The sequence below is a fragment of the Nylanderia fulva genome, unplaced genomic scaffold, assembly GCF_048542155.1.
Source record: "Nylanderia fulva isolate GAGA-0341 unplaced genomic scaffold, ASM4854215v1 Scaffold136, whole genome shotgun sequence".
Classification (NCBI taxonomy): Eukaryota; Metazoa; Arthropoda; class Insecta; order Hymenoptera; family Formicidae; genus Nylanderia; species Nylanderia fulva.
Window position 1 is genome coordinate 177,586 of NW_028189580.1, and position 68,126 is coordinate 245,711.

General features: G+C 39.7%; 5 protein-coding genes, 3 non-coding genes and 1 pseudogene across 8 annotated transcripts; 6 read left to right on the forward strand and 3 right to left on the reverse strand.

Annotated features, from left to right (window-relative positions):
* Positions 1-274: 274 nt before the first annotated feature.
* LOC146724368 (uncharacterized) lies at positions 275-5,048 on the reverse strand. Its single transcript, XM_085479981.1, has 4 exons — positions 5,004-5,048; positions 1,819-1,954; positions 1,594-1,723; positions 275-620 (listed from the first exon to the last, which is right to left on the reverse strand). Exons 1-4 carry the CDS (start codon positions 5,046-5,048, stop codon positions 275-277), a joined length of 657 nt encoding a protein of 218 aa, XP_085336107.1.
* A 132-nt stretch (positions 5,049-5,180) lies between these two features.
* On the forward strand, positions 5,181-7,958 carry LOC114936326 (uncharacterized). The gene has a single exon (XM_029309500.2). The coding sequence runs from the start codon at positions 5,181-5,183 to the stop codon at positions 7,956-7,958; it is 2,778 nt and encodes a 925-aa protein (XP_029165333.2).
* Positions 7,959-8,140: 182 nt separating this feature from the next.
* Positions 8,141-8,830, forward strand: LOC146724369 (uncharacterized). Its single transcript, XM_085479982.1, has one exon. It carries the CDS (start codon positions 8,141-8,143, stop codon positions 8,828-8,830), a length of 690 nt encoding a protein of 229 aa, XP_085336108.1.
* Positions 8,831-22,194: 13,364 nt separating this feature from the next.
* LOC146724370 (uncharacterized) lies at positions 22,195-23,448 on the forward strand (annotated as a pseudogene).
* A 20,377-nt stretch (positions 23,449-43,825) lies between these two features.
* On the forward strand, positions 43,826-44,750 carry LOC146724371 (uncharacterized). The gene is made up of 2 exons (XM_085479983.1): positions 43,826-43,989; positions 44,093-44,750. Exons 1-2 carry the CDS (start codon positions 43,826-43,828, stop codon positions 44,748-44,750), a joined length of 822 nt encoding a protein of 273 aa, XP_085336109.1.
* Positions 44,751-46,562: 1,812 nt separating this feature from the next.
* Positions 46,563-46,637, forward strand: TRNAS-GGA (transfer RNA serine (anticodon GGA)). Its single transcript has one exon. It is a non-coding gene; the product is annotated as a tRNA-Ser (tRNA).
* Positions 46,638-48,373: 1,736 nt separating this feature from the next.
* TRNAS-GGA (transfer RNA serine (anticodon GGA)) lies at positions 48,374-48,448 on the forward strand. The gene has a single exon. It is a non-coding gene; the product is annotated as a tRNA-Ser (tRNA).
* A 3,369-nt stretch (positions 48,449-51,817) lies between these two features.
* On the reverse strand, positions 51,818-51,892 carry TRNAS-GGA (transfer RNA serine (anticodon GGA)). Its single transcript has one exon. It is a non-coding gene; the product is annotated as a tRNA-Ser (tRNA).
* Positions 51,893-53,700: 1,808 nt separating this feature from the next.
* On the reverse strand, positions 53,701-54,625 carry LOC146724375 (uncharacterized). Its single transcript, XM_085479984.1, has 2 exons — positions 54,462-54,625; positions 53,701-54,358 (listed from the first exon to the last, which is right to left on the reverse strand). The coding sequence occupies exons 1-2, from the start codon at positions 54,623-54,625 to the stop codon at positions 53,701-53,703; spliced, it is 822 nt and encodes a 273-aa protein (XP_085336110.1).
* Positions 54,626-68,126: the final 13,501 nt, after the last annotated feature.

Genomic DNA, 68,126 nt, shown 5'->3' on the forward strand with positions numbered 1-68,126 from the left:
TAGTAGATTGTATAGGTTGCACATAAGCATGTTCTTCAGTAATAGGCCACAGAGAAAAGTTATGATTTGGGCCAATCAAGTGTTTTTTTAACGAATTCCAAGTTGACCATTCTCTAATGCGTCCATGTTCGCCGCATTTAAATGTAATAAATGAATGTGTATAATGTTTAACGTTAAAAGGCGTGTGTAAACTATTTACAGAATATACAGTCTCTTTGCACAAGAAGCAAATAGGCATGATGCGTGTTTCCCTTAACAGTTTAACAATAAAACTTTATAGTGATTTATATTCTTGAATTAACGCCAGAACAGAAGAAGTGAGCTGCGAATTTTTATATTTATTCCATACAGTTTCAAATATAGCTCTTTGCAAAAACATGAAAAGTTGTCCTACTTCTAAGGGATATTTTATATTCAAAGCATTACATGATTTGAAGACTAAGTCCACGGCTTTTAATGGTGTTTCCACTTCATACTTGAATGTATTGATAACAACAAAACATTGCTTAATTTCGTCCAAAGGAGGTTCTACTATCGCTGCAATAGGTTGTGAGGGTTGACCAAAAGATTGTAATTTTTCTGTTTGCTCCTGCAATCTTGCTTCAAGATGCGATGGTCTACGAAAGAAATTATTAATATTAACATTTATTTCTGTTTTAATATTGAAAATTTTAATTCCATAAATATATGTGTATGTATGTGTATATACCATATATATACACGCGCGCACGCACACACACACACACACACACACAGGGTGGACCATTTTAATTCATCTAGACGAATATCTCGAAAACCAAGCCCGGGAGAGAAAAATGTTCTAGATAAAAGTTGTATGGTTTCGAGAGGGCCATAAAATTGTACCATTGGTTTGACCTTGGATAGTCATTTGAAGGTCACGTAAAGGTCACTTCAATTTTTTTTAATGGGACATCCTATATATTTTTGCATATTCTTATAGCTTACCTCGAAAGCTTTCCAAAACACTATGGTAAAATATCTTTTTATTAAGAACTTTTTGAGTTATTAAGGTTTGAAAGTTTTAATATTTTGACATAAACTACAAAATATTTTATCAAATATTTATTTTTCAATAATTTTTTACCTAATACTTAATAATTGATTTGTCTAATTATTCTGTGCATAAAAGTATTAGGGTAAGATTATTGAAAAATGAATATTTGACAAGATATTTTGTCGTTTATGTCAAAATATTGGAACTTTCAAACCTTAATACCTCAAAAAGATCTTAATGGAAAAATACTTTACTATAGTGTTTTGGAAAGCTCTCAAGATAAGCCACAAGAATATGCAAAAATATATAGGGTGTCCCATTAAAAAAAATTGAAGTAACCTTTACGTGACCTTCAAATAAGTCTTCAAGGTCAACCAATGGTACCATCTTATGGCCCCCTCGAAATCAAACAACTTTTGTCTGAAACACTTTTTTCTCCCGGACTTGGTTTTCGAGATATTCAATTGAATGGATTAAAATGGCCCATTCTGCGTGCGTGCGTGCGTGCGTTCGTGCGTGCGTCCGTAAGTGCGTATTTTTTTTTTTTTTTTTTATTTCAATTTACTTCAATTCTCACCTTTACATGCAGAAGAAATCCTTCTTCAGATTCTTTTCTAGAGGGTCTCCAATTATGTATTTTCTTGTTTCTTATTGTATTTACAGGAAACAAATAAGGCATCAAAAGTAAAGTTGTAATTTTTACACCATCTAATAAAATATAAATATTATATAAAATATATCAGTAATAGTAATATTATACAATAGTAAAGATAATTGTAAAAGAAAAATATAAAATATCTGACCTGGTGTAAAGACATCATCAAGACGATTCTTCAGTTTAGGTGTCACCTTATTAATTACAAAGTTTGATATTTTTTGCCAAGCAATATACAATTTTAAATTACGATTTGGATGTAATGTTTTAAAATCTTTCTCCAACTATAAATTATATAAAAACAAACATTGAATATGTACACATGCACGCTTATGTAATATACATATATATATATATTTATATATTTAATTACAACATTAATTATTAATAATGAATATACATATATCCACAAATGTTCAAAATTATCAATAAAAAATATTTTAAGAAAAAAATATTTATGGAAAAAGATAAAAAAAGATAAGTTTATGTTTTCAGCAAATTTAAATTATATATACAGAATGTTCTATTTTAATCTATGCACTAAAATATCACAGAATCTATAAATTTTAGACAAAAATGTTTTAGACAAAAATATGATTTCAAGGGGGACATAAGATGGTGCTATCAGTTTGACCTTGAAGAGTAACTTGAAGGTCACTTAAAAGTTACCTCCAATTTTTTAAATAGGACACTATATATTTTTACACATTCTTGTAGCTTATCTCGAGAGCTTTCCAAAACACTATGATAAAGTAGTTTTTCATTCAGATGTAACGGATCACCCTTTCCCGACGCCACGGATCGGCTCGTCGGTGCCAGGATTCGGGAAGAGGGGAGACTCAGATTCGCAAGGACCACACGGTTGTTCTGGTAAAAAACAGAGTTTATTCGAGTCACTTTTCAGGGGTAGACTTGCTATTTAGTCCACAGGTACAGAGAATCTTAAGACGGACGAAACGCGACCAGATTATTCGGACGCGAGCACGACTTATAGCTAGAATTTACAAGGAGAGGTACGACGTACGAAATATATACAACGCGGACGCGGATACGGGCGCCCTAAAAAGGGCGAGCTCCGTAGAGCGCAGGTGATTCGCGGACAGGACCCGGTGACCGAGAACACTCGGCCTACGCTACGAGAACGCTCGTCGGCCGGGATAGTTTACGGACAGGACCCGGTGACCGAAAACACTCGGCCTACGCGACGAGAACGCTCGTCGGCCGGGACGGCTTACGGACAGGACCCGGTGACCGAGAACACTCGGCCTACACGACGAGAACGCTCGTCGGCCGGGATAGTTTGGAGTTTAGGGTTCGAGGAGTGATCTCTGAGAACGCTCGAGAGACCGAAGCAGGACTGGGTCAGAAGCCTCGGCTGAGCCGCTTTTTATTCCCGCCAGTCGACCCCCTCCAAGCTAGTCTTGGAGTGGGGTGGCTGGTCGGGTGGGGCGAAAAGGCGAGTTTCCATCGCGTTTATTATATGGTGGCCCCGAAAGGGGCCGTTTGTATGAGCGTGGTCGGCCCTGTGCATGCGCGGCGTTTAGTGACGACCAATCGAGTCATCACAAAGAACTTTTTGAGTTATTAAAATTTGAATGTTCCAATATTTTGACATAAATTACAAAATATCTTGAAAAATATTTATTTTTTGATCTTACCTTAATTCTTTTTTGCACAGAATAATAAGACAAATCAATCGATGTAAAGAAAACACAATTGTTAAAAAAAAATTTGTAATTACTTATTTTTTTTTTTATAATTGTGTTTTCTTTACACTGATTGATTTGTCTTATTATTCTGTGCAAAAAAATATTAAGATAGAATGATTAAAAAAATGAATATTTTACAAGAATTTTGTAATTTATGTCAAAATAACTAATTTATGTCAAAATAACTAAAAAATGGAACTTTCAAACTTTAATAACTCAAAGTTTTCAATCAAAAAATATTATATCTTAGTGTTTTGGAAAGCTCTTGAAGTAAGCTACAAGAATGTGTAAAAATATATTAGGGTGTGCCATTTAAAAAATTGAAGGTGACCTTTAAGTGACCTTCAAGTAACTCTTCAAGATCAAGCTGATAGCACCATCTTATGCCCCCCTTAAAACCATACAACTTTTGTCTGAAATTTTTTTCAATTGTCTTTCTCCACTTATTTCAATGTGCCAATTAAAATAAAACACTTTGTGTATATATATATGTAAAGAAAAGCGCTAAGTTATATCTTTCGCCCCAGCAAAAATAGTTTTATAATAATAAAAAATATTATCTTCTCAAAAATTATGTTTGTAGGAAAAATAATTCTTTGCAAAAACTAATCACCATCAAAAATATTTTCTCAAAAATTATATTTATAAATTATATTTTATTTTTGTTAATAATACTAGAAAAAAATTAAAATATTAGCATCAAAAAGTAGTGAAATCAAAAAATTGCGCTAAATAATTATATTAATAATACGAAAAAAAAGGTTAAAATATTAGCATCAAAAAGTAGTGAAATCAAAAAGTTGCACTAAGTAAGTGACAACTATATAATATTTAGATAAATTTCCTATAATGATACAAATGTATAATTATTGCTTTATATTAAAACGTTTATAATATATATAATAACAAAATAAATTCAGTAAAATATATATATATATATATATATCTTTAAATTTAAATAACATGAATAATTATGTAATTAATTTAAACTGAAATGTATATACATTGTAAAGTTATTATATATTTTTATAAAATATTTAGATAAATAGATATATACAAATAAAATAAATTATTTATCTATAATTGTTCGCGCACGAGCAAACCGTATCGACATGTTCGACGATTCTGTTGAAAAAAAAAAAAAAAGGTTTTGTTTTGTTTCTTCCTAATATAGGCACAAGTTAAATCTTGTATACGTACGAGCAAATAATACTAAGCACGACCCCGTCGCGATCACGGTTGACACTCGTGCGAGTCACCTGCTCCGTACTACGAACGGGCCTGATCGGAGTGTGATCGGGCCGAGCGCCACCGAGCGAATTTTCAATATTTTTCAAACAATCGGCGAAGCTCGAACAGTGAGGTCGCAGGCGAGTGCGTTCGAGCAACTCAATCCCGATTATACTCTTGATCTTGCTCCGGGTCTTCGATTATATCTGTTTATCTATTGAGTACAAAGTTTATTGTTTAAAATTAAACCGAGTGTGTTAATCAACAAAGAACTATTAACTTCATTCTCGGCCTTGCAAGCCACTGACTTTACTCCTCCTTATCGGCGCGAAAGCGTCGAGTACCAATCGACCTACGCTCTCCTTTTTCTATTCTTGGTCCTTCGAGTTATCACCGCCTTTCCCTGTCGCTGAGAAGCGATAACTCCTCCGTCGACCATCAAGGTCAACACCGATACGGTGTGTCTAAATTATCGTGTGCGACAAAGGGTGCGAACATAAAGTTTTGGTCCTTCGAGCCGGATTAAGGAGCAGAGTGTCAGTGATTGAGACTGAATTATTAAACAATCAAGATGAGCGATCCATTAATTCTACAGCAAACGCTCTTTCACACCATTTCTCGGGCATTAGAGAATTTCAAGAAGATCGGAAGAAACAATTATACGCCCGCAACGATTCGCTCTCGAATGACTTCTCTCAAGGAAACCTGGATGCAGTGCCGTCAAACTCATGCAGCGATTCTCCAAGCGTACGCTGAAGCAAAGAGGGAGAAGATGGAGTATTTTCAAGCCAACAAGATGGAGAGTCATGAGGATCTCTATCAAGCAGCGATAGACTATATGACGAACTGCCTCGAGGAATCAGAGCCGACTGTGAGTCCGAACCAATCTATCAATTATTCAACGAATCATGCGGATTCTGCGGCGCTTTCGTTACAGCATCTCCCAGCCATTCAATTACCATCCTTTAACGGGAGCTTCGACGAATGGGAGAGCTTTTGCGATCGCTTCACGGCTTTAATTATAAATAATAAGGAGCTCTCAGATTTTAGTCGGATGCACTTTCTCGTTTCAAATCTCACCGGATGTGCTCACAACGCGATAGCCAGTTTATCAGTGACCGCGGATAATTTCAACATTGCGTGGACAGCGTTAAGGGCGCGCTTCGAAAATAAGCGCCGATTAATCGAGATGCATGTAGCTACCTTGTTCTCGTTACCAACCTTGTTACGCAAATCATCGTCCGAATTGTATGCGTTGCGCAATAAAGTGGAAAAAGCTATCGCGTCGTTAAAGCGATTAAATCGATCCTCTACCGATATTCTCGATGACATCCTCGTTCACTGCATATCTCAAAGGCTTGACCAAGCCACACGACGCGCTTGGAAACTAAAGTTTAACGAAGCATCTCCTCCCGCGACGTACGACGAATTACTGACATTTTTATCATCGCGCGCGAGTGCACTTGAGGAACTCAAACCGATCAAAGGGTCAAGTTCAAGTCGCGAAAATAAAGTAGCCAGTGCTAATGCGTCGGTAGCGGCGACTCCTATGTGCGGGCTGTGTAAAAACCAGCATTTCCTAAATCATTGTCCAAAATTTCTCGACAAAAGTGTGAGTCAACGTCGAGAGTATGTAAAACAAAACAAACTTTGTTTTAATTGTCTACGCAAAAATCATTCCGTGGCAGAACGCCGCAGTAAATTCGCTTGCCGTACTTGTCAAAAGAAACATCATACAATGTTACATGTCGACTCACACTCCTCGTCGAATACGAATCAAGCGACAACTTCGAGCGAAAATTCAGTGCAGACCAGCGAAAAATCACAAGTCATTTCTCTTTCGGTGGTTTCGAGCGACGCGTCGCCATTACCTGTTCTTCTCGCGACGGCGAAAATCAAGATAAGCTCGCCGACGGGACGCACTCAAACCGTCAGAGCTCTGTTGGATCAGGGTTCGGAAGTATCTTTTATTACAGAAAGACTCGCTCAATGCCTGAGATTGCGACGCATTCGGACAATGACGTCGATCTCAGCTGTTGGGGGTGTTCACGCTGGCATGTGCCGACATGCAGCTAACATCCAACTTACATCCCGCATAAAATCGGGGCCCGTATTCAGCACTCAAGCTTTTGTTATGCGCTCTTTAACGAAATACACTCCACGACGGGCACAATTCAGTAAGTCATGGGAGCATTTACGAAATCTCAATCTTGCAGATGACAATCCAACGGGATCCGATCCTATTGAGGTACTCATAGGGGCCGATCTATATAGTAGAGTAATTCGAAACGGCGTTCGCAAAGGATCGATCGGACAGCCTATCGCGCAGAATTCTTATTTCGGCTGGGTCCTATCGGGAACTACTACTCAAAGTTCAAGATCTAGCTCAATCAAGGTAATGCATTGTTCTCTTGAACGAGATATTCAACGATTCTGGGAAGTCGAGGAACTTCCTCAGAAAATTCAGCTTTTTCCAGACGACGAGCGCTGTGAGAAACACTTTCTTGAAAATCATTCTCGCGATAAAACCGGACGATATATAGTACGGCTCCCATTCAAACAAGGTCCACCGATCAATATCGGTGATTCACATTCAATTGTATCAAGTATGCTAACCTCTTTAAATCGACGATTAGATCGAAATCTCGATTTAAAGAAGGAATACAATTCATTCCTATTAGAGTATGAAGAACTCGGACATATGGAAAAGGTTTCTGTTTCTTCGAAATCAAATTCTGTACCACAAACCGTTTATATTCCGCACCATGCGGTTGTGCGCAATTCAAGTTCCACGACACGTCTTAGAGTCGTTTTCAATGCATCAAGCTTAACGTCAAACGGAAGCTCCCTTAACACTCATCTGTTGCAAGGTCCTAAGCTTCAAACGAATATATTCGATATAATCCTTTGCTGGCGACAGTATCAATATGTCTATACGGCAGACATTGCCAAGATGTACAGACAGATCGTGGTCGATCCACGTGATCAAGATTACCAACGAATCTTATGGAACACTGAAGGCTCGAAAATACCACAAGCATTTCGATTAAAAACAGTCACTTACGGTACAGCATCAGCTCCATTTCTTGCACTTAGAGTGCTAAAACAACTTCTGCATGACGAAGGAGAATCTTTTCCATTGGCCTCTTCCATTCTAAGAGACCATATTTATGTCGACGATGTTCTTTTTGGAGCCGAAGATATTCTTTTGTTGCGTCAAACACGCGATCAAGTTTGTGCCTTGTTGCAACGCGGAGGATTTCAGCTAAGGAAATGGACGAGTAATAAGTCAGAGTTGCTTACGGACATTTCCTCCCAGAATCACGGCTCGCTTGCAATAAATTGCTGAATGCTAACGAAAATTTCAATGTGCTCGGTATCTCGTGGAACCCCGCTACCGACAATTTTCAATTTCAAGTATCTCTCTCGGCAATTCCGCCTAAAACAAAACGCACTATTTTATCTACGATTGCCAAGCTTTTTGATCCGATCGGATGGGCTACCCCAGTTACGATTACCGCGAAAATCTTTATGCAAAAGTTATGGCGTTTCAATCTCGATTGGGACACAAATATTTCAAACCAAAGCTTAAAGGAATGGGAAGAAATTTACATAACACTAGCTTCACTTGACAACGTAAAAATTGCTCGATGGATAAATCGCGGGTCAGACACAGAACAATGCGAACTTCACGGGTTTGCCGATGCTTCGTCCGTCGCATATGCCGCCGCGGTTTATATTCGAGTACGATCGATCTCGGGAAAAATCACAACTACGTTACTCGCAAGTAAAGCAAAAGTCGCTCCTATCAAGCCGATGACGATACCGAGACTTGAATTGTCAGCAGTAGTTTTACTCGCGCGACTTTTAGAATCAATTCAAGTCGCGCTGAACTTACAGCACATCGAGAGTCACTGCTGGACAGATTCAACAGTAGTATTATCTTGGTTAAACCAGCACCCTTCTAAATGGAAGACATTTGTGTCTCATCGCGTAGCGTTAGTACAAACGAAGCTACCAAATACGCAATGGCATCACGTGCCATCGGAGGAGAATCCAGCTGACTGCGCCTCGCGCGGACTCCTACAAACAGAACTCTCGTCATACACTCTTTGGTGGAGCGGTCCACAGTGGCTAAAAATGCCATCTTCAGCATGGCCAGTCTTTGATTTCTCGCTACAGGACGCGACCATAGTAGAAGCTAAATCCGTTACAGTTTAATTGACTCAAATTAACGAGTCGTGGGATTTAGCAAGCAAATATTCCAGGTGGCGAAAACTCGTTCGAGTTACGGCGTATATTTTTCGATTCCTCGACAGTTGTCGCATAAGCGCGAAACGAGAAAATAACACGCAGACAAGTCCTTTCGCCGTCTCAGCAAACGAATTCGAAAGGGCAAGTTTGTTTTGGCTAAAGACGATTCAAAAGGACATGTTTTCGAGCGATCTGAAAGCGCTTCGACAACATCAACAACTCTCTTCTCGAAGCTCGATACGATTATACGATCCGTTCATTGACGAAAAGGGATTGATCCGGGTTGGTGGACGGCTGCAGAATTCAAATCTTCCATACAAAACAAAACATCCTATCCTTCTCACATCTCATCCACTTGTCACGCTGTTGATTCGTGACGCTCATGTTCGATCTCTCCACGCAGGATATCAATTGACTCTTTCCATTCTAAAGCAAGAATACCTAATATTGCGAGCTAGAACACTAGTCAAAGCAGTCATATATCGATGCGTGACATGCGCTCGTGAACGAGCTTCACGCCCCACTCAACTCATGGGCCAACTGCCACGCGCTCGCGTGACAGTCTCATCACGAGCATTTCAGCATTGCGGAGTAGATTTTGCGGGACCCACTGACACTCGAGCTTCATCCGGTCGCGGGATCAAATCTATCAAGACATACATCGCAGTATTCATATGCTTGGCTACTCGAGCAATTCACCTTGAGTTGGTAGGAGGATATTCAACTCATGACTTCTTAAATGCTTACACGAGGTTTTGTGCCTGTCGAGGATTGCTGTCTGACATGTATTCAGACAATGGAACGAACTTTATCGGGGCAGACCAAGAATTAGCAAGGGCTTACAATGACGCATTGAGAGATCCAGATTTTTTCAATCAAACAGCATCAGACAAAGTTTCCTGGCATTTTATGCCCCCACATGCTCCTCACTTCGGAGGGCTTTGGGAGGAAGGAGTACGCAGCGTAAAATATCACTTAAGGCGACTCCTCGGTGCGCATAAATTAACTTTCGAAGAGCTTACCACTCTTCTAAGTAAGATCGAAGCATGCCTAAATTCTCGACCTCTCGGACCTCTCACTGCGTCTATCGATGATTACGAGTCATTGACTCCGGGGCACTTTCTCATCGGGACCGCTCTAACTACGTATCCCGAACCCTCTGTTTTACATTTAACTGAAAATCGCCTGTCACGATGGCAGCTTGTACGACAACTTGTCGAACGGTTCTGGAAAATTTGGCAAGCCGATTATATAAATACACTACAACAAAGGAGCAAGTGGCGAACGAAACAACCTTCGGTTAAAATTGGAACCATGGTATTATTGAGAAATGCCACATTACCGCCATGCAAATGGCAACTAGGAAGAGTAATCCAGTGTTTTCCGGGCTCTGACGGTTTGACTCGCGTCGTTTTAGTGAAGACAGCGACTTCCGAATATAAGCGTCCTATCGTACAATTATGCATCCTTTCGATTGATATCGAGACGCAATCCGACGACGAGTCGGGCAAACCTCTATAGAATCAGTTTAATATCAATCTTAATGTAATAATTCAATAAGCTTAAGGATAAATGTATCATTCATACGTTATTCTCTAGTTATAAGCGATATATCATGTAAATAATTTTCACTTTATTCAATACCGTCAATAAGTTTAGTAAGGATCAAATCTGCATTGAAAACAATAGCGAATGGCGGGCGGCGCCAAGAAAGTAATACAAGGAGAATACGTTCTCCATCATCGTACAAGCGAGACGAATTGTCAATCCTTCATTTAATTCGAAACTATAGTTTCGAGGCGGGCGGTATGTTCGCGCACAAGCAAACCGTATCGACATGTTCGACGATTCTGTTGAAAAAAAAAAAAAAAAAGGTTTTGTTTTGTTTCTTCCTAATATAGGCACAAGTTAAATCTTGTATACGTACGAGCAAATAATACTAAGCACGACCCCGTCGCGATCACGGTTGACACTCGTGCGAGTCACCTGCTCCGTACTACGAACGGGCCTGATCGGAGTGTGATCGGGCCGAGCGCCACCGAGCGAATTTTCAATATTTTTCAAACAATCGGCGAAGCTCGAACAGTGAGGTCGCAGGCGAGTGCGTTCGAGCAACTCAATCCCGATTATACTCTTGATCTTGCTCCGGGTCTTCGATTATATCTGTTTATCTATTGAGTACAAAGTTTATTGTTTAAAATTAAACCGAGTGTGTTAATCAACAAAGAACTATTAACTTCATTCTCGGCCTTGCAAGTCACTGACTTTACTCCTCCTTATCGGCGCGAAAGCGTCGAGTACCAATCGACCTACGCTCTCCTTTTTCTATTCTTGGTCCTTCGAGTTATCACCGCCTTTCCCTGTTGCTGAGAAACGATAACTCCTCCGTCGACCATCAAGGTCAACACCGATACGGTGTGTCTAAATTATCGTGTGCGACAAAGGGTGCGAACAATAATTAATTATTTAATTCAAATATATTTAAACGCGCATATTCAAAAAAGGTAATATAAGGCACAAAAAATTAAATTTAGAAAATTATAAAATTTAAAGTTAAATAAAAATTTGTAATAAGAATATTTTTAAGTCAGCTCTCCAATTTTTATCTCGACTAAAGAGCCAAACGCGATGTTATTGCGGCAAATTAAGATAAGAAAATTTGGAAACTAAAGAATTTGAATCCTATGGTTGGGATCTCAGAAATTCCCCTTGTTCCTTCTCTTAACATTCCCTGTAAAGAAATAGACGAGAAAAATATTGGTCCGAAAGTCGGCTGAATCGGGAATCGAACCCGAGATCTTCCGCTTGCCGGGCGACTGCTCTTCCAACTGAGCTATTCAGACATTTGTTTGGCTCTTTAGTTGAGATGAATATTGTGGTTTAAAAATTTTTAATTTAAATTAAAAAATAAAAATAAAAAAAATGTGATGTATAAAAAATACTTAGCGCTGTTTTTGTATTGTTATTTTAACACATTAGTAAATAAAATAAAATATAAATCAAAGTATAGACTAATTTTTTTACTGCAATACGCTTCAACAGAAATCTATAAACATATTACATGGCTCGATATTCGAATGACATGTGGCTAGCTGAACATATCGATATACACATATAAAATATATGTATATAATGTAACATGTAATAATTGTCATATTAAACAGATTAAACAATTGGGCAATGTTTGGGAAATATTAAATTTCCGTGATTTCCGCGCGCCTTTGGTATACGCTACTGAGAGCTCTGTGTAGTTGTGTACACCGATAGATTGGTATCGTGTACGCTCGGGCGAAGCGCCGAATTCGGAGCGAGTTTCCGCGTTTTTCAGGAAGAGCGATGTAGCACGGAGAGAGTCTTGTACGACGAACCGACCGGTAAACACGTGCACGAATTCCAAACCTTTGGAGAACACTCATATTCAAAAGACAAATAAATATTGCTTGTTTTTAATTAGAATAAGGAGAGACAAGCCCCCGTTATCCATCCTTGCCTATCGACGCAGTCCACAAGTGAGAACTAGGGGAAAGTTAAAAAAAAAAAATTTTTTTAAATCAGGCAACATTGGATTTTTTGTTAAATAATAACGCTAATGTATTATATCTGTAATATAATAATTAAACATGTTCGATTACTATATTTAGTTGTTGGTCCACTGGGATTCAATTGTGTCATTTTCAATCATAAAACTAAGTGAAAATTATAAAAATAAGTTTAGTATACATTAATTAATATATGCTAGAGACGTATATGTATACGTCTTTAGCATATATATTATAACATATACGTATTTAGCATATATTAATTAATGTATATGGAGCATTTCATATCAAGTAGGCTACTTTTATATTTTAAAAAATTTTTTGACTTTTTAGTTATTTTATTGTTAGAGCACATGATATACAGAGTTTTTTATCGAAATTTATCACGAGTAAGTTCAATTAATCACTTATTTTGAGAACTTAAATTACTGTATATCAATATATCACTTATTTTGAGTACCTACTTAAATTACTGTATATCAGTATCATTTAATATACTGATAGGCAGTAATTTAAGTACTCGAAATAAGTGATTAATTGGACTTACTAGTGATAAATTTTTATAAGGGGTGTATCACAAGTCACGTTGCACCTTTGAAGAATGAATTGGTGAAGTTAAAATGAGTCAAATATAAAGAATAACAAAATTACGTTTGAGCCTTCATTAAAGTTTAAAGAATTTCTAATTAAATATTCGAAAAATTTCTAGAGATTATTTTTACTTGAATTAGAAATTTTTCATTGTTGAGATTACAATAAAAATATAACTAACAAATATTGCAACGTCTTTTCCTGTGCCGAAACGCCAAGTTCGGACAGGGGAGCGTTCAATTTAAAGATTCTCCAAGTTTAACTAATAAAACGGTAAAAATCGGTATCAGAAGAGTTAATTATTCGCACTTAGGGGCGTTCATTAACTCACGGTAAAGTTGGGCGCCAGGCGCATGTGAATGCGCCACGAGACTAATGTGAACGGTACTTAAGTTAACTTCCCCAGATGTTATACAGAGTCGCGGGTCTAGATGATTGTTGGGTCTATGGTTGAGAGAGAGGTATAGAGAGACATACACGTGGTGTTATAATTCAACAGATATATATACTTGACACTTAGGATTTACAATTTGACATCGGATACATACAATTGGATAATATAATTATGTAACAAACAGTAATATATAAACTAGCGGTAGGGAAACAAAAATATAATATAAAGATCTGCGAATATCGGTATTTCGGTATTGATCTACAAAATTCTTATTAATTATACAATATGAAACATCTTAGATAATTTCGCGACAATTGTATGCGAACGGGATAAACAAAGACAAAATCGGTAAACGTTATGATGGTCTAACTTATTTTTGCGGGCACGCGGTATAGACAGAGGTCACAATGCGATACTCCGAGACACGGCACGGTATGCAAAAAAAAGATAACAACTAGATGACGGAAATTTCGTGACTCTTTCGCCCGACTCTCTCGCCGAGTCGAAAACAATGAAATAGTTAACAAACTCGCGGAGACGGCTACACGCAAATTCCGAAAATCTAATAATCGAGCCTATAGGAAACGTGACTCTGAATATCTCGGTAACCCGAATTTATAATAATTACTTTCGAGACGATGGACTGTCGGCGGCACTTTTCGGAGAGGGCTCGGCTCGCGAAACGCAAAGTCGGCTGGCCCCGCGATACGATACTCCAAAAAAAGACAAGAGAGAGACCGCTCTCTCACACACAAAACGATACGAAAAATGAGAGAGTGCGGTACTCACGGTAATTACGATACACGATCAATATCTACGGTACCAACCAACACGGATCTACGACTACTCGAGAGGCGGCTTACAGTTTCTGGTGACGAGTTCTGGTCCTCGGGTCGCACGTGTGGAAGTTCTGGAGGCCCCCTCTCTGGCCTAAGGCACACCGAACAGTGGAGAGCCGGGCCTCGCGCGTCTCGGTACCTTCTTTTTCGCGCCGATCTCTTGCGCATTCCCTCGATGATAGGGTCGATGGCGGGGGCCCTAAGGTCTTTCCCCGCCTCCCCCTTTAGCTGAGGTAATTCTCACGCCGGTAACGTATCGCTGTTTGAGAGGATTTTTCTCCGGGTTTCTTCCCGCGGCATCTCTCCTTCGGGAACAAGCGGGAGGCTGGCCGGGCCCTCCGTAGTCCCCCTTCAGGATCGGCCCTGTGGTTGATTTGGTTCCCGGAGTCCTCTCGGTATCTATAATGTTTTCAACGCCTAAATTCTGCGCGAGATATATCAAAGTAAATTACGGATTCTTGATACTTAACTGCGCGAGGTCCCGCGCTCTCTCTCTCTCTCCTACGCTCGCTCCATCCTTCTTTCGCGCTGCGGTATTCCGGCATCCTCCTTCTCTCTCTTGCTGCGGCACTCCGGCATCCTCCCTCTCTCTCTTGCTTCACATGTCTCTCTCCGGCCGCTCTCTCGAGCCGTCCTTGTCGCTCTACCTACAAATCGTGTCGCACGCGCATCGACAGGCCGATGCTGCGTGCAACTGCGATTCTCGCATGAAATACGGTAAAACGGAATACGGAAAAACGACGGATCGCACCCCCCCCCCCCGAAGTGAGGGGCGCTCCAGATCTCCGCGGCCTACCCGATCGGGCTTTTCGCCCTTGTGACGGCGCTCCAAAAGCGTCACGTCACAGTACAGACGAATTTGTGGCAAGAGATTCGTTGTGCCCGTAATCATACGTCGACTCGCGATTCGTCGCCAAATTAAGGGGGACCATTTGCACGTTCTCCGGATACGAGATGGGTTCTGGCACTACATTTTCATTGGCACCGTTCATTTTGACATCGGCATTGGTACCTTCATCGACAACTTCCATGGCATCGGTATCGTTAGAGAGAATTATAACTTCATCGGCAACTTCCATGGCATCGGTATCGTTAGAGAGAGTTATAACTTCATAAATAATTTGGACATCGGTATCTGTACTGCCAGCTGACATTGTTATCTTCAATAGTAATTACTTCGATCTTGGGTTTTTTCGTCATTTCCGCCACAATTTTGCACTCGTCGTCACTCGTCTGACTGTCATCAAGTGTGTAATCCATGATTCTATTGATGTTAACGTCGTACAACTCACGATAAATCTCGTTTCTCTAAATCTGGGATTTCCGGGCACTCGTCGCGTGCCTGCTCCTTGTGCGTGCAATGTCAGCAAATCAAAGTGACAAAGAGTGGAAGCCGATGTATCCAATGATCGCCTTAAAGCGACCTTGCTATACCGCTGCTACCGTATCGTTGTTATACTGCTGACTGAAAAAATTCAAACTTAAAGACCTGCCGTCTCAATCGAGTATCGAGAAATGGGACAGCACGTGGCTATGTGTAAAAATCACTGAGTAGCTAATTGCCGAGCCAATGGTTCGATCCCTCGACTGTCAGCGGCCCCACATATTTCTTTAACAATAGGAGCGGACGTTTTGAGAAATTTGCAAAGAATTAAGTGCTTAAGCCGGCAAAGGGCAAATTTAAAAGACTGCAAACAAATGGAAGAATTATGAGATATTTACATTAGAAATCGTCGTTTTGAATAAACGAAAAATTTAATTTAAAAAAGATAGCTAGTTTTCTATTCTTGATGAACTACACGAAAGAACCCGAAAAAACGAGGCACGAACGCGAAAGAACGAACCCGAAAGAACGAGAATGAATAGTGAAAATAACAACAAGCAACATAGTTTGGAAAGACGACAATTGGTAAACGAGTTGCATGCGTCAACGAGAAAAAATTTCCCTCGAAGACATGTCATAGTGCGAGGATACGATGATCTGTGGCAAGCCGACATTGTCGAGATGCGTCCGTACTCACGTTTCAACAAAGGTTACCACTACATATTCACTGTCATCGATGTGTTGAGCAAGTATGCGTGGGCTGTACCACTCAAGAGTAAAGGAGGAAGCGAGACAGCTGATGCAATCGCCAAGATAATTCGGAATAGCAAGAGATCTCCGAAAAACATGCAAACTGATAACGGGAAGGAATTTTACAACGCTGATGTGCAACGACTTATGCGAAGACATGACATTAATCAATATTCTATATATTCGGTATTGAAGGCGTCGGTCGTCGAGCGATTCAATCGCACGCTAAAAAACGACATGTGGAAGATGTTTACGCTGAATGGCACTTACAAGTGGTTCAACATGCTGCCACGCCTCGTATCAGATTACAACGGACGCAAGCATCGAACGATTGGTATGCGACCTGCCGACGTTACCCCCGCGATCGCCGAAAGACTCTTGGCTACCGTGTACAATCGTGTAAAAATCGCGGGCCCGGCAAAGTTCAAAGTAGGTGATCAGGTACGTGTCAGCAAATACAAACAACTTTTCGAGAAGGAATACACACCAAATTGGACAACCGAGGTGTTTAAGATTGTTAAAGTGCAGCATACTAATCCCGTAACATATCTACTCGAGAATTATCGCAAAACATCTATCGCTGGAGCGTTTTACGAGCACGAGCTGCATTGCGCAAATTATCCGGATGTGTACCTCGTGGAGAAAATACTGCGCAGGAGGGGTGACGAGGTTTACGTGAAATGGTTGGGATTCGACAGTTCGCACAACTCTTGGATACATAAAAGCAATGTTATTTAATGTATTTTATTCAATCATTTTATAACATACTATATATTGTATACCATATATGAAATATATAACAAAAAATATATATAACAAAAATATATATAATCCTCATTAATACATCCTTACAATATAATATAAATATAATAAATATAATAAATATAATAAATATAATTTACAACGGTATTCGATAATGTCCCCATGGCAAGGTGTCGGTCGAATCAGGTACGACATACCGCTTGTCGTCGTAGAAACATAGAGCAATTTTCGTCTCGCTGATGGTATACACTTTATGCAATTTCGATCTTATACATGACTGCTGACGCGTCATTTCAATTTCTTCATTAAGACAGCGCGTATAATCGTCGAATGTTATACTACGCGCTACGACGTTACTTTTGACACCTTTTGCCTTTTTAGTGTCTTTTTTTTACCGTCCACCCACAAAGCATACATTTTTGCTCTAAGCCCGACGAATTCGGTCATTATCGCACCGTTATTCTCATTTTTCATCAGACACGGCATTTTTTTATTCGCGAGCGGTATACTGTACACATTATTCGCAGCGTAATCGCTGGTATCGAATCGAGCGATATTGCGTTTCAAATTTTCATAGACATTGTGACATTTAATTTGATATATTAAACTGTCCGTGTCGGTGTACATTACTCTACAATTGTCACGATAGAGCGGTGACATGTATTCGTGGTGAAATTCATAAAGACATACTTTTGATATGTCGAGTATGCACATGCCGACGTAGATTGGTTTGTAAAATTTAACTTCGAGTTTGCATAATTCTATGGCAACTAATTTTTCCGAAAATATGCTTGTACTATGAAAATTTGGTTTCGCGATCATTGCCTCCGCACCGTACCGTCCGTCTCATTTTGTTAATAATTTTACATCCATATGAATGCGCACATTTTCCATCGTCTTGCCGAATACCGCATTATTCATTAATTTATATAAATTTTTTTCAAAATCGTTTTTTGCTTGTGTTCTAAACTGTGTGTTGAGTTCGATGTATTTTCGAAGCCACGCTGACTGCGTGAATTGTAGTATGCGGTATATTTTTGTTATGCGTAGCCCGTGGCGCGTACACTGCTGCAGATTACGATAGTGTATGACGTATCGCTTCTTATCGTAAAGCGTTGCAAGGAGTTTATACTCCCGCTTGCCGAGCGGCTTATCGCGCGTCGGGCAAAATGGTAGGTCAATATGCGCGTCATGAAGATGCTGCGGATACTCTAAATCTACTTCGAGAACATAGCCTATAGGCGAATCGAACGCAATAGATGATATATCAAAATTTGATACATCGTCGACTCACCGAAAATCGGCATACGGCAATGGTTGACACATTGCCCATCCGTACAAATTATTTACATCAAAATACATGAGGTAAGATGAGAGTTTCGATGGGTCGTACGATTGCATGTACTTGTTATTAGCCTGTGCGTATCGACCTGAACATTGACTAAGGCCGCCGCGTATACCTCGTTCGACAAACATTTCCATGTCAATGTCTGTCAATAATTCAAATTTTATATTTGTATGTTTTAACATGGCGTCCCATGTATATCCGGGGAGAGTATAATAATACGCGGAATCGAGTCCATAACTTTTTATAAAACTGTCACGAAAATTTTCAAATATGTCTGCCAATAACAAGACATCAATTTTTAAATATAAATCGCTATATTCGCCTAGCGTTCGAAGAGAGAATCGGCTCCAGACGGTCTCGGCGTGCCCGTAATCACTCTCGGATACTGTGTCGCCGGTTAGGGAGCTGTAAAATGAGTCACGCGGTGGTAAACATGTGTCTTGTAATCTGTCCACGCAATCTATGTATTCATACGGAAAGATGTCCTTCCGTGTCAATAAATTGAACGTATCTGTCGATAAATTTTCATATTCCGAATGTAAAATTTTTAGTTTATCTTTATCTAAAAATGACGCTAATTTGTCAAGACTAGCACTGAGAAACTTATACGAATCGATAAACCGTAATTTAATATAATTTTTCGAATTATTGTCTTGCGTCAATCTAACAGTTTTCGAGAATGATATATATTTTTCCTTTGTTATCGGTAGTAATTCGATTTTCTCTTTGAACGCTGTGACTATGTCCTCGATAATGAAATGTGCGTCGTAGCCGGACAGATTGTGAAAGACTATAGGAATACAAAATGATTCTTTGTAATTTAAGTTACAATTTGAATGCGCGGGGCCTCTGTACCGTCCGGTGAGATGGCAATGATCGCGAACGCGTGTATCGTCTTCGTCAAACGGTTTCCCACAAATGTGACAATGCGTCGCGGTGCGAAATTTTGCCCACTCGTCAGGCGTTAAATTTACCAAGGGGACATTGGTTGTTAAAATATTTTTTACGCGGATTGCTAAATTTTTAAGCTGTTCGGCGAATTACGCAACGCAATCGACACTACGGCGGGAATTGTACGCGGACAACGAACTGTCATACAAACACTGTACATAATACGCGATGCTGAATACTTGATGGTGTTGATAATTTTTGACATCTTCGATCTTTGTCAAAACACACTCCAAGTCGGCGTACACCACAAACGGCAGCCGCTCCTTCCTCGTGTAGTTGTCGAAGCTGAGCCACTTGTCCTTGTCGCTCGGCAACCGGATAGCGCAGTCATTTAGTTTTCCGCAGTCTACCGTATGCGCTTGCAATTTATCCTTCGAAAAGAAATAATGTAGGCATCTGTAAAAATAAAAAATTTAATTAAAATTTTTTTTAATATAATTTATGTGTAATAAATATATACTTACCGATCGCATATATATCTTCTACATTTCTGTTTGTTCAGTTGCGAGCTCACGAGGCGAGACAGATTCTTTATCAACGCGAAATACCCGACGCTGTTTTCGTCCTTCACGTACAGCAAATTGACATGCTTGTCTCTTTTCTGCTTTGAAAGGCGTAGCGGGACGATGTTTTCGTTCTCGATGCTGTACACGTTTACGGAGATGTCGTTTGCCAGTTCAAATTTTTTAATGTGGTTCACAGTCACTGGAAACTCAATGTTTTGGAGATTCAGCACTGTGGTGTAATGCGGATAGAATTCTCGTTCCACATGTCTTTCAGCGGGGTACAGAGCGGCCACCACTGACCATGCGAAACACGCATTGTCCGCTGATTGCACATTAACCACCGCTCTCTTTGTCACAATTTTACGCGGTAATTTGACATGACATCCCGCGCGCATAGGATTATACTTGTTGATATTCACTGTCAAATCGATTATCCGCGACAATGCTCAGCCGCTATCGTGTTCCTGAAACTCTTCTAACGATGCTAGCGTGGGCTCGATAACGCGGTGCTCGTACTACTCGCGTACATCAGACGTGCGAAAGAGTTCAAAGTTTCTAGTGTTGATGCTTTTATTGGCGCGCTTATCACCGGACACAAACTCGCCGTTGAAAACGGTGTTCACCTTTACACTGGCGTGTCTCTGCAGCACGTTCTCCACGTTCTCGACTACAATGTCTTTGGCATTTTCCAAAAATTGACGCGGTTCGATATAGTCTACGTTAATTATCGCACCGGTCAGTATACTGGTATCGAACCCCGTATCGATTTCGCGCCAAACGAGTTTTTGCGCGTTATTGCCGCCGCCACTGTATTCAGGCACGGATCCACCGACATACCGTCTCTGCAAGCGCACCTTTGCACCTTCGAGTCGCGCTATTCTAGTTACCAGAGATTGTCTATGTCCAATCGAGAGACGCGGACGCTTGACACGGCTGCGTTCTTCCAGCTCTTCGATAAACTTTTCGCACTCTTGCAGCCATCCAAAATATTCGCCCAAGGTGGCAACTTGGTGGGAACGCTCCAACAGGTCGCGCTCAACATTCTCCGCGTTCTCCATTTTTTGTAAAAAATTCACTTGTACTGCACAGAAATAACTACTTTGCACACTAAACTTTTTTCTCACAGCTATTTTTCCTTGAGAAAAGCATGCGCTCTCATGGTCACCGTACTTTGATTTGACCCGGCAGCATCAGGGTCCTTATTCCGATCAACCTTTTGTTCGTCAACGTATGATTGTTTAACTTCTCCGGTATGCGTATCTACCCGCTGATAATTCGTAGGAATTTTTTCTAGGAAAAATTTAGATAACGTAGATTATAAAGCAGCCGCAGATTTTCGGCGCTTGTTTTGTTTATAAATTCCTGCAGCCGCTGATTATTGGCGCTGGTATTTCTTCCTGAGATAAACAATAAAGAACCGCCGCTTATTGGGGAGGTACCGCGAGGGTGAAATGCAATCCCCGCGAAAACATGTCGCGAGGGTGAAATGCAATCCCCGCGAAAACATGTCGCGAGGTTGCAGGCAGCGACTTGTTTGCCCCCAAACTTTACCCGCTGATATTTCTTAGAAATATACAGATAACGTATGGATCACGTATGGGGGGGGGGAAGAAACGCAACCCCCCCCCTTGATTGTCGGTCCTCGGCAGGCGGCAGCCCTTCTTAGAATTTGATTATCTTAGATTTTCAGAGAAAATTTAGATATCTGATTGTCGGTGCTCAAGCCTGGATTTAGCGGCAGCCCTTCTTAGAATTTGATTTACCAGAATTTTTACCTTATCTTGTAATAGATATTTGATTGTCGGCGCTCGCCAAGCGGCAGCCCTTTTGTTTAACTTTATCTTGTAATATATATCACTGTAATAGATATATATCGCTGTAATAAATATATGTTTATCTTTTGTTTATAAACATATCAGATAACATGATCGCCCCTTATCTGCTGATAAGACTCCCCCGCCCGCGTGACGTCATACTCCCTCGCCCCCGAACCCCCTCCCCCCCCCGCCCCGCACCCCCCTCAGGGGACCTGGGTTAGAACCCGCCTTATATTCCTACTTATCGAAATATAAAAGCGCAGTATACACGGAATTGTAGTTCGTGAATTAAGTAATAATAAAGACAATACAAAACATATACGAAATCACGGTGTAATTGAATCGGAATACATCAACCACATAACATTTGGTGCCTCTTGTGAAGTCAAGGGCCTCCACAAGCAGAGGGAGAGAGGAGATCGGCTCGAGCACGGGTGCCAGGAAGAGAAGATACGCAAGTTACGTAGACAGCAGAATATTACGCAAGTGAATCGTTCGGATAGTGTCACGATGGCTGATAGGGTAAAGCTATTAGTGCAGAAACGTACGTCGTTAAAAACACAGATTACGTCGTTATCTAATTTAATCGATAAAAATAAAATTGACGCCACGACGTTAAAACTTCGGTACACACGTGTAAATCAGTTGTATCAGGCGTTCGAAGAGTTCAATGACGAGTTGATTGTGTTAGATCCTAATGCCGCGCATAATAGTGAGTTCGAGAAAGTGCAAGAGCGATATTATATTTTAGCGAGTAGAATCGAAGCGATGATAAACAGCGAAGGAACATTCCGCGCGAGTACAAGCACGCCCGACGGTAAAACGCGTTTGAACAACAGCGAGATCACGACGGTAATTAAGAAGCGACGCATAAAGTTACTCGAGGCGCCGTTGCCAAAATTTGATAGAAAGTACGAAAATTGGTTATTATTCAAAAACGCGTTTAACGATATGATCGGGATGCAGTCGGATTTGTCGGACATAGACAAACTTCATTATCTAAAGGCCGCACTCGTCGGTGACGCCGTGAATAAAACGAATATTCTTGCCGTCGATGTGGCAAATTACATAAAGGCATGGGAATTATTAGAGCGGTCGTATGAAATGAAGCGCATTTTAATATCATGACACATAGCATCAATTCTTAACTTACCGGCTCTCGACAAAGAAACAACCAACAGATTGACAAAAATCGCGGACGACGCACAGCAACACGTAGCCTGGTTACACGCGCTAGGAGTCGATATTAATAGTGAGATCGTGGTGCATGTTTTGGAAAGTAAGATACCGAAGACCACACTAGAAAAATGGGAGGCTATACTTGATCGCGACGAATTTCCAAAGGTAGATCAGATCTACAAATTTTTATATAAAACGGCAGTGTGCGCCTCGAAACGAGAGCGTATAAAGGCGGGGGAGACACAAGGAAGATCGTGCGAGGTCGCAATTAAAAAGAGATATCCCGGCGCCGCGAACAAAGCGTTCGTAATAAATACGGCACGTGGTTGCATTATGTGCAATAATAAGAAACATCTTTTGTTCTTATGCGATAGATTTAAGGCGCTCTTGGTCGTGGATCGGATTGAGACCGTGAGAAAGGCAAAAATATGCTACAATTGTCTGCGTTCGCATCGTGATCAAGCCTGCAAATATTCGAATTGCACTATCTGCAATAAGCGTCATAATACGTTGTTGCATCGGGAGGATCTATCAAACGCGAATAAGACCGACGCGAAAGTGAACGCGAACGTAAATGCGGTATGACTAGACGATACGGACGGCAAGCAAACGACAGAGCGGACGTTGGTATCGCGAGACATAACGCCACAATTAGTGACCAGTGCGATGATTTATGTTGAGAACAATGCGAGCGATGTCATTAAATGTTGAGCGTTATTGGATACGTGTGCTACGGCTAATTTCATTTCGGAAAGCTTAGTAAAACGGTTAAGATTGTCGGCGAAAAAACAAAAGACAACTATAAGCATGATCAATTCGCTTTATACGGCATCAGAGGGCATCGTAGAAATTACCATACGGTCAACGTGTACTGACTTCAGTAAAGAATTAACATGTATTGTGATACCAACCATAGTTAGTTTAATGCCGTCCGAAATTATATTGCGAAGAAATATTAACATCTCACCGAACATTAAGCTGGCTGATCCTAAGTTTCATCTGCCGCGCGCGATAGATGTATTAATTGGATCCGGCGCTACGCTGGCATTATTTTCATTCGGACAAATTAATTTATCGGTCCCGGGACACCAGCTGTATTTACAAAAGACAAGACTAGGTTGGGTGATCGCAGGTAGTATGGCATTGTCGACATCAACGGTCAGTAATACGTGCTATTTAACGAAACTCGAGAGACAATTAGAGAAATTCTGGGTGGTCGAGGACGTCTCGGATACCGCAGCGGGGGGAGATGTTGAATGCGAGCGGCACTTCCTAAACACCGTTACTCGCGACTCGCACGGGCAATACATCATTCGATTACCATTCAAAACGACAAATAAACAACTTGGCGACTCGCGGAGCGCAGCATTGAAAAGGTTAGTGGCGTTAGAGAGAAGGTTCTACACGAACGCAAATTTAGAGAGCGAGTACAATCGGATCATAAAGGAATATTGCGAACGTAAGTACTTGACAGTACTCGACAATGTCGACGACGACGGTTATTATATGCCGTATCATCCTGTGTTCAAAGAATCAAGTAATACGACAAAGATTCGCGTGGTTTTCGACGCGTCCGCGAAGATGAACACGAGTGTATCATTAAATGATCTGTTATTAAGCGAACCAACAATACAAGATAAATTATTCGCACATTTAATTCGGTTCCGGACATACCGATATGTTATGACTGCAGACATAGAAAAAATGTATTTGCAAGTATTAGTACACGAACAGGATTGCTGTTATCAGCGAATTTTATGGCGCATAGACGATATGATAAGGACGTTGCAATTTAACACTCTCACGTTTGGCGTCGCATCGTCACCGTTTCTCGCGATACGAGTTATAAAAAAATTGGTAGATGACGAACATGATTCATATCTTTTAGCATCCAAGATCCTTCAGACACATCTATACGTAGATGACTTGTTAATGGGGACTGATAGCGTGGACGAAGCGCGGGCGATTAGAGAGGAAATAATTGAATTGCTTAAATTCAGCTTTGCTATTCGACAGTGGGCGTCTAATGACGAACGCCTGACTAGTGGCCTTGAAGCTACGGCATTGCATGCATGCTATACTATCGGCAAAGAGCAACACTTAACCACGCTCGGTGTGACATGGCAGGTGCGTGAAGACAAAATACGATACGATGTACGTAAAATCAAATCAACGGATAAGATAACGAAGCAAAACATATTATCGGAAATAGCTAAAATATACGACCCGTTGGGGTTGTTAGGGTCCATAATAATGCATGCGAAAAAATTAATGCAGAATGTGTGGCGGTGTAAACTGAAATGGGACGAATCAGTTCCACAGGATATACATTCGGCGTGGATATCCATTCGACAACAACTAGATTTGATTAATCAAATCGCGTTCGAGCGTAGAATTTCGTTAGATAATAATCACGACATACAGTTGCATGGATTTTGTGATGCAAGCGCCATCGAGTATGGAGCTTGTATTTACGCGCGATCGATTAACGATAATCAGACAACCAATGTAAGGCTCTTGTGCGCTAAATCGCGAGTAGCCCCGATAAAACAAATGACCTTGCCACGACTTGAACTTTGCGGCGCGTTGTTATTGTCCCGATTATACAAAGGAGTGAGGAATTCATTACGCGACATACGGCAATGTAAAATCACATTCTGGTGCAACCCGACAATCGTACTTCATTGGATTCGAATGTCCCCGCATTCATTAAATGTTTTCGTATCTAACCGCGTCAGCGAAATCCAAGGGCACACTAATCCGGAGGATTGGCGGTACGTTCGTACAAACGACAATCCGGCCGACGCGATTTCTAGAGGTCAAGAACCGCGGGCGTTTTTACGAAACGAAATATAGTTCACGGGACCGAAATGGCTCGTCGAAAATGATGACAGGTGGCTCAAGGAAACTCTGCGATTAATCGAAGTGCCTGAAACGAAAGGAAATGTATGCGCAATAACGATGTTACAAGAACCAACGATCTTTGGTAGATATTCATCGTATTCTAAGTTAATTAGAATCGTTGCTGCAAAATCTTTTCCTGCTCCGAAACGCCAAGTTCGGACAGGGGAACGTTCAATTTAATTATTCTACAAGTTCAAACCTTAAAACGATAAAAATCGGTAACAAAAGAGTTAATTACTCGTACTTAGGTACTTTCGGTAACTCACGGTAAAGTTAGGCGCCAGGCGCATGTGAACGCGCCACGATACTAATGAAAACGGTATTTAAGGTAACTTCTCAAAATTTGATAGTGAGTCGCGGGTCTATAAGATTTTTGTCCTATGGTTGAGAGAGAGATAGTAAGAGAGACATACACGTGGTGATATAAATAGACATATATATATTTTGAACACTTAGGACTTAGACATATATATATTTTGAACACTTAGGACTAACAATTTTACATATGATTAATATAAATGGACAATATAATTACATAATAACATTAATATAAAGACTAGCGGTATGGAAAAAATATAATATCAATATACAGGGTGATTCAAAACAACCGTTTGTCCTTAAAATGTCGTATTCCTGACTCGATTCTAAGACGATTTTTCCTTTGCCAAAATTTTATCCGAAGCTTAGTTTTCGAAATATAAAAAGAAATAGTTAGCGAATTACAGCACGAGTACGGGCGATAATCAGGAGCGGCGCAACACATTATCCGACGCGGGCGATTACGTGAGCGCTCGAAGCGATCAGCAGTTTGTTACACGCGGCGTGTGTGTGTGTGTGTGTGTGTGTGTGTGTACGCGCATACACACACACTCACTCTCTCTCTCTCTCTCTCTCTCTCTCACTGATTCTTACCTTGTAGAGATGTTTGATGTCCTTTGACGAATAATTGTTGCCTGACTGGATACAATCCGATATTGACACACTGTGACACATTGCATAATAAAATAATTTTTTTTGTAATAAATTGTATTGACACTTTGACTCACGCACTTGATTAAAAATTATTGTAATAAATAACTGATTACAAATTACAACACATAATCACAATCTGAGAGAATTGTCTCTTAGAATTTGCCCTGAAAATTGTGGTAATCGTAGGACAATATTGTATAGAAAAAATTTTATTAGAATTCCTCTAATTAATATTTATCACATTAAAATTAATAATATCTATTAAAATAAAATATAAAATATGTTTGATTAATTTTACTATACAGTTTAGTAAAATTAATCAAATATTTCATATTTCATATTTTATTGTGATAGATATTATTTTTAATATGATAAATAATAGTCAGAGAAATTCTAATAAAAATTTTTCCGTACCATATTGTCCTACGATTACCATAATTTTCACAGTAAATTTTAAGAGAAAATTCTCTCAGTGTTTTGATTAATTATTAAAAATTACTTGTAAAAACGCGCGCGACGCGCACAGCACACGTTACTCGATACGGACGGCAATAGTTTACACGGCAAGGACGCGACAATCATAATTCTCACAGATTGTGATTTATCACAATAAAATATAAAATATGTTTGATTAATTTTACTATACAGTTTAGTAAAATTAATCACACATATTTCATATTTTATTGTGATAGATATTATTTTTAATGTGATAAATATTAATCAGAGAAATTTTAATAAAATTCTTTTTATACCGTATTGTTTCACGATTACCATAACTTTTAGGGTAAATTCTAAGAGAAAATTCTCTCAGTGTACCGATTAATTATTAAAAATCACTTGTAAAAAGGCACACGTTACTCGATGCGGACGACAATAGTTTACACGGCAAGGACACGACAACAGACTGCGGTGACGGACGACGCGACGCGTCGCGACACGTCTAGACGATAACAATCACGCGGCGTTGCCAACGTGTGATTGACGCGAGACGCTATCATGTATTAAAACGTATAATAATTATGTTATTAAAAAAAGCATATTATAATGTATTATAATATGTTATAATACATTTTTTTTAATGACTTAACATTATCCGCCCGTTTTGTCCTTTCTTTTAAGCGAGACGTGAGAAAAATGATTATGTTTTTTTATTATGTTTTGCGAACAAGATGTTCCATGTATAAATGTATTGGTCGCTCTGAACAGAGCGGATTAATTTATAATAGGTGCTCAAAATGACCACCATCCATCCTTATGCAAGCTCTCATGCGTTTAAGTAAATTTAATTGGACGTTCTCCATTACTTCCTCTTCGATATTCCAAATTACATATCGCAATCTGGTTTCCAAGTCGTCGATGTCCTCGGGAAGCGTTTTGTATATTGATTCCTTACAGTATCCCCATAAAAAGAAATCAAGAGGATTAAGGTCCGGGGATCTTGCGAGCCAACGTATCGGGCCATACCGACTCATCCAACGTTCAGGAAACTGCTCGTTCAAGTAGTTTGTTGCAATCCTGGCGTTGTGTGGTCCAGCACCGTCTTGTTGAAAGAACATTTTATTTCTTTCAAATAGTGGCACTTCTGAGGCCCTGAGGAAGTCGCACGACATGCCGCAAGCGGGACACTTGGGGGTTGAAAAAACTTCTCAACGCGTGGCCGTATCGTTTTTTGGCCGAATTTGTTTTGCGAAGTTACCGCATACGTACAAAATTGCGACTTGTGTCAGCGGACTAAAGTTGACCAGGCAGGTCCGGCGGGTCTGATGGGACGCTACATCGCGGACGGCCGATATCGTGGGTCCGTTACTGCGTAGCAAGGCCGGATTCAATACCTTTTGGTCGTACAAGACCTATTTACGAAATGGGTTGAGTGCAAGGCCCTAAGAGCGGCCAATGGTAGAAAAATTTGCGAGGCCCTCGAGGACTTAGTAGTGTCCCGGTGGGGCGCGCCGCGATTTCTTTTGACGGACAATGGTACTGAATTCGTCAATAAAATTATGAAGACGTTCGCGGAGAAACACTGCGACCGACCACTGGTCGCGATCCAAAGCTGTTTACCCGTGATGATCATCCGACCGATATCCCGAGGACTCCACTGCAACCCAGACGAGAGCCCGAAGTCTACCAGGACGCCTCACCGAGACAAATAGATGCGGACCTGTAAGATGTATATATGTAAATAAACTAATTAGGAATAAGAGTCTAAGTTAAGTATATCGATCAACTCGCAAAAACAAAATTTTTAGTTTAAGTTTTGATGGACATTCGATCTTGACTGTTTCGCATTCCTGACTACCCAATGGACGTTAACCGTTATTACATAACGCTCCAATATCATTAATACAAAATTGATATAAAATCAATAAGGGAGATAATCTATCATATAACGATAGACTTCCAATTAATACTAGTCGTCACGTAGATGGGTATCATGAGTGCGGGCCAGTCGTCAGATCCAGTCCAGACCCAAGAATAACAAAGATCGTTATGGTAAGTGTTGAACATCCATAAAAATCATATTTTTATTTAATTCTAGATTCTTAAGTAGGACATATAATAAAACAAAATCTAACGCATAAAAAGAGTCTAACGTGCGTTTGATCGCGCAAATGATCATAACCAGATCCGAAGTACATGGAGATACGAGTCGGCCTAAATCGTACTCATTATGTGAAATCAAGGTCATCTAGAGATAAAACAACGGTCCAGCAAACCTCTGACCCTAAGTCGAAGGCTGGCGGTAAAATACTCTAATGGACATCTCTAAATGATTGATGTGATAATAAACAATCCACCAGAACATATATCACACATAAATAACGGCCTACAACTCGTAGTAATCAAAATCGGATACTTGCGTAATGGACACCCGTTGGACTCACCAAAAATATTTAATAATTATAATAGCAATAAGTAGGTATAATAAGTGAAGTCTAAACACTTCGGTGATATGTTTTTTAGTTATACGCTTATTAGATAAATTAATAATTATTTATATCGCATGAAACAAAAGTACAAATTTAGTTATGTTATAAAAAGAGCATGCGCGTATTTTAATTTTATATAAATATTTAGTTTAAATTGAGTTAATGCGAAATAATTTTATTTACAAAAATATTTATACCTACGTTAAAATATTTATAATTGTATTGAACTTTATTATATAAATAGTTTAAGGCGGTTAACTAACGCGTAATAATGTGTTCTAATCGCGACATAAAAATAAACGCATTCCAACAAAAGTTAATATATTGTAAACTCTGGACGAACAAGCTTTAACGTCAGAAAAGCAAAAGCGCTAACTCACGCGGAGCCGACTTTACACCCGAGCGTCGGGATTCGTTCCGAATCCCACGGTGGGGCAGTCACCTCCGATTGGCCAGCGGCCGAGTGGAAGGGCGAGAGCGCGACGCGTCGATAGTATATAAGGCGCGAGCGACCACCACTCGAGGCGAACAGCAACGGTAAACGAGCTAGTTAGCTTCGTAAGTCAAGTAGTGAGTATCAACTGGTGAAAGCAAAACGGCGAATCGTATACCTTCGTCCGGATGTAACGCGAAAGTTCGTTGCAGTCGTTAGTCGTTTAATAAACATGATGTACGCGTACGGTCTTCAAAAGTGATTACTGAGTTCTACGGAATAAACCACCTGGAACTAAAAAGAACAGTTATTACTTACCTACGTATTCACTCCCACGACGATCCGCCTTCCGGTTCAGTATCTACAGCGACGGCGATGAGAATCCCTCGACGAGCTGATAAAGGAAAGGAGATAGCCGATTGCAGCTACGACGTCACCAGTACGTCGTGCGGATTCGACGTAGCAGGTATGTCGTTTCCAAGACAAGTACAATTCTGCTAGAGTCCAGCGGCCATTTTCAAAAGGCGGCGCGGCAGCCGACAAAGACGATTGAGGCGCAGCGGCACTTCACATCGTTGCGGCAAGGACCATCTGCATCAGCAAACCTTGTTACTTCCTAAAGTTAAAGTAACTGGCGACCACTCAAGGTGAAAGCGGGGCTTTTCTGGAGCCGATAAATCGCAAGAGGATCCCCTCGCATACGTCCGGTCACAACACAACATAACTCATACCGTACCGCCATACCACCCTCAAGCTAATCCGGTAGAGCGAATGAATAGGATCCTCAAAACTATGATCATTTCGTTTATAAATAAAGATCATCGCGAGTGGGACGAACATCTTCCCGAATTTCGTTTCGCATATAATACCGCGTGTCACTCGTCGCTGGGAGCGTCTCCCGCTTTCTTGAATTAGAGTCGAGAATTGGTACCGGTCTACTCCCTGAGTAGACGCACACAGAACGCTACCGAGGTTACCGTAGAAGATACCGAAAAATGGGCAGATCGAATGCGGAAGTTACAGTCGTTGCGCGAATGGGTAATAGAAAATTTGAATAAAGCATACGAGAAACAGGCCTCCCACTATAACTTATGTAGACGAGATAGAAGGTTTCGGGTGGGAGACCTTGTATTAAAGCGGCAACATACCTTATCGTTCGCTGCGGATAAAATAGCAGCAAAACTAGCTCACAGGTTTCAGGGACCCTATAGGATAGCGCGGGTGATCTCCCCGGTTGTGTATGAATTAGCACAACTGGACGGGACGCCCGCAGGTAAATTACATATACAGGACATAGAGGCTTATCACTTTCCGGTTACCGATTTGTAGATGCCGCGCAAGTGTTATGGGCGAGTGGCGGCCCGGACGCACCCCCGGAATTTTTGGAGGCGACACCCCGAGGTCGTGGCGTTCATAGAGCGCCACGATAAAGGGTTTTGGCTAGACCTGGAGGATACGGCCGGGCAGGTCCAAGCGGCCATCTACATCACCGAGGGGGCGGTGGTGCGCGAATTCCCGGAGACGCGGGATACTCCGGCTCAGACGTCAAGCGAGCCTCGCCGAGAACCGGAGACGCGAACGCCGCCAGCACCGCAGACGACGGAGCGGTCAACATCCCCGGGGAGGACACCGAGGGTGCGCTCTGGGCGAGTGCAGCGCAATCGGTCCCCCCCGGGGGGCACCGATCCGCGAGCTGCAGCGTGGGTGCTGGAATTGTGGAAACCAGGCCCACGCGTACATGGCCTGTCCGCTAAGGCGGGTCCACGATTTCTGTTACGGGTGTAGGTGGCGGGGCGTAACGCTGCGCCAATGCCCCCGCTGCGGCCCGAACTACCGCCGGGCAGAGCCGTGTACGGCCGGGAGGGGACCGCGAGCACCCCGATTGCCGTCGCCGACGCGCGAGGACTCGCCGACGCGGAACGGGTAGCCGTGGGCCCGCGACACGAACGGACAATCCCTCTAAGGACATCGTGAGAGCCGCGGATCGAGGCGGGAGTCATGGCCGAGGAAACCCAAAAATTTTTTTGATTTTCTTGGGTTCGATTCCCGATTCAGCCGACTTTTTCGGACCGATATATTTTTCTCGTCTTTATTAATTTTAGGAAATTTAGGAGGTTTGTTAGGAAGAAAGGGGAACTTATAAAATCTCGATTTGAGATAGTTCCTCATCTTGGCAAATTTGCTAAGCATTATATATTGGCTCTTACAGCAATAGATTCTCTATCTTTGATTTCAAGTACTTATATTAAAGTGAGCTCAATGTATGCGTTGTATAATTTATAGATAATTTGTCTGATAGATCCGACAGTTAAGATATACGGAGGTAGCCAAAAATCACACAAAAAATATTAACTTACTACACTTACTACTACAAAGATTATAATAACCACATTTTTAGTATAATATTAATGAGATTGTCTGCGAACCACGCGTGTTTGATATGTGTATAGTTTGATGTATATCCCCAAAGTATAGAAATATCCCCAAAGCATACATGTACATACGCTTGAGATTTTGTCCCCGTTATATGCTTACGACATATATACATATATATGATTTTTTATTCAGTTTAACCCGTTTTATTTCTATAACGGATAAAGCGATTGATTTGATGAGACACTCTGTATAATAATAAGATTTATAAAATGAATTTATTTCTTCAATTATCAATTATTATATTGTGGTAGAAGAAAACGTTAGCACATTGAGTGTCGAGCTGACCTCCACCTCCTCCTCCTATGTCCAACACCGTACATTACAATTTGGTACCGTCTCAAATATATCGGTGATCACAAACGGCAAACACAATAAAAATGCATAAAATCAATAAACAATATAATTTAAAAAATATTAAAAAATATTAAAATAAAACTTAAAAATTATAAATTATTTATAAATTATACAACGCATACATTGAAGTCACTTTGGTCACAAACCTTGTACAGAGTGTCTCAAGTCAATTGCTCTATCCATTGAAGAAATATAACAGGTTAAACTGCATAAAAGGTCCTCCATTTAGCTACTTTCAAAATAATTAACAAGAAATTAATTTAAAAAGATCAGTCAATCCGCAAACAGAAGCGCGCCACAAGATGAAACAAGCCGCTGTAACTTGATACACAGCGCACAGTGAAACAAAGGAACGTTCTACGAAAAACGATAGTGCGCTATGTGCAAGTGATTTTGTTGCAAAACGGACTTTTTTACTCACGTTTAATTCATTCTATCATTCTATCTCCATGTATCAGATGAGAAGGATAGACCTAGAATGCCCTATAGAACACAATGAATTGATGCAAAAAAAAACACGAAGTTGCTTATAAAAAGAAGTATGCAGCTGTATTTTGAATATTACAATTTTTTTAACAATTATCTATTTTCTTTAAAACTAATTGATTGATCTTATTATATTGTGCAAAAAATATTAATGTTATTAATAACTAGGATTTAAAAAATATTAAGTTATGATTACCGAAAATAGAATATTTTACATTTTGTCAAAAAGTTGTTAACTTCTAATCTTTTTAACTCAGAGAGTACTTCATAAAAAATAATTTTATTATAGTGTTTTTGAATGTTCTCGAGATAAAAGAATAAAAAAAAGAACTAAAGAAATATGTAAAAAAATGGAGGGTTCCATTTTAAGAAATTAGGTTGACTATGAAATGACCTCTAAATTTGACCCAAAGGTCAAAGAGTCGAGGTCACTAATAAATGTCTTATAATAAGCCCTACAAGTTTTATTGGAAACGTTTTTTTCTACCATGTTTAGTTTTCGAAATATTCAAGTGGCCCGAAACTTTTGAAACACTCTTTATATGTTAAAAAAACAAAATCAATATCTCTACTTTGAAAGCAACGTATATAATGCAAGTTGACGGCATGTTGCAAAATAAATCCTATGTTTTATATACTATATGGTTATAAGACAAATGCATCATTTGAGATCATACATTTATACAACTTATAAATTATAATAAGAATATTAGATCGGCTCTTTTAATTTAAAATACGATATACACCTCCTTCTCGGCCACAGAGCCAAACGCGATGTTATTGCGAAATTAAGGAATCTGAGAACTTATAAATTATTACTTTCTCTTACATTAAATGCTTTATTATTTGTAAATAATTTTCCTAAACTTGATTTTAATTATCTCTTGTGCAAGACAAATAGGGAATATTATGCATCGTTCTCAGGCGGAAAATACTCTATTTTCAGTATTAGTGGCGCCATCTGTTAGTGACCTCGAATTATGTGTTTAATATATATACGTAATGTCCCCAAATCATACATTTAATATATGGATACTTTGAGACCTGACCCCAAAGTATACAAAAGTCTCCAAAATATGTATTCGCCCGAAATTTTTTCCCCAAAGTAAACGCTTAACATATACAGGGTGTCCCAAAATGGGCGAACCACCCGCAAGATAGAGTAGGTTAAACTGAATAAAAAAGTCCTGTACCATTTTGCAATTTTCGCAATAGTTAAAGAAATATTAATTATAAAAGATAAGCCAATCGGCGCCCGGTACGAGCGCGCGGCGCAAAGCGATCCTCCCACCGCTTCGTCGGCGCGCCTAGTATCAAGTAACAATGGAAGGCTAATCTACTCTATCTGTATCTTGCGGGTGGTTCGCCCATTCTGGGACACCTTGTATATATTTATATATACACATATATATATGTATATATATATACATATGTATATATACATATATATGTATATAGAATATAATGTGTTGCTGAAATAAATAAATAATAATAATCAAAATAATTAGAATGTACTCTTATAATAAAAGAAAAAAACTGAATAACTAATTCGATCTGAAAAGAAACTCCGACATCCTGAGGTTAGAATATAAACCAAGATCTCAGGTTGAAAGTCAATGAATAGTTACAGAGATGCACAATCACGTACCTTGGGAGACAGAAAATAACGTGAAAATACATAGAAAGAACGGGGCTTCTGCGATATTCGTCAGATTAATCTCTTTAGATTAGAAAGGTTTCCTGAACCTAAGGAGATTGAAAGTGATCTAAAATCTGCGAATTAAAACCAAGACCAGCCAGAAGCCCTTGTGCTCGTCTCGGATACACTCTGGTGGTAGGCAGCCTCGCCTTAAAGACTTTCCGTCTTCCTTGTATTACATCTCTGTTTTGATTTGAACTCGAGGAATAGTAGCTGTTGAGAGACGGAATTCCAAAGAATGAGATGTACTCAATGTTGATAAATCAACTTGCAAACTTGACTTTAAACAAGAGAATAAAATATGTAGCTCAACTGAAACGACACAGACAGGATGGCTACTACGAACGAACGACAAAGACGACCAAGCGTAGCCAAGAGGGAGAAGAAGCGTTACCAGCGCCGCTGGTTGAGAGACGGAAAGCCATTAACGGAGGAGCGCAAGCGCAGGGTCAAGCAGCCGCCGACGCGACAACCCGACCACTCGCGCGAGATTTCTAAACAGTATACCTTCCGGAAGATGTTATTTGCAGTTCTGTTGATGCAACAATATCAAGTAATTATAAAAGACAAGCTGTAGAATACTGGAGAAGTGCAAAAACCAAACCAAGATTACTTGAAGGAATTAGACTAAAATTCAGAAAAGTTATATCAATACAACTACGACGATAAGAGGAGCAAATCAATGAAGATAGTAATAAATTGGAAAAATTAAAAAGAATTTCCTCATACACATTAAATTGTAAAAACGACGCTTATAGCTACATTTGACGCTTCTACAACACACGATGTTATAAAAATTGCATTGTGGAAACATAATATTATAACACATACACACACACACACACACGCACGCACGCGCGTATAGATGCAGATGAATTTGGTGACATTCAATATTTTTTAATTTTTTGTCATTATAAAATTTCTAAATTTTACAAAAATAACAGTTGAAAATAAGGATATATTAAAAAATGTAAATAATATATATATGTATAAATTATAATATATACATTTTTTATTGATAATTCATTCTTTCTGTGAGAGTATGAAGAAAAATGATGATCACAAGTAGCGAACATTTGGCAGATAACTCGACGAATGGAGCACGTATAGAGGTGTTTCCAGCTTATTTCTGAAAAATGTGATGTTGAAATACAACTTTATTAAATATGATTAGCATTAAATGGACTTTCAAAATTGTTATAAAAACTTTTTTTTTAATTATTTTAAAAATTATGGAGGAGGGAAAATTTCGAAAAATTAGACATGTTTGAAAAATTTGATTGCACTGTTTTAAAAAACATTAAAAACTATAAAATTTTTATTTGAAATCAAGGTTGTTAAGTAATTGACCACACTGACTCTATGAATATCTTTATTTTAGCGACATGCGACCCTAAATTGGGTCTTTTTTCAGCTTAGTTTTAATATACAAAAAATTATTTGTTAGACATATTTGCGATTAGAGACATATCAATTTGTAAGGTTCTAAATTAAAAATTATTAAACGTTAAATAACTAATTCAAGTAAAAATTCGATCGTCATTAACTGTATTCGCAAAATCAAAGATTAACATAAGCATGATGAAATTGATGTCTCTAATCGCAAATATGTCTAACAAATAATTTTTTGTATATTAAAACTAAACTGGATAAGGATTCAATTTAGGGTCGAAACGTCGCTAAAATAAAGATATTCATCTATAGTCATATTTATGATCAATTACTTAACAACTTTGTTTTTAATTTAGACTGACAATTAATAATTTATCTTGGTTTTTATTTAAAACTTTTTTTTATATTTTTTCCCGTTTTAACGGTATTAGTTCAGAAATAGAAAACTGATTATTTTCAAGGAGGTGTTTTATCTCCTAAACGTCGAGATACGCAGCTTAAAAAAATACGGCTCTAATATTTTTCAATGCTCTACAATATATTGAAAACTCATTAAAATCGGGATAATGCATCCAACATTTCGTGCGCCATCGGCATTATGTGTGCTATTGGAATAATGCGCGTATTACTTGATACGCTATTGAGATAGTGCGTGATTTATTTTGTGTGCTATCAAGATGTATGTTAAAGATATGTGGGCTATCGGGAATTATGTTAAATTTGTCGTGGGCTATCAGGATGTGAGCTATTGCACCGCGCGCTAAGACCCCGCTAGGATCCCGCTCAAATAAAACTAACCGGAAGTCTTCGTACTCTTGTGGAGAGTAAGTTTGAATAAATACTTGAATACTCTCGTAGAAATATTATACTCTTGTAATGAGTAATTTTGATAAATATTTGAATCTTATTACATTCTCAATCTGAAGAAAGAATATATTGAATGTATCAATTTATTAATAATTTAGGCCATTCTTTCCGACCTATGCTTTTAGAATTCGGCCGTCCTCCAGAAAATTTTCCTAATCCGTACCGGCATAACAATCATATTCACTTTAGAAAACTTCATTTCAAACACAACATGTCACGGCCTTTTTGCGGTTTCTGTGCGGGAAAGCACGAGATGAGGGACTGCGATGCAAGGAATAGATCGCCGGACATGCGCAAATTGTAAGAGGAATGGTTCCAATGAGCAGGCTAACATGGACTTTGCGTATAAGGCCACCAATGGAAGGTTATGCCCTATCCTATTTAAAAGAATAAAAGATAAAATTGCTAACGTCAATTATGGGTAGATGGCTGGATCTTTCAGAGGACTTCACGCTATGTCATGTAAATTGTCAGTTTTTGTTTGCACAATATGATGAATTCTGACTTCATTTCATCAAGGCTGATTACCAGGCTATCTGTATGTCTGAAACGTGGCTCAGACAGGATATCACTGATGATATGATTAGGCTACCTGGCTATACTCTTTATAGATGCGACAGATGTATTAGGGGGGGGGGGGAGGAGTTTCATTCTACCTGACGGACACACTACAGGCCAATGTCCTAGCAGATTCTTCTGGGTCTCCAACTGGCAGGCCTGAGTTTATTATTGCGGAAATTATACTCAAGTACGCCGCTAGGTTACTCTTGGTTACGTTGTCTACAGACTACCTAATATAGGTTATCTTGACAAAGTCTTTCACAGGTTTCTTGATTTGCAGACGAACTATGCGCACTCCATCATTATGGGAGATTTCAATGCTGATCTTCTCCAGTGTACCTTTGACAGTCAGCAACTCAACACCCTTGTTGCCTCATCCAGTCTGTTCTTTGTGCCGTTTGACCCTACTTACCATCTTAGGAACTCAAGCACGCTCTTGGATCTGTGCATTAATGATGATGGGAAGAAGCTGGTGGAGTATGGACAGCATGGTGTTCCCTTCTTGTCAGCCCATGATCTGATCTACATTAAGTATGCCGTCAAGGTTAATCGTCGAATGGGTCCATTATCTGTAGAGATTAGAATGCCCTTGATGTGACGGCACTACAGCAGGATGTGCGTGACTTGGATTGGAGCGGTTTTTTTTCGGCTGCTTCCATGGATGAAAAGATCAATTTTTTCAACTTCAACTACTTAGTTTTATTTGAACTGTTAGATACCCGTGCACCCCTAAGGAGACGTAACTTCAGGAACTTTTCTGCCCCCTGGTTGACGGAATATATACGTCAATATATGCGGGGTAGGAACCTAGCTAGAAGAGTTTGGCGGAGAAGCAGGAAGAGTCAAGATTATGATAAATATAAGATACTACGAAACAAGACCCAGAATATAATACGGATTGCAAAAAAAGAATATTATCTCAACCTCTTTAGTGACCTGGATAGAACAAATGATATCTGGGGTACCCTGCGATATCTAAGACTGATCAGGGCCAAAAACTCTGATGCTGGCCTTTCCATATCAGTGAATAGCCTTAATGAGTTTTTTGTGGGTAATGCAAGGGGAGAGGATGGGACTGACCGTGGGCCTTCTTTTTCAGCACTTTTCAAGGGAACGTATGTCGAGGGTAGTTTTTATTGGAGCTACATCACACCACGAGTTATATCTAAATTGCTAGCCAGAGCTTCATCTAATGCGGTTGGTCTGGATGGCATTTCGCTTAAATATATTAGGCTCATCATGATCGCGGTTCTACCGATACTGGAGCATCTGCTTAACTTCTCCTTGCAGAATGGAGCGTTCCCGACTGCTTGGAAGACGGCTCTCATCTGCCCTATTCCGAAAATTAAGAATCCTACGATGTCACAGCACTATCGGCCGATCTTTATACTGCCTACGCTATCTAAAATTTTGGAGCGTGCTGCCTGTGAGCAGATATGTGACTATCTTGATGGGGCCAACCTGCTTGATCCTTATCAATCTGCTTATCGAAGGCATCATTCTACCCAAACCTGTTTGGTCCGTACACTGGAGGAGATCAGGTGTGCGGCTGATCGAAGAATGATTACCGTGTCTGTCTTTTTTGATTTCTCCAAAACGTTCGACGGAGTTGATCATCTGACTCGTGAGAAAACTAAAAAATCTAAATTTTTCCGACTCAACGTTGACATGGATCTACTTCTACTTGACAAATCGTACTCAGGTTGTCAGAGTCTAAAGTCTCTCTATCTCTCTTATGAGAGTTTATAAAAAAAATGCCCACAGAAGTAATAAAAATATTTAGAGAAACCGGCAGTGTGAATAAAAAACAGCGGATAAGAGCTAAGAAGACAATAAATGAAATGAATACAATTAATGTTTTAGCAGCAGTTGCCTTAAATCTACATGCAAGTACAAGACAGCTCGAACGCGAAAGCGGTATTAGTCAAAGCAGTATTGTACGGATCTTATATCGTAATAAATTCCACCCTTTTTATGTTTCTCTCCATCAAGAATTACATGGTACAGATTTAGAAAACCGTGTACAATTCTGTGAGTGGGGAATCAGGAAACTTCAAAACAATGACACGTTCTTCAAAATGATTCTATTTACTGACGAAGCATTATTCACTAACCATGGTCAAGTCAATTTACGAAATTTACACTATTGGTCCATGGATAATCCACGATGGTTAAGAGAAATTAATAAACAAAGACCTTGGTCAGTTAATGTTTGGTGCGAAATTGTTGATAATTGAATCATTAGTCCACATTTCATCGATGGAACATTGAATTTTGAAAAATACGAAAGATTTTTGACGGAGGTACTACCCATATTATTAGAAGATGTCCCATTAAATGTTCGGCAGATCTTATGATACCAACATGATGATTGTCCAACACATTCTGCACTTGCTGTAACTGTCATTTTAAATAGAAAATTTGAAAATCGTTGGATTGGACAAATGGAAAATCATAAACGGCCACCATGATCACCGGACTTGACACCGTTAAATTTCTTTTTATGAGGCAAATTAAAAGAAGATGTGTATCGTGAGGCACCAACTACTAAAGAAAACATGAAAAAACAAATACAACGAGCTTGTGCTGCAATTGATCAGGACAAACTTAAACGTGTAACACACTCAGTGGGTGAACGTTATAGACAGTGTCTTGCTGTGGACGGTCATTATTTTGAACAGTTGTAACATGAAGTATAAATATGAATGAATAAAATCGCGAGTAATTCTGTTTAGGAAAAATTTACTGGTATAAACTGTTAAACCCTACCTAAATTAGTTTAATTGTCTATCCTGATAATACAATCTCCCGATCGAGATCCTGAAAAACCCCTCTCGCCTATAACATCAGAAGTGGGATCGTGGCCCGCCCTGGCGTCAGAGGAGCCTTGAGATCTGACGAAAGAGTTGTTCGAAATGGAACCGGGAAACGAGATGACCGTATTCGATTCAAAACACGCTCTTCGTCAACGAGGACTGACCACGAGTGGAAAAAAGCCGAATTAATAAAGCGGTTGAACGAATATAATCCAAACGTGTGGAGAGAATTAGAAGAGGCACGGGGAAATGCGCGGCGTGAGGTTTGCTCGAGTCCTGGATGTTCGCGTCAAGTTGCGGAGGACGGCGGAATATTGGCGGCGGGCGAAGCGGCACGTGCGTCGGAGGACAGGAGCTTCGCGGCATTGAACCTGGAGGAACGCGTCGTCGTGATGAGGCAGGAGTTGGAGATATTGAGGCGTGAAAAAGAATGTTGGCGGAGAGAGCAGGAGTTGATGCGGCGGGAATTAGAAATTACGCGAGGGTCCCCCGCAGTGGGAAGCAACGCGGCATCGGAGGGCAGCGTTACATCGTTGACAGCAGGCGGCGTTAGAAACATTAGAGAACTGCTGCCCGAATTTGACGGATCTGAAAATACTTTTTGGAGATGGAAGCAGCAACTTCAATTATTGAAGCACACTTATAATTTGGACGAGAATGCTACACGGATATTAAACAGTTCGAGATTGAAAGGGCGTGCCCTCTCTTGGTTCTACTCAAGAGCCGAGTACCTTGTACTGAGCATGGAAAAATTGCTTAAAGAAATGGAGCAGATGTTCGACCTACGTCCGGGCAAGCTGGCAATGAGGAGGGAATTCGAATCGCGAATTTGGAGAGCTGGTGAATCATTTTGTGATTATTATCATGACAATATGATCCTAGCTAACAGAGTTCCGATCGCAGGAGACGAAATCCTAGACTATATCATCGAGGGCGTATCGGATCAACAATTAAGAAACCAGGCGCGTATGCTGAATTGTCGAGGAGGGATTGATCTACTCAAGGCGTTCGAGAAGATTCAACCTGATGGAAGGAAGGCGAGTGATACCAGGATAAACAAGGATGGGCTGAAGACCACCGGCAGCAGGAGGATTGAGGCGCCGGCGGCTGGAGGAGCGAGAAAGTGTCACCGGTGTCATGAGGTGGGGCACCTTGCGGCCCAGTGCAAAAAAGTGCCGAATAAAAAGATGTGTTTTGTGTGCGGGTTGACGGAGCATTTTGCGAGAGAATGCCCGAAACGAAATCAGGCTTCGACGTCGGAGACGGCGAGAGACTTTGCGCGCGCCGCCATGACGAGTGTGGTGCACCCAGTAGATCTCCCGAAGCCCTATATGATGCGCGTGAAAATTACGCCCCTGAACGCGAAAGATAAATACGTGTATGTGGTAGATGCGATGATTGATTTGGGGTCACCGATTAGCCTTGTGCGTGGCGATGTGATTCCGTGTGAATCACATTTTTTAATGTAAGCGAGCGATCGTTCTGCGGCATTAACGGGTCACGATTGAAAATTGACGGTACTTTTCTCGAACAATTGGAGGTTAGCGGCGTGCGAGTCGAGATAAGGTTTCACGTAGTACCGGATAGTACAATGGCGTTCGATATTCTCCTTGGAAGAGATTTTTTAAACTGTTCTCAATTGCATGTTACGTTCGGAGAAACATTTAAAATCGAGAGCGCCGAAGAGACGCGCGCGATTAACGCATTAATGCACATCGACTGCGATAACAATTCTGTTCACGCGTGTGATGAGCTGAGAATTAATCCGGCGATCGGAGAGGATGCGTCGGCACGAATTAAAGAAGTATATAAATCATGTTATCTCGAAAAAATGCGAGTAGATGAAAATACGTCAGATGTCGAGATGATAATCGCGCTCAAGCATGAACAGCTTATAAGCTCGCGGCCGCGTCGATTGTCATTTGCAGATAAAGAGTTATTGCGTGAAATCTTGGATGATTTAATAAGTAGAGCGGTTATACGTCCAAGTAATTCTCCGTACGCGAGTCCAATTGTTCTGCTTAGAAAAAAAGACGGCGGTTGTCGATTGTGTGTGGATTATCGGGAGCTTAATAAAATTACCGTGCGTGATAACTTCCCAACGGAGTTAATCGACGATAATATCGATCGCCTACAAGGCAAAGTATATTTCACGATCCTCGATCTCAAGGACGATTTTCATCATGTGAAAATGCATGAATTGTCCGTGAAATATACATCGTTCGTAACACCTCTCGGGCAATTCGAATATTTACGAATGCCATTCGGTTTAGCTAATGCTCCGAGGGTTTTTTAGCGTTACATACACACGGTTTTTGATTCGTTGATCCGCGAAAATAAAATAATAATTTATCTGGATGACCTACTAATAGCGACGAAAGATGTGGATGAGCACATCGAAATTTTGTCTAGAGTATTTGAGATAGCTGGTAGGAGTCAGTTAAAATTTAAACTCAATAAATGTCACTTTGCTCAGACGGATATTAAATATTTAGGTTATTGCGTGAGCCGGCACGGTATCAGGCCGAGCGACAAAAATATTGCTTCTGTTGTTGATTACCCGGTGCCGCGAAACGCCAAGGACGTACAACGTTTTGTCGGACTGGCTAGTTATTTTCGCCGGTTTATTCCTAATTTATCTCTGTTAGCGAAACCATTGAACGATTCTATAAGAAAGAATGCGATATTTAAATTCGAATTTCACGAAAATGCGGCGTTCGAAACGCTTAAACGTCATTTATCGAGTAAGCCGGTGCTTGCAATTTATGCACCCCAGGCGGAGACTGAGTTGCACTGTGACGCCAGTGCTAGCGGGTTCGGCGGTATACTGCTCCAAAAACAAAGCGACAATTTGTGGCGTCCGATCTCTTTTTGGAGCCAGCGAACCACACCCGTCAAATCGAAGTATCACAGCTTCGAACTCGAGTGCCTCGCGGTAGTATACGCGCTAAAGAGATTCCATATATATCTTGTTGGACGAAAATTCAGGATTATTACGGATTGTGATAGTTTTCGGTTAACTCTCAATAAAAAAGACGTTAATCCTCGGATTTCACGGTGAGCATTATTTTTGCAAAATTATAACTATGAGATCGTTCATCGTCCGGGGAGGCAAATGGGCCACGTCGATGCACTAAGTCCCTGCCATAGTGTACTCGTGCTTGAAGGCAGTACATTTGAGAAAACTTTATCTGTTTGTCAAGACCGCGACGAAGCGATTTGGGAGATACAGAGAAAACTCGAAAAAGATGACGTAAAATATTATGAATTGAGAGACGGGTTAGTGTACCGCATTCACGAAGTTTATAAGACTTTATCCCTGCCAAACCACGAATACGGAGGAAATAGTAAAGCACCTCAGCGAGTATTTTCGATCTTACAGCAGACTGAGTCGTTTGATATCCGACCGAGGAACATGTTTCACGTCCGAAACATTAAGCGAATACTTGAAGGCCCTAGCGATCGAACATGTATTGACGGCCGTAAGAACGCCAAGGGCGAACGGGCAGGCTGAGCGGTTTAATGAAATAATAACGCCCATGTTGGCAAAACTTAGTGAAACGCCGTCTAAATGGGATCGCGTATTAGACCAAGTAGAATTTTCTATTAACAATACTATTTGTAGAGCGACAGGCGAGACCCCCGCTCGTTTGTTATTTGGTCTTGGGCAAAGGGGTAAATTAAATGATTCTCTGCGAGAAATATTAGACAAAGATACCGAGCGAAATCTTGACTTACTTCGTGATAAGGCGTGCGAAAAGATATGCGAAGCGCAGCGGAAGGGCGCCGAGCGATATAATTTGCGCAGAAAAGCGGCCCGTAATTATAGCGTTGGCGATTACGTTGAAATACGTAATGTAGAAACGGCAGCCGGAATAAATAGAAAACTAATACCAAAATATAAAGGCCCGTATATCGTGAAAAAAATTCTGGATTGCGATCGTTACGTCATCGCCGACGTCGACGGGTTCCAGCTAACGCAGCGGCCTTATGCAGGAATACTAGCACCGGATCAAATGCGCCCGTATATACGTGCATGATTATGTATGATTTTGTAAAGGAATTTTATTTATATTGTGTTTTGTAATTTGATAATAACGTTGACCGGGACGGTCAAAAAGTCAGGAATGGCCGAGCTGTGGGCATTTTCTTATAAACTCTCATAAGAGAGATAGAGAGACTTTGATTGACAATGAGATTATCTGATCTCCGTGTTTTGTTTGTCGACCTCTTACCAGGTATTATTTATTTTCGAACGCGTTCTGAGCGATCCTTTGTCTATCTGAGAAACCGAAAACACATCTCTGCTCGATAAACGAAGGTAACGCTGATTGGTCCGATATTTCGGATGGGAAGATTTTTAACACCGGATATATATATGCCGACTTTTGGGAATCGAGACGCTTCTTCTCTTGAACATCTGAACAGACGCTTCTTCTCTTGAACTCGGAACGGACGGCGAAATTGTAACACACAGCTCGGAAGGATTGAAATCGTTCACGGCACGACTTGAAGATGTATAAGTCTCGCAATAAACAATATACATATACATATTTAACGTTGGAATATATATTCAGCCTTGGTCTATCCTGACAATACAATCTCCCGATCGAGATCCTGAAAAACCCCTCTCGCCTGCACTTCAGAAAAAGTAGAACGCGATGGACAAGTGCGATCAGGAAATTTGTTTCTGTATATGCGTCCCTCGTACATTGATCACTTTCATTATAAATAAAAATCATGTCAATTTTCTCTTTTTTTGAGTAAGAAGGTATAATAGAAAAGCAAAAATAATTCTCTTCACTGTTACAATTCAGACTAGCACAGTGTAAGGCACATCGGAGACTACATGCGGATTGTTTACATTAGGCACTCAAAATCACATTTCATATAAGAGTTTGTTTACATTTTATGTACAATACAAAGTCAATGTACGAGGAAAACTACGCACGTACAGAAATATATTTCCTGATTGTACTTGTCCATCGCGTTCTACTTTTTCTGAAGTGATAGAAATATTTAAAGAAACTGGCAGCGTGGATAAAAAAACAGCGGATAAGAGCTAAGAGGACAACAAATAAAAGGAGTGAAATTAATGTCTTAACCCAGATCATAACATTTCAGTTTGATTGAATGGATAAAACCGCGAGTATTCTGTTAGGGAAAAGTTTACTGCTGTAAAGACAACACCAATTGATTCCTATTATTTTGTGCATAAAATTATTAAGGTAAAGTCATCGTAAAATGAATATTTTTTAAGATACTTTATGCCTCATAACTCGGAAACTGCTTAAAGAAAAATAAAAATTATGCAGTGTTTTAGAAAGCTCTCGAAATAAACTGAAAAGAATATGTAATAAGAAAAGAAGTGTTCCATTTAAAAAAATCAAAGTGATCTTGTTCTGACTTTGGCAATGCCACTCAAGGTCAAACTCATAGCGCCAATAAATAGATCTTTTGAAACCCTACAACTTTTATTTAAAATATTGGTTTCTATAATAAAAAATAAGGAAGTTATTCGGGTGGTCGGCCTTAAGTGACTCATGTATATATATATATATATATATATATATATATATATATATATATCAGAAAGAAATATTTTTATTGGCTCTCAATATTAAAAATATAAATTTGATGTTTTTTTTTTTTTAAATCGGCCAACAGAGCCAAAGCACGAAAAATTAATTATTCGAAACTGTATCTCTTGGTTTGAAAAAAACATATTTATATTCTTAATATTGAGAGCCGATAAAAATATTTCTTTCTGATTTTATTCACGCCTTGGCCTAATCACGGCGTTATTTACTAACATCTACTAAAAGGCAAATGAAAAATATAGGATCGAAAGGGTCTGGATAGCTTAGTTGGTAAGAGCAGTCGCCCGGAAAGTGAAAGACGCGGGTTCGATTCCCGCTTCAGCGACTTTTCGGACCTATATTTTTCGCGCCTATTTCTCCATATGTAAGTTTCGAGATTAATTTATATATGGAACTTAGTGATCTCAAACCAAAAGATACAGTTCCGAATAATTAATTTTTCGTGCTTTGGCTCTGTTGACCGATTAAAAAAAAACATTATATATATATATATATATGTATATATATATGTTATATATGTTATATATTATATATATATATTATATATATATTAAAAAACATTATATCGAAAAATGTATTGTAGAAGGAAGTTTAAACCGAAAAATGTATTGTAGCTCTCGGAGACTTTTTTGCAGATCGTTAAAATTTTGAAATTTTTAATACATTTTTCGTTTTTATTCTCCCAATTTTAGAAGGATACAACTTGGAAGGAAAATATTTTTGGATCCATGTTTATATAAAATGTTTTTTATTTTTACCTCTAAAGTATGCTCTTAAAATCTGTGACATAGTTTAGAAAATGTACTTTTTCAGATTTTCTTTCAGAAATCTTGTACTTTTTCATACATGTATTTTATCATGTTCAAGAGCGGCCGATACATTCGCGAATTATGTAAATTTTTTAAGATTATCATTATAAAATATTCGGTGCGGCGAACGGTCGTTTGTTGTTCTTTGCGCTGTATTTTTGTCCTCGTCAACTTTGTTGTTGTGTCAAAGTTATATGCAGTGTGTCAAATCACACGCTCCTGAGGCGCCAGCGGGTTGTAGACGATGCGCGACAAGGGGAGTTGCTAGGCGGAGTCAGCTGAAAATCGGCCAAGTTTTATATAGGCTACTATATGAGGACCACGCTTTCCGCGGTTTGATTAAAAAGGCTTTGAGGACCACACAAAGCGCGGTCCGAAACGCTAGTTGTTAATCATTTTGTAATTAATTACAAACGCAGATTAAAACCTTTTGGAGGGTACTCAGGGTCATGACCTTGACAACATATGTCAAGGTCAAGATAATCGGAGGTAGCTCCTTTAAGATGCACAATTACCACAAATAATTATTAAAACAAATGTTTATTACTTATAATTAAAAAATAAATTATTCTTTGTAAGAATTTTTAATGTACAAAGACTTATTAGATCTATTACACTTCATTTCAAAAATCACTTTACTACCAAAATGACACATTTACAAAAATGTTTATTGACAAAATTAGCTTGTTTTCATTTCCTTTATAACCACTTGAAGTTTGTCAATCTAATTTTGAGACCCTGTATGTATACAATATATGTAATATAAGGTATCCATAAAATCCCCATCCCTATATTTTCGAAACGGCTCAAAATTATTAAAAAACCACGAAATACATGTAACTGCGAAATATAGCGAATGGGCATATATTTTATGGACATCCTATATACATATGTGCGCGTGCACGCGTATGTGCCGCGGGTGTGTGAATGTGTGCATGCGTATTGCTTTTTTTACTACGTACACAAATATATTTATTATTCTTATTGCGTAGGTGAACGTGTTGATTTTATTTTAAGTGCAAATCAAACTTTGGGTTATTACTGGATACACGTACGAGGACTTGGAGAATGTGCAGAAAGAGAAATATATCAATTAGCAATTCTTGCATATGAAGGCAGTTCTGAATCATCATTATCATTATATCCAGGATATTTTTTCGGTACATCCAGAAATGTTGTAAGTATTGTATATAGAAAATTTTACAAAAAAAAGGTTCGTGAAAAAAGGGATCGAAAAAATATAGGATCGAAAGGGTCTGGATAGCTTAGTTGGTAAGAGCAGTCGCCCGGAAAGTGAAAGACGCGGGTTCGATTCCCGCTTCAGCGACTTTTCGGACCTATATTTTTCGCGCCTATTTCTCCATATGTAAGTTTCGAGATTAATTTATATATGGAACTTAGTGATCTCAAACCAAAAGATACAGTTCCGAATAATTAATTTTTCGTGCTTTGGCTCTGTTGACCGATTAAAAAAAAACATTATATATATATATATATATATATGTATATATATATGTTATATATGTTATATATTATATATATATATTATATATATATTAAAAAACATTATATCGAAAAATGTATTGTAGAAGGAAGTTTAAACCGAAAAATGTATTGTAGCTCTCGGAGACTTTTTTGCAGATCGTTAAAATTTTGAAATTTTTAATACATTTTTCGTTTTTATTCTCCCAATTTTAGAAGGATACAACTTGGAAGGAAAATATTTTTGGATCCATGTTTATATAAAATGTTTTTTATTTTTACCTCTAAAGTATGCTCTTAAAATCTGTGACATAGTTTAGAAAATGTACTTTTTCAGATTTTCTTTCAGAAATCTTGTACTTTTTCATACATGTATTTTATCATGTTCAAGAGCGGCCGATACATTCGCGAATTATGTAAATTTTTTAAGATTATCATTATAAAATATTCGGTGCGGCGAACGGTCGTTTGTTGTTCTTTGCGCTGTATTTTTGTCCTCGTCAACTTTGTTGTTGTGTCAAAGTTATAAGTTAATAGCTAATAGAGCTAAGTGCTTATTGTTTCGTAAATATTCTAAATAAAAATTTGACAACTCGAAAATAATCAGGTAGACCGGCGTAAACATAACGCGCGCGAAGGCAGGACAACGACTTCCCTTTTTTCTGGTCTTTTCGATTAGCTGTTCGTGCGTGTTTTTCCCGGGGCAAAACATCGAGACAAGACGTCGTGCGCGTGCGCGGCAAAAATAAAGAATCCTTTAAATAAAAAGCCAGAGTATCCACTAACTGCGCAAAACGTTTGCGAACGTTTGTGAACGTTACGAGCGCTTGTAAAACTAATAATAATATTATAATAATATAATAATAATGTAGTATCGGGACTCCTCTATAACGCGTAAGTGGGTGATGCGGAGAAGGTTGGGCAGAGGGCCTAGGTAGCTTAATGGTTAGAGCAGTCGCCCGGAAAGCGGAAGGTTCCGGGTTCGAGTCCCGGTCTAGTCACCCAAAGGCCCGATTCTTTTTCGCGGATCCTACTATAATATAATATAATAAAAATATATAATTTTGTAAGCGTTTGTGACGTTCACAAACATTTGCAAACATCTTGCGCGGTTGATAGATACCCGGCTTAAGGCCCCGAAGCGTCCACGCCAGATTTCTTGTTTTTCACCAAAACATGCACAAATCGTTTTCGGACAATTAACCGTGCTTTTTTTGTCGCTCGCAGAACGCAGACTTACACGCCGATCGCCTTTCGCGATTATTTCGGAGTCGCTCGTTTCGTAATCACTAAATCAGATTATTTACGTTTTTGTTACGTTTTTTCTTGTATTGGTAGATTAGAATAAGTTCATTGTTTGTTTTACAAAGTCAACCGCTTTTTTTACACTTGCATCCCTTCACTTTTTCCACGCCTATTTTTTTTTATTTTCCGGAAACAAAAATCCTTAAAATTTTTTAAATGTTTTTGGGATGAAAATGAGAATAGAAATTTTCACATCGTTTACTTTTTCACGAACCTTTTTTTTGTAAAATTTTCTATATACAATACTTACAACATTTCTGGATGTACCGAAAAAATATCCTGGATATAATGATAATGATGATTCAGAACTGCCTTCATATGCAAGAATTGCTAATTGATATATTTCTCTTTCTGCACATTCTCCAAGTCCTCGTACGTGTATCCAGTAATAACCCAAAGTTTGATTTGCACTTAAAATAAAATCAACACGTTCACCTACGCAATAAGAATAATAAATATATTTGTGTACGTAGTAAAAAAAGCAATACGCATGCACACATTCACACACCCGCGGCACATACGCGTGCACGCGCACATATGTATATAGGATGTCCATAAAATATATGCCCATTCGCTATATTTCGCAGTTACATGTATTTCGTGGTTTTTTAATAATTTTGAGCCGTTTCGAAAATATAGGGATGGGGATTTTATGGATACCTTATATTACATATATTGTATACATACAGGGTCTCAAAATTAGATTGACAAACTTCAAGTGGTTATAAAGGAAATGAAAACAAGCTAATTTTGTCAATAAACATTTTTGTAAATGTGTCATTTTGGTAGTAAAGTGATTTTTGAAATGAAGTGTAATAGATCTAATAAGTCTTTGTACATTAAAAATTCTTACAAAGAATAATTTATTTTTTAATTATAAGTAATAAACATTTGTTTTAATAATTATTTGTGGTAATTGTGCATCTTAAAGGAGCTACCTCCGATTATCTTGACCTTGACATATGTTGTCAAGGTCATGACCCTGAGTACCCTCCAAAAGGTTTTAATCTGCGTTTGTAATTAATTACAAAATGATTAACAACTAGCGTTTCGGACCGCGCTTTGTGTGGTCCTCAAAGCCTTTTTAATCAAACCGCGGAAAGCGTGGTCCTCATATAGTAGCCTATATAAAACTTGGCCGATTTTCAGCTGACTCCGCCTAGCAACTCCCCTTGTCGCGCATCGTCTACAACCCGCTGGCGCCTCAGGAGCGTGTGATTTGACACACTGCATATAACTTTGACACAACAACAAAGTTGACGAGGACAAAAATACAGCGCAAAGAACAACAAACGACCGTTCGCCGCACCGAATATTTTATAATGATAATCTTAAAAAATTTACATAATTCGCGAATGTATCGGCCGCTCTTGAACATGATAAAATACATGTATGAAAAAGTACAAGATTTCTGAAAGAAAATCTGAAAAAGTACATTTTCTAAACTATGTCACAGATTTTAAGAGCATACTTTAGAGGTAAAAATAAAAAACATTTTATATAAACATGGATCCAAAAATATTTTCCTTCCAAGTTGTATCCTTCTAAAATTGGGAGAATAAAAACGAAAAATGTATTAAAAATTTCAAAATTTTAACGATCTGCAAAAAAGTCTCCGAGAGCTACAATACATTTTTCGGTTTAAACTTCCTTCTACAATACATTTTTCGATATAATGTTTTTTAATATATATATAATATATATATATAATATATAACATATATAACATATATATATACATATATATATATATATATATAATGTTTTTTTTTAATCGGTCAACAGAGCCAAAGCACGAAAAATTAATTATTCGGAACTGTATCTTTTGGTTTGAGATCACTAAGTTCCATATATAAATTAATCTCGAAACTTACATATGGAGAAATAGGCGCGAAAAATATAGGTCCGAAAAGTCGCTGAAGCGGGAATCGAACCCGCGTCTTTCACTTTCCGGGCGACTGCTCTTACCAACTAAGCTATCCAGACCCTTTCGATCCTATATTTTTCATTTGCCTTTTAGTAGATGTTAGTAAATAACGCCGTGATTAGGCCAAGGCGTGAATAAAATCAGAAAGAAATATTTTTATCGGCTCTCAATATTAAGAATATAAATATGTTTTTTTCAAACCAAGAGATACAGTTTCGAATAATTAATTTTTCGTGCTTTGGCTCTGTTGGCCGATTTAAAAAAAAAAAAACATCATATTTATATTTTTAATATTGAGAGCCAATAAAAATATTTCTTTCTGATATATATATATATATATATATATATATATATATATATACATGAGTCACTTAAGGCCGACCACCCGAATAACTTCCTTATTTTTTATTATAGAAACCAATATTTTAAATAAAAGTTGTAGGGTTTCAAAAGATCTATTTATTGGCGCTATGAGTTTGACCTTGAGTGGCATTGCCAAAGTCAGAACAAGATCACTTTGATTTTTTTAAATGGAACACTTCTTTTCTTATTACATATTCTTTTCAGTTTATTTCGAGAGCTTTCTAAAACACTGCATAATTTTTATTTTTCTTTAAGCAGTTTCCGAGTTATGAGGCATAAAGTATCTTAAAAAATATTCATTTTACGATGACTTTACCTTAATAATTTTATGCACAAAATAATAGGAATCAATTGGTGTTGTCTTTACAGCAGTAAACTTTTCCCTAACAGAATACTCGCGGTTTTATCCATTCAATCAAACTGAAATGTTATGATCTGGGTTAAGACATTAATTTCACTCCTTTTATTTGTTGTCCTCTTAGCTCTTATCCGCTGTTTTTTTATCCACGCTGCCAGTTTCTTTAAATATTTCTATCACTTCAGAAAAAGTAGAACGCGATGGACAAGTACAATCAGGAAATATATTTCTGTACGTGCGTAGTTTTCCTCGTACATTGACTTTGTATTGTACATAAAATGTAAACAAACTCTTATATGAAATGTGATTTTGAGTGCCTAATGTAAACAATCCGCATGTAGTCTCCGATGTGCCTTACACTGTGCTAGTCTGAATTGTAACAGTGAAGAGAATTATTTTTGCTTTTCTATTATACCTTCTTACTCAAAAAAAGAGAAAATTGACATGATTTTTATTTATAATGAAAGTGATCAATGTACGAGGGACGCATATACAGAAACAAATTTCCTGATCGCACTTGTCCATCGCGTTCTACTTTTTCTGAAGTGTAGGCGAGAGGGGTTTTTCAGGATCTCGATCGGGAGATTGTATTGTCAGGATAGACCAAGGCTGAATATATATTCCAACGTTAAATATGTATATGTATATTGTTTATTGCGAGACTTATACATCTTCAAGTCGTGCCGTGAACGATTTCAATCCTTCCGAGCTGTGTGTTACAATTTCGCCGTCCGTTCCGAGTTCAAGAGAAGAAGCGTCTGTTCAGATGTTCAAGAGAAGAAGCGTCTCGATTCCCAAAAGTCGGCATATATATATCCGGTGTTAAAAATCTTCCCATCCGAAATATCGGACCAATCAGCGTTACCTTCGTTTATCGAGCAGAGATGTGTTTTCGGTTTCTCAGATAGACAAAGGATCGCTCAGAACGCGTTCGAAAATAAATAATACCTGGTAAGAGGTCGACAAACAAAACACGGAGATCAGATAATCTCATTGTCAATCAAAGTCTCTCTATCTCTCTTATGAGAGTTTATAAGAAAATGCCCACAGCTCGGCCATTCCTGACTTTTTGACCGTCCCGGTCAACGTTATTATCAAATTACAAAACACAATATAAATAAAATTCCTTTACAAAATCATACATAATCATGCACGTATATACGGGCGCATTTGATCCGGTGCTAGTATTCCTGCATAAGGCCGCTGCGTTAGCTGGAACCCGTCGACGTCGGCGATGACGTAACGATCGCAATCCAGAAATTTTTTCACGATATACGGGCCTTTATATTTTGGTATTAGTTTTCTATTTATTCCGGCCGCCGTTTCTACATTACGTATTTCAACGTAATCGCCAACGCTATAATTACGGGCCGCTTTTCTGCGCAAATTATATCGCTCGGCGCCCTTCCGCTGCGCTTCGCATATCTTTTCGCACGCCTTATCACGAAGTAAGTCAAGATTTCGCTCGGTATCTTTGTCTAATATTTCTCGCAGAGAATCATTTAATTTACCCCTTTGCCCAAGACCAAATAACAAACGAGCGGGGGTCTCGCCTGTCGCTCTACAAATAGTATTGTTAATAGAAAATTCTACTTGGTCTAATACGCGATCCCATTTAGACGGCGTTTCACTAAGTTTTGCCAACATGGGCGTTATTATTTCATTAAACCGCTCAGCCTGCCCGTTCGCCCTTGGCGTTCTTACGGCCGTCAATACATGTTCGATCGCTAGGGCCTTCAAGTATTCGCTTAATGTTTCGGACGTGAAACATGTTCCTCGGTCGGATATCAAACGACTCAGTCTGCTGTAAGATCGAAAATACTCGCTGAGGTGCTTTACTATTTCCTCCGTATTCGTGGTTTGGCAGGGATAAAGTCTTATAAACTTCGTGAATGCGGTACACTAACCCGTCTCTCAATTCATAATATTTTACGTCATCTTTTTCGAGTTTTCTCTGTATCTCCCAAATCGCTTTGTCGCGGTCTTGACAAACAGATAAAGTTTTCTCAAATGTACTGCCTTCAAGCACGAGTACACTATGGCAGGAACTTAGTGCATCGACGTGGCCCATTTGCCTCCCCGGACGATGAACGATCTCATAGTTATAATTTTGCAAAAATAATGCTCACCGTGAAATCCGAGGATTAACGTCTTTTTTATTGAGAGTTAACCGAAAACTATCACAATCCGTAATAATTTTGAATTTTCGTCCAACAAGATATATATGGAATCTCTTTAGCGCGTATACTACCGCGAGGCACTCGAGTTCGAAGCTGTGATACTTCGATTTGACGGGTGTGGTTCGCTGGCTCCAAAAAGAGATCGGACGCCACAAATTGTCGCTTTGTTTTTGGAGCAGTATACCGCCGAACCCGCTAGCACTGGCGTCACAGTGCAACTCAGTCTCCGCCTGGGGTGCATAAATTGCAAGCACCGGCTTACTCGATAAATGACGTTTAAGCGTTTCGAACGCCGCATTTTCGTGAAATTCGAATTTAAATATCGCATTCTTTCTTATAGAATCGTTTAATGGTTTCGCTAACAGAGATAAATTAGGAATAAACCGGCGAAAATAACTAGCCAGTCCGACAAAACGTTGTACGTCCTTGGCGTTTCGCGGCACCGGGTAATCAACAACAGAAGCAATATTTTTGTCGCTCGGCCTGATACCGTGCCGGCTCACGCAATAACCTAAATATTTAATATCCGTCTGAGCAAAGTGACATTTATTGAGTTTAAATTTTAACTGACTCCTACCAGCTATCTCAAATACTCTAGACAAAATTTCGATGTGCTCATCCACATCTTTCGTCGCTATTAGTAGGTCATCCAGATAAATTATTATTTTATTTTCGCGGATCAACGAATCAAAAACCGTGTGTATGTAACGCTAAAAAACCCTCGGAGCATTAGCTAAACCGAATGGCATTCGTAAATATTCGAATTGCCCGAGAGGTGTTACGAACGATGTATATTTCACGGACAATTCATGCATTTTCACATGATGAAAATCGTCCTTGAGATCGAGGATCGTGAAATATACTTTGCTTGTAGGCGATCGATATATCGTCGATTAACTCCGTTGGGAAGTTATCACGCACGGTAATTTTATTAGCTCCCGATAATCCACACACAATCGACAACCGCCGTCTTTTTTTCTAAGCAGAACAATTGGACTCGCGTACGGAGAATTACTTGGACGTATAACCGCTCTACTTATTAAATCATCCAAGATTTCACGCAATAACTCTTTATCTGCAAATGACAATCGACGCGGCCGCGAGCTTATAAGCTGTTCATGCTTGAGCGCGATTATCATCTCGACATCTGACGTATTTTTATCTACTCGCATTTTTTCGAGATAACATGATTTATATACTTCTTTAATTCGTGCCGACGCATCCTCTCCGATCGCCGGATTAATTCTCAGCTCATCACACGCGTGAACAGAATTGTTATCGCAGTCGATGTGCATTAATGCGTTAATCGCGCGCGTCTCTTCGGCGCTCTCGATTTTAAATGTTTCTCCGAACGTAACATGCAATTGAGAACAGTTTAAAAAATCTCTTCCAAGGAGAATATCGAACGCCATTGTACTATCCGGTACTACGTGAAACCTTATCTCGACTCGCACGCCGCTAACCTCCAATTGTTCGAGAAAAGTACCGTCAATTTTCAATCGTGACCCGTTAATGCCGCAGAACGATCGCTCGCTTACATTAAAAAATGTGATTCACACGGAATCACATCGCCACGCACAAGGCTAATCGGTGACCCCAAATCAATCATCGCATCTACCACATACACGTATTTATCTTTCGCGTTCAGGGGCGTAATTTTCACGTGCATCATATAGGGCTTCGGGAGATCTACTGGGTGCACCACACTTGTCATGGCGGCGCGCGCAAAGTCTCTCGCCGTCTCCGACGTCGAAGCCTGATTTCGTTTCGGGCATTCTCTCGCAAAATGCTCCGTCAACCCGCACACAAAACACGTCCTTTTATTCGGCACTTTTTTGCGCTGGGCCGCAAGGTGCAAAAGCAGCAGCAATCCACAATAAACAGAAATATCGATACTAATAATAATAGACAAACATCAACCATGACAACTACGCCCGAACATTGTGTAAACAATAAACTCGAGGACGTAATCACTCAACTTATGGTAAAAATGGATATAATTCTAAATTTACTTACAACAGTAATTGCAAAATTGTAGAGATGGCTAAGTTAATTAAAATAGGTATATGGAACGCTAACGGGCTTGCCCAAAGAAGCCGTGAACTAAAATATTTTCTCTATGAACAAGATATAGATATAATGCTAGTTGCGGAAACACATTTCACAAAGAAAAATTACGTGAACATTCCGAGATACACAGTATATAACACCTTGCATCCCGATGGCAAAGCGCATGGAGGGACTGTTATCTTAATTAAGACTAAAATAAAACACCATGAAAATGAGTCATTTAATCAAGTCTTTTTACAAACCACCAGCATAACCATTCAGGATAGATATGGTCCGATAACGGTAGCGGCCATATACAGTCTGCCTAAACATACTATTAAGCAGGAACAATATTTCCGATTCTTTACTACCTTGGGAAATAGATTCGTGGCAGGCGGTGACTTTAACGCCAAACATTCCTTGTGGGGCTCAAGGTCTGTTGTATCCTCACCAAAAGGAAGACAACTATATCAATTTATGATCAAGAATAATCTACATCCAGTTTCCACTGGTGAGCCAACATATTGGCCTTTTGATCGCAGAAAGAATCCAGATGTTGTAGATTTCTGTGTAGTGAAAGGTATTCCTGCGGGCCGGTTCGAGGCAGAATCCTGTCTTGATCTGACCTCGGATCATTCACCAATTATTGTTACCATTAACGAGGAGGCAATCAAGAAAGAAAATTCTCCAACTTTACATAATTTCAAAACTAATTGGAATTTGTTTAGGGAGCTACTAAACGAACGAACTAATTGTAAAATAGCTCTCAAAAATGAAGAAGACGTTGAAATTGCAATCGAATATATTAATAAGACTATTCAAAAGGCAGCCTGGGAATCAACCCCTGTTAAGAGCGGAAATAAAGATGCAATTTTATGTCCAACCAATATTAAAGATAAAATATTAGAGAAGAGAAAACTGAGGAGAATTTGACAGAGGACGAGATCGGCCGAGTGACAAAGCGAAATTGAACAAAGCAATCAAGCAACTTAAAACCTTGATTAATTACACACAGAATAAATCTGTTGAAGAATATCTTGAGAAGCTCACCCCGACCGAAGCTACAGACTATTCGTTATGGAAGTTAACAAAAAAAAAAAAAGTCCTCAACAATTTATTCCTCCGATTAGACAGAGAAATGGCTCCCTCAGGGGCACTGCGGACTCATCCCTGCAGTGTACGGGTGTCGCAATCCCGAGGTACCCGAGCTGGAGTGCGTGCGAAGGATGAATGAGGCGTGATGGGCGTGCAGGCCCTAAAAGGACTTGTCCACTGCACTAGGTGAAGGAAAACACCGAAGATAACACCCGGGGGGGAGGCCCCGTTAGCTGAGTAAGGCAACCTCCTAAGGGGAAGGAAAACCCCCGACAGAAAAAACCAATTTCTTCTTTCAGAAACATGAGTGGCTCCAAGAAGAAAGCGAACGTCCTGGGTTCGGATACCAGGAACCGGCGTGGGGGGGGGGGGTGTAGGCCTGGCCTCCCCCTCGTCGTCATCAGACGACAGGTCGTCCGCGGATTTGCCGGCTGGGTCCGCGGATGGGAAAGTGACAGCGCCGAGGAGCAGGACGGTAGACAAGGTGGATGACCAACTCATCCGACTGGCCACTGCCTGGGAGGAATTAGGCGAGGATGACGATCCGGATAAGCTCGCGATCGAAATCCGGCATGTTCTCCAGGACGAGAACGTTCGCGCCTTCCGATGGCTTGGCATATACAAGCTCCTGAAGAAGTACCTTCGAAGGTATTCGAAGGAGTGTGCCTCAGAGGACAGGTGTGCCCTGGAGACGGTGCAGGAGGAATCTGACCTCCGGAAAAACGAGGTGGAGGAGACTCGTGGGGACTCGCCGAGGGACACGATTCCTGAGGTGAGCCAGCTGGGCGATGGCGCGTTGGGCGCTGCCTCTGCCTCCCCTGGGAGGTCCGATGGCGCGCTTGACGTGTCGGAGCCCGGTGTCTTCCATAGCCCGGTGGAAGTCTTTGACAGGGAGCAGGCCCTGTCGGATAACTGCCGGGCTTACGCGGAGGAAATTCGGAATCTCAAGGGGCGCATCTGTGAATTGGAGGCAAGCAACCAAAAACTCCGTGAGGAGTTGGAGGTTGTGCGTGGTGCGACGGCCCACTCTCCTCCCTCTTCTGGGGAGAGGAAGGCGCCTCCTGCTAAGAAAAGGTCGCGACGGAGGCGGGACAGGGAGGTGGTCTCTGAGCCGGAATTTTCTGGTAAGGAGACCACTTCTGAGGTGCGGAGGACTCTGTTTGAGTCCTCCTCTGAGGCGACTTCGGGGGGAGATCCACACCAGCAGCTTTTAGCGCGGGTGGATCTCCTCATTGAGAGGCGCGTAAGTGGGGCGCTCGAGGACCTGAGGAGGACTGTAGAGTCTCTCAGGTCCTCTTTGGATCTTCGGGGGAGGGGGACAGGGTCGCCTGTCTCTGTTCTCCCGGTCAAGGAAGTTTCCCCCGTCCTCTCGACGCCTGTGCGTGGGAGGCAGGGTCGTGGTACGAGAAGGAAGGTTTCCTTCCCGGGACTCGGGTCTTCGTCCCCGTCGGTGGCTGATTCGGCTGTCGGGGGGGTGCGGGGCCCGGGTCCTGGGAGGGTTCGTGTGTCCGGACCTTCCGGTTCCGGACTGGGTGTTCGGCGGGGTTGTTTAGCGCGGGCTGCACGCGTTCCGAGTACGTCGGCGGTGCAGCTCGTTTCGACGGGGGGCCGGTCCTACTCGGACATTTTGAGGGAGGCGAAGTCGCGCGTCGACCCTGCGGAGTTGGGCATTGGCCCGATGTCAATGCGTTTCGGTGTGACTGGGGATCTGCTTCTGCAGGTCCCTGGAAAAGACACGGTGGAAAAGGCTGACTTACTTGCAGGTAAGTTGCGAGAGGTCTTCCTGGAGAAAGGCGTGGTGGTCTCCCGCCCCCAGAAAACCATGGAGCTTAGGCTCCGTGGGACTATGGGGGAGGGGATCATCACGCGTGAGGAAGTATTGGAGGCGTTGGTGTCTCTGGGGGAATGCAGCGCGGGGGATTTCCGGATCGGGTTGATCCGGCCTCTGCCGCGGTCCCCTTGGAGCACCCTATGGGTGCGCTGCCCGGTGGCTATTGGCCGTAAGGCCTTGCTGGCGGGCAGCTTAAAGGTAGGATGGAACACCCTTGGGGTGGAGCTGCTTCGCGCCCGCCCCTTGCGGTGTTTCAAATGCCTCGAGTTGGGGCATGCGCGAATAAACTGCCCGTCTCGGGTGGATCGTTCGCGGTTATGTTACCGCTGTGGTGTGGGTGGACACCAAGCGGCGGGGTGTGTCGCCACCCCTTGCTGTCCGACTTGTGCGGACGGCGGGAGGTCGGCTGACCATGTCCTGGGTGGGCGGGGGTGCGGTTCGCTCCCCTCTCCATCCGGGCAACTAAACTCCGGGGTGTCTGATAGGCGCCGGTCTCCGGGTCGTCCCGATGGGGGACGGCCTATGGAGACGGAGGCTGCCTTGGCGTGCGCGCAGGCTCCGGGGCCTCCTGTCGGGGGGGCTCCTGATAGTCCCGAGTGGGTGGGGGTGGACTGCAGTCGGGGGCGGGGGAGGTCACGGAGAGGTGGCTCCCCTGTGCCGGGCTGCAGCTCTGCTCCCATTGTCTAGTGTTGTTTCTTGTCCATTGATCGTAGTGTGTAGCGGTGGGTGCGGGGGGTTTCCGGGGGGGATGCCGAAAGGTGACCCCACGATCTCCCTGTCCCGCCAAGTATATGTATAGTAGGTAGCGGCGATGGGTGTTGAGTGTCAGGGAGGCTGCCGAAAGGTGACTCCGCGGCCTCTTCACCCGCGCCAAGTCCATGTTGATTGTTTAGTTTTGTTGTCTTTCGTTCATAGGTGGGAGTAACAACCCTCCCACCTTTATTGTGGTCGGCCTCTGTGCCTCATCGTTGGCCCCTAGAGGGCTGGGTCTGTGGCCCTTATTTGGTTTTTGTTGTGGACGTGTATATGTTTTGTCCACTTAGTTGGTGACGTCCCGTGACGTCTAAGTGTGGGGTGGGCGGCTGCGGCCGTCTCACTTACCGAGTTCGGCAGGGAGAGGGGTGGGGGCCCCGATCCCATGGCACGTCGACCCAGGGAAGTCCGGGGGGAGCTAGTAGCCCGGCTCCCTCCGATGCCCTTTCGGGGCAAGGGTATTGTCTTCTCCGGGGGGATGCCTGTAGTGTCCTCTCGGGGGGATGTGTCCTACCTACAGGACGCCGGTCGGGTGTCCACCGTGAAGTAATGCTAACGCGGTTCCGCGGTGGACATAACCCATACGACCAGGGGCTTCAGTCAGGTTTTAGGTCGGTCCCCCGTCCGATAGTCCCTCGGGATACTACGGACGGGAATCCACCACGAAGCCTCCTGGCCCTCCCTCAGGGGTCAGGACGGCGAAGTTTGGTTTAGGCAAATTTCCTGACTTAAAAAAAAAAAAAAAAAAAAAGACAGAGAAATGGCAAATGGGCAAAAACTAACAAAGATAAAGTAAATATTTTCACGGAACATCTAAGCAAGGTATTTGAACCGCATTTCACAGAAATTCCTAAAGAGAATGAGATATTCGATTATCTTGAGGCGCCTATACAAATGGATCTTCCTATTTCAAAAATTAAACCTAATGAAGTTGGTGAAGTAATATGCAATAATTTAAAAATTAAAAAGGCACCAGGATACGACCTAATTACGGTAAAGATATTGAAAGAGCTACCATCAAAAGTCATAAGATTAATAACAATAATCTAAATGCAATAATGACTAAACTACTTCCCAAAACAATGGAAAGTTGCCCAGATAATACTTATACCCAAGCCTGGAAAAGAACCTGAAGAATTAACATCCTACAGGCCAATAAGTCTATTGCCGGTCTTATCTAAAGTGTTAGAAAAACTACTTGTTAAAAGAATTAAACCAGAGATAGAACGTAACAAATTCGATAAAGCATTCGATAAAGTCTGGCACTTAGGACTGCTATATAAAATTAAAAAGTCTTTACCGCACAACTTTTATCTTCTTCTAAAATCGTATCTCACTGATAGACATTTCATGCTTAGTTACCAAGGTGAATTCTCAGATCTACAGTCCATCAAATCTGGTGTGCCTCAGGGAAGTATTCTTGGCCCTCTGTCATATCTTCTCTTTACTGCCGACATACCGACAACTAAGCAAACCGTTACAGGGACATTCGCAGATGATACAGCCATTCTAGCAATTCACGAAAACCCAGAAGTTGCGTCTAGGAATCTTCAGAGAAACGTCGATAGGCTACAAGAATGGCTAAATAAATGGCATATTAAAGCCAATGAGCTTAAGTCAACACATATAACATTCATCCTCAAAAAAGGCAGTTGTCCTGTGATCAAGTTAAATAAGAAGGAATTACCACAAGCTGATAGTGTAAAACACTTAGGAATCCATTTAGACCGTAAACTTACGTGGAAGACTCACATCTGGAATAAGAGAAAGCAGCTAGGATGCAAGCTCAGGAAAATGTACTGGATACTAGGCAATAAATTTAAACTATCACTCCACAACAAAATACTTCTCTATAAAACTGTTTTAAGGCTAATCTGGACTTATGGCGTTCAACTATGGGGATCAGCCTTTAATTCGAACATTGAAATCCTTGAAAGATTTCAATCCAAAACATTGAGAACAATGGTAAATGCGCCTTGGTTCGTAACAAATAAAATCATACGAAGAGATCTTAAAATTGAAACTGTAAAAGAAGTCATATCTAAATACACCTCGAAGTATGCATGCAGACTTGATATCCATCCTAATCTTTTAGCGAAGGATTTTCTTGAGGAGAAATCCGACGTAAGAAGATTAAAGCGATACAAATTATTGGACTCTAGTTTGCGATTTAATCACACTAACGACATTTTGTTTAGTATAGTAGGTAATAGATCAACGTAATGTTGGTAGTACTATGGGTGACCTCCAGCGGGAGCTAACCCACACGTTAATTTTGTTCCTGTTAGACCTTTTACTGAATGTCTCATCAGACAGATTGTAAATATTCTCTAGAAGTTAAAAAAAAAAAAAATTAATACATTATTATTTGTTCTGCTTACAGACCCACCGTCCGACGTTCCAGTCAGAAGACCTCAGCCAACGCCGTCGCCCCACCACCGCCGCAACTCTCGTCTCCGCAATCACCCTTTTTATCATTAAGGTTTTATTTTTATTTTTTATATTTTTATATTTTCATATTTTTTTATTTTACATATTTTATTTTTTAATTTTTATATTTACACACACACACAGTAGAGAGGGTTTGGAGTCTAAATACCGCGGGAGTAACGAACCGTGAGGTCCTTATCTCTACTGTGACACACACACACACACACACACACACAAATGTAAATTTACTCATATTTTCTAGATTAAAAAATATTATTATCAAATAAGTGTATTTATTTTAGATTAAAATGTCCTCCTTACCTCTTGTTTCCTTTTAAATTATAAGTCAATAAGTAAATATATAAAGAAATTATTAAAAATTATTATAAATTATTTTAAAAGCTCTCTGAGATGAACATCTCGCGTCTTTTCTCTCGCATCATCTTGTCGCTCCTCTTTCCCTCTCTTTGCGCTCTCCTGTGAACGCCCCGCGTTACCTATTGCATGTGTCTTGCATTATCTCACGCGCTATCTCTTTCTCTCTTGCGTGCGCCTCTCTTCTCGCGCGCGCCTCTCTTGTCTCGAGCCGTCTCTCTCTCACTCTCACGCTGCATCTCTCTCACGTCTCTCTTCTCTCGCGCTCGCGTCTTTTTTCTCGCTGTGGTCCGTATTCTTTCTCTCTCGCGCTGTCGACGAATCCAGACATGGCCCGTCTTCTCTCTCACGCTCGCGTCTCTTTCGCTGCCGCCGAATCCAGACATGGCCCGTCTTTTCTCTCACGCTCGCATCTTCTTTTTTTTCTAGTGGTTGCTCTCTCGCAATCCCTAGCGTAGCGTTCTCGCATGATAACTCTAGCAAGGAGCTATGCATGAAAGCTGGGAGAGTGCGCGCGTATGTAAAAAAAGTACACCATGATATAGACATATAAGTATTTATTTGCCTTATATTTAATACATAATTATATATAAATTTTTCTTACATATTAAGAACTAAAGACTAAAGCTCGCAATCGAGTTGGTGCTTGTTGAAGGCATTGCTAGCGCGTATCGCATTCGGCAATTCTCTAGCATCTGTTACAGCGGATGCAATATTAGAGAATTGCGTAAACTTGATGTCTACTGTTGCAGTTAGTCTTGTCAATCGATCAAACGTTAGCTCGATGCATGGATCGAGCTCGAACATTCGGTGTAACTCAATTCGACCATCATCATGCGCACGTCCGCTGATTCAAGACTTATGAGTTTGGTGTCGTTTATTTTGTGAAATCGCACTGTTAGCGGCCCGACACTTATGAAATTATACACATTGTTGTTGGGGGAGTCATTGTTCAGATAATTTTGAATATCGCGTGATGTTGCTCGTAGAGTCCTTTTCACGTTTTGATAGATAGCATTAGCTGTTTTCCCCGATGATCTCCTATGGCGATCTCCACATAACTCGGCAAATCAACTCTGATGCCAATTTGTGTGCGTGCGTGCGTGCTTGTGTGTGTGCGTGTGCGCGCGCGCGTGTGTGTGCGTGCGTGTAAGTGTGTGTGTGTGAACGTGTAATTATTATAATATAAAATTTATAAAAACAATGATAAATTATTAAATTAAGGCCATGTGTAACGAGCAATACGATATTATTTTATTATTTAGAGGAAAATTCTTAATTTGAAATAATAATTACACAAACGTTTCGAGCTCTACTTGCTCCTCTTCAGTGCGCAAAAAAATTGTGATAATAAATAACGATAATAAATAAATACATAATATTCTAATAAAAAATCCGCAATACATAGTCAATATAAGTTATATAGTTAAGTCATAGTTAAAACGCAAAATATATTTACAATGAATTGAAACCATCAAAATAGTTCAACAAAGTAAGAACCCAATTAGAAGCAGAATGATTCGTCCGGTTATTCATAAAATATTTTAGAATTATTAATAAAAACTCGGAGTGACACTTATACATTGCTCCAAACGAACCACTTATCGTTATTTGACGAAAGTCCCTCGATCTGGCAATGATTATGTCCATCCTCTCCAAATTATTTGATATTTGTTAACTGAATTTAGAGAATTTATTCAATTGTAAAATAGGATTCCACTAATGTGTATGTAAAAAAAGATTAAAAATTACAAATTAAACTAAATACTAAAATATTGAACCTTTATGCTTACAAATTGTTCCGAATAACTTGAGATGACGATGCTTCTAATTGTTGTTGGCCTTATTGTTAGTACTTGACTGTTGTCTAGTCTTTTAAAAAGTCGAATAAATAGGTGTCAGATCTCACAAAATAAACATTTACATAAGTCTAAAAATTCGATATTTCTTCTAGAATGTCGAAATACGCGTTGTTAAGCAATTCGGTGTCTGTGTTATTATTTATACCATGCCTTTGTTCCTTGATGTGTATCATTTCCGAGATAAGTCTTTTATAATAATTAGATTCAATATCAAGTATTTTAACGTTATCCCAATCAAAAGCATGTTTTTTATCTATAATATGTTCAGAGACCACAGAATGCTTGGAGGAATCAAATTTAATATTATTCATATGCTCTTTTAGTCTAGTGCGTAATTTTCTTTTGGTTTGCCCAACATACGAAGCTTCACAATCCTTACAATTAATTTTGTAGACAACATTATTATTATTGTTATGCACGTTTTTGTCCTTGTGGACTTTAATTAATTTGTTAAGATTATTTAGACAACGGTATCCTACTCTGAAATCTGATTTTTTTATTGTCGATGCTATTGTCTCAGAAATGTTATTAATGTATGGAATGACAAAAAATTTTCTCTTGCTATTATCTTCTGCAATTTCTTTTTTTCTATTGTTGTTAAACTGTCCATTGTTTAAAACTCTTATTCTCTTATTTATTTTTTTATAGATTAAATGAATAGGGTAACCGTTGTCCAATAATATTTTAATACACAGTTCTAAATTTTTCTTATGATATATGGGATGAGATAATAACAATGCCCTATTAATAAGATTATAAATTACTCCTATTTTATGGCACATAGGGTGACTCGATAAAAAAGATAGTACTCTACCTGAACATGTCTTTTTTTGAAACCAATCTAAGTGTATGACGTTATCTATTATTTTAATGTTTAAATCTAGAAAATTTATGCTTCTATTAATTTCGTATTCAATCGTAAATTGTAGTCGTTGATTGTAACTATTAAACTTATTTAGTACACTATCAATTTTATTCTTTGGTGCCACCATAATAATGTCGTCTACATATCTATAATATATTCCAATACCAATGTCCAATTTATTAATTATTGATTCTTCAAGATCTTGCATAACAATATTAGCAATTATTGGCGATAACGGGGAACCCATAGGTGTGCCATAAACTTGCTTGTATACAATGTCATTGAATGTGAAGTATGTTGAAGACAATATAAATTTAACCATGGAAATGAATTCATTTTTTGGAATTAATGTATGTGTATTGATATAATTCCATCTATTGCTCACACTTTCTATTGCAAGATCTATCGGAATGTTAGTGAATAGTGAAACCACGTCTAATGATATTAGAATATCTTCCGCACCAATTTTCTTACCCGCTAGCTTGCTGTAAAGTTCAAAACTATTATTTAAATTACTTTTTCCCGTAGGAATACTATTTGAAATGATTTTATGTAAAAATGTGGCTATCGAGTAAAGCGTGGTATTAATCGATGACACAATTACTCTAAATGGAGTATTCTCCTTGTGTATTTTTGGGAGACCATAACATTTTGGAAGAAGGGAGTCGCTGGAACGTAGTGAGTAATATTCTTTATTAGAAATGTACCCTTTTTTTTGCCATTTCTTAAGAATATCGTTTAGTTCCTTTTCTATTTTGGAGGATGGGTTCTTTTTTATGATAGAATAGGTGCTATTGTCTTCAAGTAAACCTTCCATCTTATTCGTGTAATATTCTTTTGTCATCGCGACTGTTACGTTGCCCTTATCAGCCCTTGTAAAAAGAATATCCGGATTATCATGGCAAAACCTCCTTGTATATTTATGCATACTAATCAAATCTTCATGAGTTAAATTAAACTTAGTTTTGCCGTGTAAAAAATAGGAAAGTTGTGGAACCAGATTGTTACGTAATGTATTTAAATTTTTCATGTTAGAACTAGTGGAATTCCCTTCTATATCTTTGAAAAACTCGTGTATGGCCAACTTTTTGTCATTCTTAAACGGCAGGCCGAATTTACTTCCAAATTGTAATAGATTAGTGACATTGGTAGGAATTATTGTGTCAGTCAAATTAATAAACCATTTTTCGTTAGTACTGGTTAGAGGATTAATATGTTTGTCTCTGAATTTATTAGGATATATGACAATGTCTTTGTTTCTATTATTGTTTACTGAAATTGTTGATTGTGGAATGTCTATTTTGTTGATGGAATAACTAAGTTTAATCGGTTTGATATTTTTCAGATATTCGTCTTGTTTCTTTTTAATTAGCCAATTAAATTTGTTATTATGTTTGTTATGTAGTCTGTTATGAAACATGTCAAATGAGATGAAATGATGTCTTAAAATTTCGTTCCATATGTGTACTGGCAGTTTGTTAGCCACATATCTTGAAATATTGTAAAGTTTACCATGTAATAAATTAATTAGTCTATATAAATCTCTGATTTCAATATTTAAAATTTGTTTTTTGAATCTGTACAGCAAGCTATCAAGCCTTTTTTTCCGATCTAAAGTGATGTAAACAAAATTGATTCCTACAATACGACGTCAAGTGGTTAGGTAAGACATCAAAATTTTTACAATGTTTTAAAAAATTCAACTTTGATCTAGCTTTGATTATTTGATAATTTAAATCAATCCATTGCTTTAACCTCCATGTTATTTCTCCCCCAAATGAATTATATAAGAAATTAAAATTGAAACGATGAAATTTAAACGGAATATTAGTATAACGCATTTTCAGGCCAGCGTAAAAAGCAATGCAAAATTAATACCTAATCAAACCATCACATACCAATGCTCGTATGACAATAAAAACAATGATAAATTAATAAATTAAGGCCATGTGTAACGAGCAATACGATATTATTTTATTATTTAGAAGAAAATTCTTAATTTGAAATAATAATTACACAAACGTTTCGAGCTCTACTTGCTCCTCTTCAGTGCGCAAAAAAATAGTGATAATAAATAACGATAATAAATAAATACATAAAATTCTAATAAAAAATCCGCAATACATAGTCAA

What these genes read in the sequence shown, in the direction of transcription:
- LOC114936326 (XM_029309500.2), top strand. Translation starts at nt 5,181, where the DNA reads ATGAGCGATCCATTAATTCTACAGCAAACGCTCTTTCACACCATTTCT.
- LOC146724375 (XM_085479984.1), bottom strand. Translation starts at nt 54,625, where the DNA reads ATGGGCCACGTCGATGCACTAAGTTCCTGCCATAGTGTACTCGTGCTT. An exon ending in TATTATGAATTGAGAGACGG is followed by an intron (nt 54,359 to 54,461) that starts GTTAGTGTACCG and finishes TCGATCTTACAG; the next exon opens with CAGACTGAGTCGTTTGATAT.
- LOC146724371 (XM_085479983.1), top strand. Translation starts at nt 43,826, where the DNA reads ATGGGCCACGTCGATGCACTAAGTCCCTGCCATAGTGTACTCGTGCTT. An exon ending in TATTATGAATTGAGAGACGG is followed by an intron (nt 43,990 to 44,092) that starts GTTAGTGTACCG and finishes TCGATCTTACAG; the next exon opens with CAGACTGAGTCGTTTGATAT.
- LOC146724369 (XM_085479982.1), top strand. Translation starts at nt 8,141, where the DNA reads ATGCAAAAGTTATGGCGTTTCAATCTCGATTGGGACACAAATATTTCA.
- LOC146724368 (XM_085479981.1), bottom strand. Translation starts at nt 5,048, where the DNA reads ATGGTCGACGGAGGAGTTATCGCTTCTCAGCGACAGGGAAAGGCG. An exon ending in TGATGATGTCTTTACACCAG is followed by an intron (nt 1,724 to 1,818) that starts GTCAGATATTTT and finishes ATATTTTATTAG; the next exon opens with ATGGTGTAAAAATTACAACT. An exon ending in GGATTTCTTCTGCATGTAAA is followed by an intron (nt 621 to 1,593) that starts GGTGAGAATTGA and finishes TAATTTCTTTCG; the next exon opens with TAGACCATCGCATCTTGAAG.